Source organism: Gorilla gorilla, chromosome 1 (assembly GCF_029281585.2).
Source record: "Gorilla gorilla gorilla isolate KB3781 chromosome 1, NHGRI_mGorGor1-v2.1_pri, whole genome shotgun sequence".
In the NCBI taxonomy this organism is placed as follows: Eukaryota; Metazoa; Chordata; class Mammalia; order Primates; family Hominidae; genus Gorilla; species Gorilla gorilla.
In genome coordinates, this window is record NC_073224.2 from 159,796,732 (window position 1) to 159,868,820 (window position 72,089).

Sequence of the window (72,089 nt, forward strand, 5' to 3'; positions counted from 1 at the left end):
TGCCACTTCCTAATACTATCACATTGGGAATTAGGATTTCAACATATGAATTTTTCAGTCCGCAGCACCTCTTCTCCTCCCTTTGGCTGTTGCTGCAATGTATAGTCATGGATGCACCGATTATGGATGCTGTATCTCTGCAGCAGCACTCCAAGGTCCAGGTACTAATTTGTGGGTCTAGGAATCAGTGGCCACAATGGTTTGGATAGCTCTCTATTTCCTTAATTGTAGCTCTAATAGAGTCTCTTGACTTACTTCTTTTTGATTCTAGCAGAAATAGCATTCCTGATGAACAGTTTCAGTGGCATGGTTCTAAGACTTACAGGATCTGGAGGCCCAGGGTAGAACCTACCTTTGCAACCATCAGAAATTTTTATGAGCATATAATTTGATGTACAAATTCACTTTTATAGCGATAAATAAAGTGATTTGAGTTTTCCGTACATACTGTCTATTTGAGCAACACTAAAAAAGACTTTCATTGATATTCAATACTTATTTTCAGTGGGAACACTGGAAAGCTATGCTTGAAATCTATCAACTCAAGACTAGGATAACTTCTGATAACATTTGTATATCTGTTTTGTATAATTTGTCTTTATTGGAGAGTTTGGCTAAATAAATTATTGATTATCCTTTCAGCTTTAATTACGTGGATTAAATAGCACGCAGTTTTAGTGTGTAATGTTCTATTTCAATAATCAATACTATTCCACACAGTAAAACCTTGACCTTCTAGAATTCTTAAAGAAAAAGAATTCTAGCTAAAGCATCCCTATATAAACAAGAGCATTATTCACAATTATTTTATATATATACATATAACTATAATATATATAACTCATAACTATTATCTAATTACAGAATAGAAGAGTGAAACCTTAACATTGTTGAAAACAGGAAAAATAAGAAAAAACACAAATAATCTCATAATTCCACTAAATAAATACATCTTCCACTAATTTTTAAGCACGTATATTTTTATTTGCCACAATGCACATTTATTGTTCATATTGCTTATAACTTACCTTTTTAAGTGAAATGAACAATGACTCATGCTATAACTTAAATATATAACACTAATAATCATGCTTTCTTTGTTGTCTATTATGTCATTTTAAACTTATTTATAATAAATATTACTGTAATATGTCTGGGATGTTTACATTTAAATTCTTGCATGAAAGTGTTTTTGTAACTATAACTAATATGCAACTATCTATAGATAAATAATTGGATGTGATTGAGTATTCCTTGATAACTCAGAAGTAGTCTGTAAATAATGGTTATGTGACATACTTTTAGATAGAGATGGAGACTTGGTACATGGAATAGAAATCAGTGTCTATTGACTTCAAAGATGACCCTGTGTGCGTGTGTGTTTTTTTTTAATGGTTTCTTGAAAGAAAATCTTTAACATTTCACACTCCAAAGAAGGTTATTCTTCACCACTGACCTTAGGGTTTGTTGGTTTCTTATCATCAGTCAAAGCATCTTTAGACTCTGAGTACTACCACTGTTAGGGGACCACTTCTTCTGTCTTTTTCACACTGCATATTAGCAGGAGTAAGGAAATATCACTGCTCTTTTTCAAAAAATGTTTATTAATGTTTCATGTTGATATTCAAACTTGGAAACATACTTCAAAGTAAAATAACAGTTTCGTTTTGTTCTGTTAAAGCTGAATTAAAATATTTTGCTTGGTCTCGAGAACAAATGCTTTCACAAACCTTCCCAAACTCACCCTGTAAATGACTTATTGAAACAGACTACAAGAAAAGATTTAGCTGCATGTAAATTACAGCTTGTTTCACAAACCAATCATGGGCAAATTCAGAGTTAGAGATTTTCAGTATGAACAACAGGCCTATTGTGCTTTTATTGTCCTTATTTTTAAATTTTTTATCTTGAAATAATTCCAGATGTACAGAAAAAGATACAAGAAGAGTATAAAAACTCCTTTATAAAGACATATAACTCCTTTATGAAGACACTGGATTCTTCAGTTGCTAACATTTTACCACATTTACCTTATCATTCTATTTCCATATGTATTTATGTTCATTATTTTTTCTTGACCATTTGTGAGAACAATGATTATTTTTCCTAAATACTATAGCATGTAGTTTCTTAAAACAAGGAATTACTATACATAACCACAATAGAACCATGAAAATAGGAAAATTGAATTGATAGCATACTACCATCTAATACATAGGTTCCATTCAAATGTGTTCGATCATCTCATTTATATTCTTTAAAATTCCAAAAGCAACAGATCATGAAATATAATTATCAACATTTATTTAGAAGTTTCGATTGTGTCAGATTTGACAGCAAATATGCCCTTAAGTTGGTTCTTGTGTCCTTTTGACATGTGGCATTATGCCCCTCATTCTTTGGTCATGTTCTTTCTTCTGGTACAAAAAGATGTTGCAGGTTTAGCTTATAATTTACTTGACCCAGCTCTGGAATCAGCCATTTCTCCAAGAAGCTCTGGTTTCTTTTATTGGAGGACTGAATTTGAAAACCAAGATACAGATGTGCACATGATCAACACATATTTACTGAACATCTACCATATATAGGATGTTCAGCTAGGTGTTTCGGGGAGTGCATAGATCTAACTGTATTCATATGCTTTTTAAAATTAGTATAATTTAACCTTATCTTATTAGAGGACTTCTTTATCATCTGTCCTGTCATCATTGGTTATCTTCTGGCCTTTCTCCTTGTGTCTGTTTTCACACTCCTTGTAACCTCCTAGTTCTATGACGTCAACCTGACTTGACCAACATTATAATCATGGTGTAGCACTTCCCAGAATATCTGGAAGTGTCATGATACAGGACAGGTTAATGCTATCTACCTGTATACACTCTTGAATTAGTTCATGGAGGCAAGTTTGATTAACAATATTTATGCATGTGTGTATATACCCACACCACATGCACTAAGAAAAAACTAAATGATGGCAAAACAGAAGCCCTCCTATGCCAACTTTGCCTGTGAAACTCTTGTCTGCTCCTAATAGATGTGTTCATTATTAAATTCTTAATAAATTTTGGATAGTATTATATATAGTGTTTTTTCTTGCCCCATCACTCCTAGGAATGATAAATCCCTAAACTATGATGTGAGAGCTATACTATTTTCTCTCTCCCAGATTCTATTCTTACTTCCTCATCTTTCTGACTACTCCCACCAGTTTAAATACCATTGTCCACCTTGCATACCTCAGAGCAGCATATTCCTTTTATTTGAGCAAAAGGTAAGCATAGGTAGTTTGACAATTTGGAGCCCAATGAATGGAATCTATAAAGCAACACACCTGCTGTGAAACCACAAACACGTGCACTTTACTACAATTTATCTCCCATTTGAACGTTTTCTATGTGTCTCTGTCATCCTACTTCTCACAATTTATAGCAACTATTTATTTACATATTTATTCACGGATTTATTTACAGTAATAGTAATAAAGCCAGTTGGGTAGGGATCAGGGAATTGCTTTGTATGTGTTCAAAATGGAAGTTTTTCTTGCTTTACTTTTATGTTAATTTTTGCCCATGGTACATATGGACTTTATTTTCTATAACTCCAAGCCCAGATCATGACACACTGCCTAGCGGAGCACCTAGTAAGGTCTCAATAAACACAAAATATTTAGTGACTTAATGAACAGGTCTGAATTAATGTATTAAAGTATTAATAACCGCCTTAGTAAAACAATTATTGTTTTACAAATATAAAACAGTGTTATTAATTGCCTTGGTAAAACATTGCTACCATTCTTAAGCATGTTAACAATGTGAACATGCTTAAACATGTTAAGTACACAGCTTAACATGCTGAAATAAGTCAGAGCAAGAGCATGCTCCCTAAGGCTCTCTGCTATTAAAAAGGTAAAGAACCAGGTTTGAACCTGATTTCTGTTCAAATGCAAAACTTCTTTTAAAAAGTATTTACTGCTTTAATTAGTGCATTTTTAGAAAAAAAAGAAAATCTCTAGTCCTGTAGACTGGTAGTAGGTAGTTAGGTTTTTGTTTCACCAGTTAGGTTTTGTTTCACCAGGTTTTTGTAAGTATTTTTGATGGCTTACTTATTCTCCTCTGTATTATAAGTGATTTAGGATTAATCTTAAAGGGCCACCATTCCATTGGCGAGACATGGGGAACAGGAAACAAAATTAGATCTAATTTTTTTTTCTAAAACTAGACATAGAAGACACTGTCTGGTTATTTCAAGCCCCAGAGCAATACATTTATAAATTCATTAAAGATATTAAGACATTTTTTCTCTAGGAACAATTACCTGGTTAATGGAATTTTGCATTTTAACAAGGAGCTATAATTGCAATAAATTGTTGCAACAAATTTAGGACATTTTTACTTTCTTTGTATAGTATTGGTTCTCTCTTTCCTATACACAGATTTTCCACTGTTAAAAATGCTATCTTAATGCTGATACTGATCCATAATATTTAAAATCATTATACATATCCTCAAGATACGTGTGAAAGAATAGAATAAGTCATCTCCCTATTCCTTTTCTAACCTATGCAATTGAATATATGTAAATTTTCATTTTTTCACACAAACCTAACCTACCTTATTTTAAATTCATTGTAGGAACTTGACTTGCAAGGGAAAACAAATTATAGAATATTTTAAAGTCCTATTGCTGTGGAGATTTATGCAAATTCCTTATGGTAATGTAGATACAACTTTGCCTTCATCAATAATGATGCATATTTTCATGTGAAATATGTGAAATATAGGCTGCACCCCATCACCAATATATGAGACCTCTCCACTGTACTTATTTTATAAAAAGCATTGGCGACATTTCATTGAAAAATACCCTGATGTTAATTTAATGTTTCAAATGACTTAAGGACTTTTAAACACTGGATTCAGATGTGGAAATGAAATCCTTTTATTTTCTCCGTGAAGGTGAGGGAGGGAGGGAGGGGAGATGGCTTGGAAGGGTTGGAAATCAAAGCAGGTTTTAATAAACATAAGCTATTAAGAATTGTATTCAAATTAAGGAGTCAACAATGGCAGGTATAACAAAGTTTCACAAGTCCTATATTTAAAATGCACAGTAGTACTAGTATGTTTTGACTATTCCTTTTCCACTCTAAATTAAAGTTATGACTTTGAACACTAGGGGATGTTAGTGAATGAAATAATCAACTGCAAAACGGGAAATCACTTGTTCTGAAAATCTTTCCTCAAGTGATTTTTGGAATAGAATGTATGCAATGGAATTTTTCCTTTTCTCCAACTGGGAAAAGAAAATATAAGTTTTAGAAATTATCATATTAAAACACATATGGCATAAGGCCTCTTTTTACTTACCAAAAATATTTTTGACAGAAAAAGAAAAGGACTGGAATCTGGGAGGGCAAGTTGACATGTAATTTTTAAGTTCTATTACATTGATTGATTTCATAAAAGAAACAAGCTATTTAAAAATTATATTCCATTCACTTGTCTCCTTGTAGTCTTCAACAGATGGCATCCAGCAAAAGAGGCATGCCATCAATCATTCTGTGTCTTGCCCAGCACTTTTTCTGTCCCACTTTTCTTGTGCCTTTCAGCGCCATTTGCCACTGTGGCAGCTCTACATATCTGTTTGCTGAAACAGTCAGATGCAATAGCTTGGCTTCAAAAGTTACTTGGCCTCAGTTTCAGTCTCTCTCTTGAGAATAGTTAGGCACAGTGCATCGTGTCTACATGTTCATGTCAATAAAATATCATTTGTAAGGGAGGTGAGCAAGGACGGCATTGGTACTGAACGATCGCTCTAGGGTGTGCAAGAGTCTGTTAGTCTTTATTGTTTTAAAAAAGTTGGATTTTGTGGTGCAACTTAATTTGGTGGCTTGGAACCACAAACTCTTGCATTCAGAAGCATCGCCAAGGTTTTGACAATTCCTACCAATTAAGTTCAAATGTGTCACAAAGTGACCCATCTGACAGTATCTTGTCAGTCAGTTAACAACAAGTTATATCCTGTTGCATGAATTAGAGACACAATCAACTCCCAAAGGGGTTCTTCTAAAGGGCAAGAGCAGTAGCATATTACAAGAGTATAAGATTTGCATTTAAAGGAGAGAGGAATTAACTTTCACTAAGTTAATAAACGCCTACACTCTTTTGAGCACTAATAGGTGTTAGTTTGCACTTAGAAATCCATTCTAAGTGAACAGATGCTACGTAGAAATGTTTGTGCCACAGTTGAAAAGCATAATGACCATAGAATTCTAATCATCTTTTCGTTGGAGTAGAGGGATCAACCCTATTTAAATATGAATAAAGACACATTAGAGACAGGACCATTTGCAGGAGTAACAAAATTCTTTACATAATCTTTTCCTTTTACAGAGGATGAATTTCATTCTATTATAACTTGTTTGTTTAGACAGAGTTTTCCTTCTTTCCTTTCATTCTGTAGGGTAGAAAACAGACTGATAACTCTTTTTCTCAACCATTGCAAGGTTCATGGCTGAGACCCATATGATAAAGCACAGATTAACAAGAGAAAAGCATACACATTTATTTAATAAATTTGATGTGACATGTGAGCTTTCAGAAATGAAGACTAAACAAGACAATGAAATCTGTATATTTTTACCAGCAGTCATGCAGAGTATGACTGGAGGACAAAAGCGTGTAATCTAACGGTAGTAAACTGGGGGAAATATAGCAAGGCCTTTGTGTTCAGAATCCTCTTGGTGTTCCTGTGTGACATTCCTACCCTCTAGGTATGAGTCAGGACATCTGTCACATGAGGGTCTTCGGGGGAGAAGAGAGCAAGAAAGTCAGAGAGTGACCATCCTACATTTTATGATTTGCTTCAGGGAAGAAAGGTGAAAGGAAGGTGAAAGTGGCCATCCTCCTTCTGCTGTTTCCTCAGTTTTCAAGGTGCCATATTTTGGGGAGCATTTCCTCTAACCTCATCAATTCTATCAGGGATTGTTAATACTATCCACTTAATTCTTACCACATACTACCTTACAATGTCACTTTTATTTGATGAAGATCCATCTACATAACTCATGAGCCCAGTGCAAAATAAAAATGCAGATTTCCTTGTTTCAAGATAATTAGGATTTTCCAGAAAGTGACAGCAGAGCACTAAACTGAACACAGGGCCCTGTGCATGTACGTCGTATATGTCTCACTCCAGTTTAAAATCGTTGAAGACTGATGCTTTTCTCTTCCTTCAGTTATTTTGAATATCATGCATAAATATGCTTCAAAATCAAAAAGTATAAAAGGAAATAAGTGAAAATTGAGCCACCTTCTTGCCCAAAACCTTTATTCATGTTTCCCAGAGTGTATCACGGCTGATAGAGTATTATGTGAGATGTGCTGTATGAGCCTTTACACTTACTTAGTAGATATTCAATAAATATTTATTGATTGCTATATTAGAGTGGATATAGCACAATGGAAATAAATAATAGGGTGAGAGATTGCTTGATAGTTAAGCTGAGGAGGAGACCTAAATACACACTTTCATTTAATAAGTGAGCACAGAATATCAATAATTATCTCTTAACATTAATTGTGTTCATTTATAAATCTCAGTGAAAATTAACTTTAAGAGATACTAATTATATTATACCCATACAGAATTCACTGTTGGCTTCATAATGGGACTCACTTGACAAAAATCAGCTACATTGAGAGCATCTTTAAATCCTTATAAGAGTGAACCTGATTAATTTACATTGAACTGTTTGACTTAGATTAGGTTAAAATAAAACACTGTAGACCAAAAATAAAATCCTAAGCCCTTGAACCAAATTAACGGACCCCCTTTTGGACAAGAGGACCTTAGAGAAACCTGAAAAATGAAATTCCCATCCACGACAAGAAAGGAGGACAGACACACCTCATAATACCCCCTCCCTTTTGGAGTTCAGGTACAACTGACCAACATTAACATGGAGATCATAAGATCAATGTAGAAAGAAAATGCCAAATTCCAACCTGACTCTGGTATAGTATATCACATGACAGATAGACAACCCTGAAGGAAATAAAAATATTTTACCCCAAAATATATTTCTTTGACATATTTTGAAATGGCTGATATTTGAGAGGGAAATTTGCATCTGAAGAAAGTCTCCATTAATGCGGCCAGGTCTTTCCAGAATCTGGGAGAGATTAACTGTCTGACACCTTTAAGGTCTGAAAAGAGGCCTGGTGCTATGGCTTACACCTGTGATCACAGCACTTTGGGAATTGAAGCAAGAGGATTTGCTTGAGGCCAGGAGTTGGCTACCAGCTTGAACAACACAGCAAAACACCATCTCTACCAAAAATAAAATTAGCCAGGTATGGTTGGTGTGTGCCCATAGTCCTAGCTACTTGAGAAGCTGAGGCAGAAGGATTTCTTCAGCCCAAGAGTTCAAGGCTTCAGTGAGTTATGATTGTGCCACTGCACATTAGCCTGACCAAGTGAGACCCTGTCTCACAAAATAATAATAATAAATGAGGTCTGAAAAGAGACATTTACCATCTGTTCTCTCTGAAGACTGCTACATATCAGGCCTCATCTACGTAACAAGAACAATGATCTACACAACTCCCCTTATATTAACTCAAACATTTATTTCTACTGACCTCAAATCTTTATACAAAGCTTAACTCTTTCAACCAGTTGCCAATCAGAAAATCTTTGAACCACCTATGACTTGTAAACCCTCCTCCACTTCTGAAATCGATGTTGTAGAAATTATCACCATGAGAAACTTATGACAGTGAAAGAGATCTGATCTAACTAACTCCATCTTGCTTTTAATCCCCAAGCTGTGCTTCTTCATTCCTGGGTGTAGGCCAGACAAATTTTGTGAGGAGCTTAGTTGGTAGTTTAACTTTGAAACAAAAATGATAATAGCCCTTTCCCAAAACAAACCCTCTTCTTGCCTGCGGACCAGTCTGCCTTTGTAGAACTTACAAATTAGCCATAAGATTAGAAATTATGGTATAGGAGTCACACAGCCAGAGGCTGCAAGATTTCAAACCTCCCCAAATTGCTCCTGGGGATAACATCACTGTTGTAAAACCTAAGATTAGTGCTCAAGATATTTTGCAGACCTCGTGTTCCCATATACCAGCTAGTGCAACCTAGACCAGTAATCTGGCTCAACCAGTTCTACCATCCCACCCAGGAACAGAAGACAGCAAGAAAAAACCACTTGACCACCTATGATTTTATCTCTGACCCCATCAATCAGCACTCCCCACTTCCTGACCAACTATTCACCAAATTATCCTTAAAAATCCCAGTCTCTGAATTTCCAGGGAGACTGATTTGAGGAATAAGAAAACTTGGGTCTCCTGTACAGGCAGCTCTGCGTTAATTAAACTCTTTCTCTATTGCGATTCCCTTGTCTTAATAAATTGGATCTGTCTGGGCAGAAGGCAAGAACCCATTTGGCCGTTATACGTCAAGATATCCGCCTCTTTAGGTTGAACCAATGTATAGTTTTCTTGCATTGACTTACGATCTTACAATTCCTGTATCCCTAAAATGTATAAAACCAACCTGTAACTAACCTGACTGCCTCGGGCACACGTTCTCAGGCCCTCTTGAACTAGACCATGGTCACTCATATTGGTTCAGAATAAACCTCTCTAAATATCTCACAAGAGTTTGGTTTTTTCTTCAGCAACACACTTGAAAAGTCCTACTACGAAACAGAAAATTTAATTACATCATCATGTAATCCCTATGCTTAGAATTTGTCATCACAACTTTATAGGAAACAAAATGAAAGCCTAAAAAAATGGAAGGAATCAGCTTAAAGTCATTTAAACAAGCAAATGGTTTCCAAGTTTGAACTAGTGTAGTTCTTATATGACCCCTTGAGTTTCCACATTGTAGAAAACTGTTAATAATAGTTTGTCCATACTTACATTCATTACAATTAGGGAGCTATTACAAGCTCCCAAGGCAAATTGATAATTCTACTGCTAAGATGTTTTTTATTTGGAAAAAATTCATCAGAAATCATCAACATTAGTAAGTTCGTGAAAGGAGAAAATCAACACAACTTATGTGTAAACTTCAAAAACAAAAACAGGAGGAAATAAAAATAAATCACCCAAAGCCCTGTGTTTGAGCATTATTTACTTATTTATATGCTGGATTTGTATCATGCCTTCTTTCTGAAGAGCTAATTTAAAATCTTACATGTGTTACTCTATGAAAGAGAAATTTATAAAATCAGCCTGGGTTTGAAGGTAGATAATCTCACACAATGTTTTCAAGGCATTGGTGGATATGAAGAGTTTGGCTGCCACCTTCAATGGTTAATTAATATTTACTGAACAGTTAACACATTTACAAGTGCTTTTCTCTCATTTTTCCCCCTTTCCGTTAAAAAATGAAGCTTTTAGTGGTGATGACATGTTGTCCGGATGGGTATGGCTAAAAGAAAAAGTAATCTGCAGTCTTTTCTAACCAGAGCACATGCAATGACTACCCATTATTTCAAGCCCTAGGGGCATACAATGATCTTTTGCATCATTTCTGAAGTGTGAAATGAGAGATGTATCTCTGGCAGTGTTTAGATTTCTAACCACATGAAGAAGTAAAAGTGTTTTTATTATAATGTAAAATGAGAAGATGGTGTGATTTCAAAATACTCATGTCTGGAGAAAGGACTGAAAAAATAGCATTTTTTTTCTAAGGTTCTTATTCCCAAATGGGCCATTTATTTATCTACTTATTTATTTACTTTCTATTTTTTAAATGCCTACCATATGTAAAACAGGATAAACACAGATATTTTTAAGGCATGTTCCTAGGCATTTAAAGAAAGTAAGGCAAAGATGAATGGATATGATTACAGGGAATGCACTTCACAGCAAGACGATATTTGAAGCAGCAGAAATGGCCCCCTATAATGGGCTGGGTGTGGAATTAGGCAGTCTCATTGCCTACACTGGAATGCCGGTGTGAGTTTTTCTGGGGAAAAGATAATCTTATAAAAAACTGGCAAAACACATTTTGACAGGCCATCCTTGAGATGTGTGATGCTGGCATGTAGCAATTTAAACATAAAAGGAAACAGGCAAGAAGAAGTGAATATACCACACTGGATGTGATCACTTCTAAAAGTGCAAAAGGTTCACCAGCTGATGCGGGGGCCATAGCCATCAGCCCCCTAAAGATTCACTGAAAAATCCCTGTCACGAGGCAGATTGATTAAAAGGAGAGAAAACATACAAATTTCTTTAACATGTACACATGGGAGCCTTCAGAATGAAGACCCAATTTCCCAAAGAGTTACAGAAACTTTTATACCATTTTCAAGTTATAGAAAGAATGAGGGTTTGGATTCTTGTGAAACAGGTTATGGGAGGGAGAAAGAAAGAGGCTTAGATAGCAAAGGTGGCCTTGTTATGTAGATGAAGCCTTTTTTGGGAGAATAGATGGTAAATGGTGTGTTTTTTGTTTTGTTTTGGTTTTTGTTGTTTTTTTGTTTTTTTGATTTTTTACTTTTAAAGATGTCAGACTCTCAGTCTCTACTGGATCCTGGAAAGGCATAGGAAGTGGAGGCATGACTACATTAACGGAGATTCTCTACAGATGCAAATTTTCCCCACAAAAGGCAGCTTTGCAAAGGCACTTGGGTTTGCTGGCTCAGTGACAGTCTCTTCAAAATACGTCAAACAAATTTATTTTGGGGTAAAATATTTGTATTTCCTTCACTGACATGCTTCTGGATAAATTGCTCTTGTTTATAATTAAATATATTTTCTCTATGAGAATCACTCCAAGATGGACTGTAAGACATTTGATACTCCACCTATCCAGTATTGTTTATTTTTATGTGATACAGCACTTAAAAACCTAAAACTTATTTTTCTTTGACACTGACATTTTTAGTAACTAATTTACTTGGGGAAAATCTTTGGTCATCTATTCTCTATTTCTGTCATTCTCAGTGAACTAATTTGTTATAGGAAACATTGTTCCAGTACTGAAGTAAATAAGCTATGATAGAGCTCATTATGTTTATAAACTTTTATTGCTGCAAACAGTAGCACGTAAGGTTGCTGATGAAAAAAGTAAGATGCTTCTCTTTGTAAAAATGTTTGTGGAAGTCCTTTACACACCCAATTAGGAAAGACAATGTATAGTACATATGTGACAAAACAGTCTTCCTAAAAGAATAACTAATTTTTGTCTCTTCCTGCCTCAAAAATCTTCTGTTGTACTAAACTTTACAAAATAAAACTTGATCTCATAACATTAGCAATCAGCATTTCTCTTTTTTTCTTTCTTTCTTTTTTTTTTTTTATTAGTCTGAGTCTCTCTCTGTGGCCCAGGCTGGAGTGCAGTGGTGCGATCTCAGCTCATTGCAAGCTTCACCTTCTGGGTTCACGCCATTCTCCTGCCTCTCAGCCTCCCGAGTAGCTGGGACTACAGGCGCCTGCCACCACGTCCAGCTAATTTTTTGTATTTTTAGTAGAGATGGGGTTTCACCATTTTAGCCAGGATGGTCTCCATCTGCTGACCTCGTAATCTGCCTGCCTCAGCCTCCCAAAGTGCTGGGATTACAGGCGTGAGCCACGGCACCAGGCGAGCAATCAGCATTTCTTACAATTTAATCCAAATTTAATTAATGCTATGTTTTTAATTTTTTTTTTTTTTTTTGCATTTTACACTCCAAGTAAAGTGAGGTTTTTTGTGGATACCTACTTATGTGTGGAATACGCTTCTTATTTTCAGATATTTAAATTCAACCTGAGTTTTTACACCCAGAACAGATTTCAGCTCATTCAATTTCTGTTTATTTCTACCTTAAATAATTTTGCCTTTTTGAACATGCATTGTACATTATCTGAACTTCTTTATGGCATTTGTTACTTTCAACCCTGTATAATAGTTCTCTATATAACATGAAAAACATATTCCTTATATACCTTTTTTTCTGTTCTCTTCAAGATAATAAGTTCACTGAGGCTCATGTCTAAATTTGTCACTTTATCTGACATAGCAGCAAGCCATTTGTTTTGCACTTAGAAGGTACATGGTAGATATTTTTTAAGTAAATGAATGAATGAAGATTAAGGTTATAAATGATGAAATAGGCAGGCAGCATTACAATGATTTTCCCAAAGTCACAGAGAAAATCTGAAGAAGTAAAAGTAGAAACTTCAGTTCAGTAAATGCAATGAATTAAAAACATTATTGGGAGTAAATATTCATTCACTAAATATTCCAGATGAATTTTTGACCTAGTGTCAACTAATCATCATTTTAGGGGATAATACACTCTCAACCCCAGCCTCACCTTAATTTTCTCACAAGTTATCTTCATTTCCCTAAGGATTGCATAGTATATGGGATTATCTGAACACAGAGATGTATAACTTGAACATTTTAGAAATTAACAGCTCATATTTGAAGGTTTAAAAAATTCTTGATGAACAATTTTGAAGTTTGAGTTTTTTTTCATTTTGGTGTAAGTTAGCTTCTTCTGGAAATATCACAATTTCTTGAGAAATACTAAGCTATTAGTATTTCATTTTATCTAACCAAATAATCCTGGACATGTGGTGAAAATGCTTACTTTTTAAGCTGTCTTGCCTTGTTTTGTTACAGGCCACAGGCTCATAGGCTCCTCCTGTAATGGAAATTAACACAGGGCCAAGCAGATTTAAGCAGATTTCCCAGGCAAGGTTTTTATTTCAGTCATTGTGCTTGAGTGCAAGAGAGACAGTGGAGGTGCAAGGATTCTCTGGCTGGCTCCTTGAAAAGAGTCAATAATAGGGTTTTTTTTTTAGGTAAAGAGCAGGAATCGGCATCAAGGGTAAGCTATAAAGGCTGGGCTGGGTACAACATGTGATTGGGTAGTAGATGCAGTTCAGCATATCTGGTTGCAATTGTTATCTTGAGTAACGAGCCACCTAGTGGACTGGCCATTGGTAACAAGGCTGTAAATCAGTTATTCAACATTTCATCCCGAGTTGGGACACTGTAAACTTGGTTCACTATTTGGATCTCCTAAGGCCAGTTTCTGTAAGTCTTTAAGTAAAATGTATAGTTAAACCCTATGAGAGCACAGAAAAATTATTTGTATGACTAAAGCTTTGGGGTAAACAGGTATAACATTAGTAAGGTAGTGATGTGGATTTTGTGATCAGTGGGACAAGTAAAGAAAAAAATATGTGAAGGAGGAATCACATCCCATTGCTATCTTATCTCAATTTCAGTTACATATTTCACAAAGAAATTGTTTCCTTTTTTTTAATCAGAGGCAGAGATGATGGCTGTTACTCATAATCATAGCATCATAGTGTGTGTTTTATTATCCAACTTATTGGACAATGCCCAAAATTACCCTCTTTGCTCTCATTTATATCCAGTCTAGTGTTTTTACTATCTTAGCTTAGAAGTCACAAGCAATCCACCATAAGGAAAAATTGTCCTGCTTTTAAGCAAACATTGAATAGCACCAGGGAACAGGCAAGAGGTTATTTCATGTTATTTAATTTACTGCTAGTGCCTAGTGTCTATTTTCCAGATTTTCTCTCACAGACTCTTATATTTCTCTATCTACCATATTTTTTTGGTTTGTTTCATACCTTTAAAATCTAGATGAGATATTGAAAAATATGTAAGTCTGTATTCACAGTTTAAAAATTAGGAAACTCAAGTTCAGAGGTGACTTATTAAACTCACACATTTACAAAATCCTCTGGTTCCATTTTGAGTTGGTGAATTTATTGGAAGGAAAGTAGATGGGAGGATCTATTATATAGGTAGGGGCAAAGATGTTAAGATTGACAGAATGAGGTACATTACTGAATTGAGAAAAAAAGGGAACAATTTGGATCATAAGTAAAAAGAAAAACAAAAGCCAGAAAAAATATGACCCACGCAGGAGGACTAACTTGCAGCTCCCACTCAGGTGGACAGAGCAGCTGGTGGACACCCACGTCATTAACTTTTGCTCCAAGAACTACCACAAGAACATACCAGGAAAGCCAAGAGAATCCACAGACCCTTTGAAGGAGGTGGATTGCTGCTCCAAGCTCCGTGAGGCAGCCGAGGAACTATGAGTTGGCTTGCTTACTCACTTGGGAGGCTTGTAGCCTGGGGTAAACTCTCAGCCCTGCTCACTGGCTGCCTGGAAATAAACTCAGTACAGGTGGGGGGAGGGGGGGCATGATGGGAGTGAGACCAGCCTTTCAGGCTGTAGGCTGCATGGGAGCTGGGTGAGGCCTGTCACTTCCCTGGCAACCTGTGTGATGCAGAAGAGGCAGACATAATCCCCTGGATCATAACTCTGTTGGCCTGGGAACCACCACATCCCCATCCTCCACAGCAGCCACAGCAAGCCCCACTGAAGAAGAGTGTGAGCTCAGACACGCCTAGCCCTGTCCCCACCTGATGGTCTTTCTCTACCTGCCCTGGTAGCCAAAGACAAAGGACGTAATTCTTGGGAGCTCTATGACCCTGCCCACCACCTGATCCTCCCTATACCACTGCAGCTGGTGTGCTCCTGAAAGCGCCATCTCCTGGCTGGAGGCCAACCAACACAAAACCAGCACACTTAACAAAAATACAACCAAGGGGTCTTACAGAGTCCGCTTCTCTTCCCTGCTACCTCTACTGGAGCAGGTTCTGGTATCCACGCTGAGAGACCTGAAGACAGGTTACATCACAGGACTCTTGGCAGACAGTCCTCAGAACCACCCCGGAGCCTGGTAGCTCTGCTGGATGGCTAGATCCAAAAGAGAAATAACAATCACTGCAGTTTGGCTCTCAGGAAGCCCAGTCCCTAGGGGAAATGGGAAGACACCACAACAAGGGAGCACCCCGTTGGACAAAGGAATCTAAACAGCAGCCCTTGAGTTCCAGTTCTTCCCTTTGACATAGTCTACCCAAATAAGAAGAAACTAGAAAAAAAATTCTGGTGATATGACAAAACAAGGTTCTTTAACACACCCGAAAGATCACACCAGCTGAACAACAATAGATACAAACCAAAATAAAATCTCTGAATTGTCAGAAAAATAATGTAGAAGGTCAACTTTTAAGCCAATCAACAAGGCACTAGAGAAAGGTGAAGTCCAACTTAAAGAAATCAAAAAAGTGATACAGGATATGAATGGGAAAATCTCCAGAGAAATAGATAGCATAAATAAAAAACAAACACAACTTCTGGAAATGAGGGCCAAACTTAGAGAAATGCAAAATGTGCTGGAAAGTCTCAGCAACAGAATCAAACAAGTAGGAGAAAAAACTTCAGAGCTCAAAGACAAGGCTTTCAAATTAACTCGATCTGACAAAGATGAAGAAAAAAGAATTTAAAAAATGAACAAAGACTCCAAGAAGTTTGGGACTATGTTAAATGACCAAACTTTAGAATAATTGGTGTTCCTGAGAAAGAAGAGAAATCTAAAAGTTTGGAAAACATATTTGAGGGAATAATCCAGACAAACTTCCCCAGCCTTCCCAGAGATCTAGACATCCAAATACAAGAAGCTCAAAGGACACCTTGGAAATTCATCACAAAAAGATTATTGCCTAGGCACATAGTCATTAGATTATCTAAAGTGAAGATGAAGGAAAGAATCTTAAGAGCTCTGAGACAAAAGCACCAGGTAACCTATAAAGGTAAACCTATACGATTAACATAGATTTCTCAGTAGAAAATTCTACAAGCTAGAAGGGATTGGGGTCCTATCTTTAGCGCCCTTAAACAAAACAATTATCAGGCAAGAATTTTGTATACAGTGAAAACTAAGCTTCATAAATAAAAGAAAGATACAGTTTTTCCAGAAAAACAAATGCTGAGAGAATTTGCCACTACCAAGCCAGCACTACAAGTACTGCTAAAAGAAGCTCTAAATCTTGGAATAAATCTTGAAATACACCAAAATAGAATATTTTTAAAGCCTAAATCTCACAGGACCTATAAAACATTAACACAATGAAAAAAAAAGACATTCAGGCAACAAGTAGCACTATGAATAGAATAGTACCTCACATCTTAATACACACATTGAATATAAATAACCTAAATGCTCCACTTAAAAGATACAGAATTGCAGAATGGATAAGAATTCAACAACCATGTGTCTGCTGTCTTCAAGAAATTTACCTGACACATAAGGACTCACATAAATTTAAGGTAAAGGGGTGGAAAAAGATATTTCATGCAACTAGACACCAAAAGTGAGCAGGATTAGCTATTCTTATGTCAGACCAAAAAAATTTTAAAGCAACAGCAGTTAAAAAAGACAAGCAGGGACTTTATATAATGATATAAGGACTAGTCCAACAGGAAAATATCACAATACTAAATGTATACATGCACCTAACAATGGAGTTCTCAAATTCATAAAACAATTACTATTAGACCTAATAAGTGAGATAGACAGCAACACAATAATAATGGGGGACTTCAATACTCCCCTTACAGCACTAGACATGTTATCAAGGCAGAAAGTTAAGAAAAAAAAAACAATAAACTTAAACTATATCCTAGAACAAATGGACTTAACAGATATTTACGGAACATTCTACCCAACAACTGCAGAATATACATTCTATTCATCAGTACATAGAACATTCTATAAGATAGACCATATGATATGCCACAAAATAAGTCTCAACAAATTCAAGAAAATTGAAATTATAGCAGGTACTCTCTCAGACCACAGTGGGATAAAATTGGAAATTAACTTCAAAAGGAATCCTCAAAGCCATGAAAATACATGGAAATTAAATAGCCCACTCCCGAATGATTGTTGAGCCAACAATTAAGGTGGAAATTAAAAGCGTATTTGAACTGAATGAGAATAGTGACAAAACCTATCACAACCTCTGGGATACAGCAAAAGCAGTGCTAACAGGACATTTCATAGTATTAAATGCCTACATTAAGAAGTCTGAAAGAGCACAAATTGACAATCTAAGGTCATACCTCAAGGAGCTAGAGAAACAGAGCAAATCAAACCCAAACCCAGGAGGGAGAAGAAAAGAAATAACCAAGATCAGAACAGAACTAAATGAAATTGAAACAAAAACAAAAACAAAAAAATAGAAAAGATAAATAAAACAAAATCTGCTTCTTTAAAAAGATAAATAAAATTGATAAGCCACTGGTGAGATTAACCAAAATAGGAGGAGAGAAGATCCAAATAAGCTCAATTAGAAGAAAAGAAATGGGAGATATTACTACTGATGCCACAGTTTCTATTTCTTCCTGGTTTAATCTAGGATGCTTGTATATTTCCAGGAGTTAATCCATCTCCTATGAGTTTTCTATTTTATGCACATAAAGGTGTTCATAGTAGCCTTGAATGATCTTTTGTATTTCTGTGGTATCAGTAGTAATATCTCCTGTTTTGTTTCTAATTAAAAATTTACCAACAAAAAATTAAAATAAATTCAGGACCAAACAGATTCAGAGCTGTAACAGACATTCAAAAAAGAATTGGTACCAACCCTACTGGCACTATTCCAAAAGATAAACAGAGAATCTTCCCTAAATCATTCTATGAAGCCAGTATCACCCTAATACCCAAACCAGAAAATAATAAAATAAAAAAGGAAAACTACAGACCAATATCCCTGATGAGCATTGATGCAAAAATCCTCAACAAAATACTAGCTAACGGAATCCAACAGCATATCAAAAAAAAATAATAATCCACCACAATCAAGTGAGTTTCATACCAGTGATGCAGGGATGACTTAACATCCACAATAAATGTTAATAAATGTGATGCTACACATAAACAGAATTAAAAACAAAGATTACATGATCATCTCAATAAATGCAGGAAAAGCACTTGACAAAATCTAGCATCCTTTTATGATTAAAACACTTGACAAAATTGGCATAGAGGGAACACACCTTAAGTTCATAAAAGCCATCTATGACAAACCCATAGCAAACATTGTACTGAAAGGGGAAAAGTTGAAACACTCCCCCTGAGAACTGAAACAAGACAAGGAGGCCCACTTTCACCACTTCTATTCAACATAATACTGGAAGTCCTACCCAGAGCAATCAGACAAGAGAAAGAAATATAGGGCTTCCAAATCGGTAAATAGGAGGTCAAACTGTCACTGTTTGCTGGTGACATGATCATATACCTAGAAAACCCTAAAGACTCATCCAATAAGCTCCAAGGACTGGGAATGAGTTTAGCAAAGTCTTTGGATACAAAATTTGTGTACGCAAAATAATGTACACCCGCTATACGCTAACAGCGACTAAGACGAGAATCAAATTAAGAACTCAACCTTTTTTACAATAGCTGCAAAAGTATAAAATATTTAGGAATACGCCTAACCAAGGAGGTGAAAGATCTCCACAAGGAAAACTACAAAATACTGCTGAAAGAGATCATAGACAACACAAATTAATGGAAACACACTCCATGCTCATGGAGGGGTAGAATCAATATTGTGAAAATGACCATACTTCCAAAAGCAATCTACAAATTCAATGCAATTTCCATCAAAATATCACCATCATTCTTCAAGAACTAGAAAAAATACAGTTCTAAAATTCATATGGAACCTAAAAGGAGCCCACATAGCCAAAGCAAGACAGCAAAAAGAACAAATCTGGAGGCATTACATTATCCTATTTCAAACTATATTTTAAGGCCGTAGTCACCAAAACAGCATGGAACTGGAATAAAAGCAGGCATATAGACCAATGGAACAGAATAGAGAACCCAGAAATAAAGCCAAATACTTACAGTCATCTGATCTTTAACAAGGCTAACAAAAACATAAAGTGGGGAAACGACATGATATTCAACAAATGGTGCTGCAATAACTATCAAGCCACATGCAGATGAATGAAACTGGATCCTTATCTCTCACCTTACACAAAAATCAACTCAAAATGGAGCAAAGACTTAATTATAAGACTTGAAACCATAAAAATTCTGGAAGATAACATTGGAACAACCCTTCTAGACATTGGCTTAGGCAAAGACTCTATGACTAAGAACCCAAAAGCAAATGTAACAAAAACAAAGATGAATAGATGGGACTTAATTAAATTAAAAAGCTTCAGCACAGTAAAAAAACAAAACAAAACAAAACAAAAAACAGCAACAGAGTAAACAGACAACCCACAGAGTGGGAGAAAATATTCACAATCTATACATCTGACAAAAGACTAATATCCAGAGTCTACAAGGAACTCACACAAATCAGCAAGAAAAAAACAAACAAACCCATCAAAAAGTAGGCTAAGGATATGAATAGACAATTCTCAAAAGAAGATATACAAATGGCTAACAAACATATAAAAAATGCTCCACATCACCAATTATAAGAGCAATGCAAATCAAAACCGCAATACAATACCAGCTTATTCCTGCAAGAATGACCGTAATAAAAAAATACAAAAATAATAGAGATTGGCTTGGATGTGGTGAAAGGGAACACTCTTACACTGTTGGTTGGAATGTAAACTAGTACAACCACTATGGAAAACAGTGTGGATATTTCTGACAGAACTAAAGGTAGATGTACCATTTGATACAGCAATGCCATTACTAGGTATCTACCCAGAGGAAAAGAAGTCATTATACGAAAAAGATACTTGCACACACATGTTTACAGCAACACAATTCGTAATTGCAAAAATATGGAACCAGCTCAAATGCCCATCAATCAACGAGTGGATAAAGAAAATATGGTATATATATACACACCATGGACTACAACTCTGCTGTAATAAGGAATGAAATAATGACATTTGCCACAACCTGGATGAAATTGGAGACCATTATTCTAAGTCAAGTAACTCGGGAATGGAAAGCCAAACATCATATATTTTCACTCATAAGTGTGTGTTAAGCTATGAGGATGCAAAGGCATTAGAATGATACAACAGACGTTGGAGACCAAGGTGAAAGAATGGAAGGAGGTCAAGTTATAAAAGACTACACACTGCATACAATGTACATTGCTTGGGTGATGGGAGCACCAGAATCTCAGAAATCACCACTAGAGAACTTATTCCTGTAACCAAACACCACCTGTTCCCCCAAAACATATTATTTATAAAAATAAATAAATAATAAAAAGAAGAAGGAAAAAATATGGAGTATTTTTTATTCTTAGGGTCACAAAGGTGAGTTGAATCAAGGACATGGTGAGAGTTTGATAAAATAAATGAATTTGAATTAAAATCTGAATCACTATCCCTTGTTCTTAACAAAAATCGGTTCCAGAAAAATGAAATAATAATTGTAATAGGGCCATAAAATGTATCTAGTTTGAATTTAGCCCAAAGAGTGGAATAGTTTGAAGAACATTTTACCACAAATTAAATATGCATTCATAAGAGAATAAGAATTTGAGTAATGTATTTCAAAATGTATTTTGAGTCTGTCCTCTAGAGCTTTTCGGTTACTTGGTTCATGATTTATACAGCTTTTACAGATACAATAGCTTACCTTTTCCACCTACTGAGGTCATTGCTCAGAAGGAACATTTGCCCAGGAATTGTCAAACACTCATCTCTTGGTGGCATGTGCTTTTTGGCTTGATATCAAATGATTGTGGTAGTCTATCCCCTGGAATTTCCTAGGAATATTGGGAGTAAAGATGAAAGCCATCATTTCTGATTTCCTGTTATCTTTGTTTAAAACTCAACCACTCATGTATCCCATACACCCCTATGGAAGCAGGGGTGATCTGACTGCAATTTTAAACATAGCATTAATAGCCAGTATGGTTGAAGCTGATTGGACTGGTCAAGGTAATATTTCTTTCCTTGCATATAACTTCTAGTGTTTATTAGTTCCAAAAAGTCAAGGGTGTGAGATGCTGGCTTTCATATTAGAACCCCCAAAAAGGAATAGAACCTATTTCAAATACATTTTTATTTCAGCATGCTGGTCATCTTTCTAGATTCATAAAACTTTTAAGATTTGCCTTTATTCCACAGTCCCATAATCCCAATTTCTTGCATCTTTGTCCAACATTATATTTTATAGAAAATAATGATATATATTTCACCACAATAACACATGAAAAAAATGTGTTGTAAATTCAATGACACTCCCAACTATGGATCTAGTTTTATATAGAGTTGCCTATTTTCTTAACCTTTTTGTTTACATTTTTTTACCAGTTAAATTTTTAAAAATTTATTAATTCTAAAATGGAGCACTGAATTAACATGTTCTATGTTATCTAATACTTCCTCTTTCTTTTATTTTTTATTTTTCGAATCGGAGTTTCATTCTTGTTGCTCAGGCTGGAGTGCAATGGCACAATCTCGACTCACTGCAACCTCTGCCTCCTGGGTTCAAGAGATGCTCCTGCCTCAGCCTCCTGAGTAGGTGGGATTACAGGCATGTGCCACCCCACCCGGCTACTTTTTGTATTTTTAGTAGAGACCGGGTTTCTCCATGTTGGCCAGACTGATCTGGAACTCGTGACCTCAGGAGATCTACCTGCCTCAGCCTCCCAAAGTGCTGGGATTACAGGTGTGAGCCACCGCGCCCGGCCTACTACTTCCTCTTTCAAAGAGAAAATGAAAAGTGACATTAAATGTGGTTATAAAAGGCAAAAGACATATCTCAAGTTCATTTGAAATCATTTGAAGATTTTAAACTATATTCAGCAACATTTTAAGTGTAAGTGAATTTTATTTTATTCTAGTGTAAGTGAATTTTATTTTATTCTGACATTTCACAAACATATATATTTGGATTTGAATTGGTAAGACCTAATAAATAAAAATGTGCCACACAGAAAAAGCATTCAATTTCCTAAGCTTTAAAAATAACCAAATTTTTATCCACAAAATATACCAATATTATTTTGAGTTGAATTAGTTTAGTCAAAATAATACAGTGATTTCTGATGAAACACTATGTATATCTAGCTTCCAATTAAAATTCAGGCAGATATAGTTCAGTAATTGGGTTAAGTTTAATAATATATGTGATAGCTAATACTGAGTGTCAAATTGATTGGATTGAAGGCTGCAAAATATTGATCCTGAGTATTTCTGTGAGGGTGTTACCAAAGGAGATTAACATTTGAGTCAAGGGGCTGGGAAAGGCAGACCCACCTTTAATCTGGGTGGGCACCATCTAATCAGCTGCCAGCATGGTCAGGATACAAAACAGGCAGAAAAACATGAATTAGCTAGACTGGCTTAGCCTACCAGCCTACATCTTTCTCCTGTCCTTGTTGCTTCCTGCCCTCAAACATTGGACCCCAAGTTCTTCAGCTTTGAGACTCAGACTGGCTTCCTTGCTTCTCAGCTTGCAGATGGCCTATTGTGAGACCTTGTGATCATATGAGTTAATACTTCCTAATAAACTCCCATACACACACACACACACACACACACACACACACACACACACTCTCTCTATTAGTTCTGTCCTTCTAGGGAACCTTGACTAATAGAGATTTTGGTACCAGGAGTGGTTCTAGAGGAGCAAAATATTAAGATGGAGTTCTTTAGTTGGTTTTGGGGTTTCTGGAGTTGGCTGCTTAATATGATTAGTCCCCAAAATGCTAATGACTCTACTTTTTTTTTCCAATTTCTGTACGGATTATAATTTTTTTGTATTATACTTTAATTTCTAGGGTACATGTGCACAACGTGCAGGTTTGATACATAGGTATACATGTGCCATGTTAGTTTGCTGCACCCATCAACTCGTCATTTACGTTAGGTATTTCTCCTAATGCTATCCCTCCACCAGCCACCCAGCCCCCAAAAGGCCCCGGTGTGTGATGTTCCCCGCCCTGTGACCTCACACCTGCCCTGTGTCCAAGTGTTCTCATTGTTCAACTCCCCCCTATGAGTGAGAACATGCGGTGTTTGGAATATAATGTTTTGTTAATGTCTATTAGGTCTATCTGGTCTAAAATTCAGTTTAAGTCCACTGTATTTTAGAAAATCTGTCTAACGCTGACGGTGAGTTATTTAAATCTCCCACTGTTACTGTATTGCAGTCAATCTGAATCTTTAGATCTAGTAACATTTGTTTTATGAATCTCAGTATTCCAGTGTTAGGTACATTTATATTTAAAATGGTTATTTCCTCTTTCTGAATTGATTCCTTTATCAATGTATCGTGACCTTCTTTGTCTTTCTTTTAATATCATTTTTGACTTAAAGTTTGTTTTATCTCATATAAGTATAGCTACTCCTGCTCACTTTTGGTTTCTGTTTTCATAAAATATCATTTTTCATTCCTTTCCTTAAATCTGTATGTGTCTTTACAGGTTAAAGTGTGTTACTTGTAGACAACATATAGTTGTATCATGTTTTTTTATTCATTCTATCAGTTTATATTTTCTAATTCATTTGCATTCAAGGTTGTTAATTGATATGTTAGAGTTTTTCTGTCCTATTGTTGCTTCCTGGTTGTTTTGTACATTCCTTTTTACTTTCTTTATTCTTATTGCTTATCATTTTGGTATGGTGGTTTTCTGTAGTTGTACCATTTGGGTCCTTTATCTTTCTCATTTGTGTGTTTGGTTTACCAGTGAGTTTTATAATTTCTTGGATTTTCATGATGATAAATGTCATCCTTTCATTTCCAGGTTTAGGATGACCTTCAGCATTTCTTTTATAACCAGTCTAGTGGTGATCAATTTCCATTTGCTTGTCTGGGAAAGACTATTTCTCCTTAATTTATAAAGCATAATTTTCATTGATATAATATAATTTGGTGGCAATTTTTTTCAGCACTTTGGATATGTCATCCCATTCTCTCCTGGCTTGTAAAGTGTCTGCTGAGAAATGCACTGTTATTCTGATGAGAGTTCCTTTATAGGTGTTATAGGTGACTAGATGTCTTTCTCTTGCTGGTTTTAGAATCTTCTCTTCTGACTTAAGACTATTTGACTATAATGTGCCATTTGACTATAATTTTCATTGTATCTGTTTGGGAATTTTGAGCCTCCTATGTGTGGATGTCTAAGTCTCTTGCTAGACTTGGAAACTTTTCATTTATTATTTTATTAAATAGATTTCCTAACCCTTTCATTCTCTCCCCAAAAACCCCAGGATACCTATAATTCATATATTCAGTCACTTTATGTTTTTCAAAATGTCATAAAGGCTTTATTCATTCTTTTTTCTTTATTTTTGTCTGATTGGATTATTTCAAAAGACTTGTTTTCAAGTTCTGAGAGTTCTTCTTCTGCTTGATCTAGTCTATTATTGAAGCTTTTCAATGTATTTTTTATTTAATTCAATGAATTCTTTAGTTCCAGAATTTCTCTTTGGTCACTTAAAAAATGTCTCTCTCTTTGGTGAGTTTCTCATTCATATCCTGAATGTTTTTTCTGTATGGTTTTTTAGAATTCTCTTGTATCTCACCGACCTTCTTTAAAATCAGTATTTTGAATTCTTTATCCAGAATTTTGTAATTTTTTAAATTGGGATTTGTTGTAGAATTACTGTGTCTCTTTGGAGATGTTGTATTTCCTTGCTATTTCTTGTTTCGTGTGTCCTTATATTGATATTTATACATTTGGTGTAATAGTTGTTGATTCTTCCAATTTTTTGATTTTGCTTTTATAGGGAAGGACTTTTTCCTGATAATTATATATGTTGTTGGAGTAGGGCATTTTGGTTTTGATATTGGGTGCATGCAGTAGTGTTGTCTTTGTATGATTTCTTTCACAACCAGCATCAATGGTATCTGTGATCTCCTCAGTGGCTCAAGGTGCAGTTATTGAAGGTGTGGTAAAGTTTTGCTGGGGACTAGGATGCCAGGTGGACCAGTGAGGGTCCCAGCAGTGGCAGCAGTAGGCTGAGTATGCCTGCACCTAAGCCCTAGAGCAGTGTATGCTGGCTCCAGTGTTAGGAGGACCAGGAGGGCTTATTCTTGCACTTCAGGCAACTTGCTCAGGTGCCAGCAGTGGGCCAGGCATATGGTGAGGTGCTTGGGCCCTGGGGAAGTGGGTGTGATGTGGGCAATGGCAGTAGCAGTGATAAGGAAACCCACTGGAATCCAAGTGGTCCATGCTGGTATTGACAGTGGCTATGAAGGATTAGATGAACCAGGTCCCTTGCATGCAGGTGGCTCATGCAGGTGGGTGACAGCTGTAGTGGTATCAGCAGATTGGGTTGTCCTGACCTCAGACCCTGGGAGGAGTTTTCAGGTGCCAAAATTGGTGGACTGTGCTGGGTGATACCTTGGGTGTTGTGCTTGAGTACTGGGGGGATGGGAACAGTCCAGCAAACTTGTCTTTAGGTCCCCTGGTAGTGTGTTCAGGCACAGACCATAATAGGTAGGATGGGCTGTGATGTGGTTTGCCTCTGTGTCCCCGCCCAAATATCATGTCAAATTGTAGTCCCCAGTGTTGGAGGAGGGGCCTGGTGGAAGGTAATTGAATCATGGGGGCAGACTTCCTCCTTGCTGTTCTCATGATAGTGAGTTCTCACAAGATCTGGTTGTTTAAAAGTGTGTAGCACTTTCCCCTTCAATCTCTTCCTCCTTCTCTGCTCTGTGAAGATATACCTCTTTCCTCTTTACTTTCCACCATGATTGTAGGTTTCCTGAGGCCTCCCCAACCATGCTTCCTGTACAGCCTGTGGAACTGTGAGTCAGTTAAGCCTCTTTTCTTTATAAACTACTCAGTCTCAGGTAGTTCCTTATTGCAATGCAAGAATGGACTAATACAAGGTGATTTCCAGGTCACTGGCAGAATGCTCCAATGGGGGCAGCAGTGGCCCTTCTGTGGGCCTGCCATCAGGGAGGATGGTGCCACTCTCAGTGGGAGCTGCATAGGCAAGCAGCTGTGGGTCATACGGTTTGCTCATGCCTTAGTCCCACAGAAGCTTGCAGCAATTGTGGTGATATTTGTCCTTGGGGCATGTAAAAGCACCCAGTCTACACTCTCCCTCCTTGTTCCAGGAGCAGCAGTAATGGCATCAGGTGCTGGCTACTGGCCTGTCACCAGGGAGGGTGAAGCCACTATCAGTAGGCACAATGTAGACAGGCAGCTGTAGGGTACAAAATTTGATTCTGCTTTGGTCCCATGGCAGCCAACAGCAGTGGTGTTCATATTTGTCCTTGGGGCTCATGAAAGTTCTTGGCCTCCCCTCTCTTTCTTTTGCCCAGCATCAACAGTGGTGGCATCACCCCCCAATTTGGAGAGCTTATCCCTCCCCAGTCTTTTAAAGGCTGAGCTCTCAGAATGGTACCATGCTGTAGCTGCTCACAGCTCAAAAGCTTGTGCTACTCAACATGAGTTCCCTCTCTGGAGCAGTGCCTCTGTGCAATTTTGAAACGGCTCCCTTTGTTAGTTTGCAGGCCCTTGAAAGCCGAGGGGCTCTCTTGCAACTATGATTGTGAAAGTCTGTGGAAGGAATATGGAGCCCTGGGGTTCTCTCACCTACCCTTTCCCCATGTCTCGGACCTTCTCAGCCCCCAGCTGATCCTGACCAAACAGGCTGCTGTGCTTTCCTCTTCTTCTTTGCTTTTGGTGCTTCCTATCACTTCTGTTGAATCCCAGTGTTCTCTCTCAGATGATGTATTCTAACTGTGATTTTTTTTCTTTTTTCTTCTTTTTTTTTCCTTTTTTTCTTTTTTTTGAGACAGAGATTTGCTCTTGTTGCCCAGGCTGGAGTGTAATGGTGCCATCTCTACAACCTCCACCTCCCAGGTGCAAGTGATTCTCCTGCCTCAGCCTCCTTAGTAGCTGGGATTACAGGCATGCACCACCACACACAGCTAATTTTGTGTTTTTAGTAGAGACGGGGTTTCTCCATGTTGGTCAGGCTGGTCTTGAACTCCCGACCTCAGGTGATCCACCTGCTTCTCCCTCCCAAAGTGCTGGGTTTACAGGCATGACCCACTGCGCCCAGCCTTTTAAGTGTGATTATTTACTTGCTATTTTGGTTCCTGTCCATGAAAGAGGTATGTACTAGCTGCATCTAGTCAGCCATCTTGCCCCTTCTTGGAATGTGCTTTTAGATGACCCAAAATTTTATTTGTCCCAAAGTGTGTTTCATCAAACTATACAAATATTTGCTGTACTTCAAAATGGTGTAACATTCATAAAAGGATTGTACAGTTATCTATAGTAAGATTACACAAATTTTAATAAAAACATGAATTCTCTTTGTGACAAATTTGAGTGGGGTAAAAGTATCCATGCTGATCAGATGCTCTCATTGGAAGATGTTTATGACTTTGGACTAAAAACAAGAAAAAAATGTTTTTATCCATCTGACATTTGAGAAGACTGAGTCTTAGAGAAATTAGATGGTTTGCTCAAGATTATGAAGAAGGTAGATTTTTAAAATAGTATTTGAAGTCAGATTTGTGTTAATCCAGAGATGGTTTTCTTTCCATTGTACTATGTTGCTTTGTTGGAAAAACTGTATATTGCACTCAGTGAAGCTAAATAATAGTGGGAAATATCTCATTGCTGATTACTGTTTTGTTTTTCAGTGTTGCTCTTTTCTTATATAGCTAATTTTTAATATATATTTATGTGTAAACCATCTTTCTTAGAGGATAACCTGCATGTGAATACATTTTGCATTTTAAAGCATTTTGAAAAGGCTCTAAAATAGACCATAAGATGAATAATAATTTTTAGTGTGTACAATATTGAATACATCTTATCTACTGAACAATATGAAGCTTTCTTTAAAATAGAACACAAGGGTTAGATGTATTTCATAGGAACCATTTTTTTTCTGAAACTTAACTATTATTGGTCAAACCACCCTATCTTTAATCTTGACTCATTCTTTCCCTTTATTCGATATATAGCATGATAGATCATGCCTACAAAGCAGTATTTCGTTTATTGCAAGAGGCCACTGTAGAACAGCTCTTATGGATCCTGACCTAAAGACCCATGTTATTTCTATAGTAAAAATTATGGAAAATGAAGTAGGTAAATAAGATATACCTAGTTATATACTAAGAGATAGTATGTAATAAAATATTAAATGGTTTAACGTTTAGTGAAGATAATCAAGAAAGTGATAGAAAATTGTGCAGCTAGAATATTTGGGGAAGTCTTTGTTGATTAAAAAAATACAGCTTGTTCTATCCGTTTTTTAATTATCCTGTTTTGTGCCATTTCCTTTGCATGCTGTGATTTTTGGGCTTCTTTGGCCTACCATTTCTTCTCTTGGAGCTAACTAATGAAACTGTAGCTTTGGTCTTGAAAACTACAAACCCTCCTAACTGCAGTGAAAGAAATCTCAGCAAGATACAAAGAAGAACTATCCCCTCCTCATTTACAGCTGTAGAAAAACAGATGTAACTCTGCATTATGCAACTGTTTTTGAAGAGTTATTTTAACAATTCTAAGAATCCTGAACTATGGGTATGTTTGCTATATCTTGTGAAACTAAGTCTTAACCTCCTTAACATCTGTGATTCTAATTGGTTGTAAGCTAATAATTTGTTGCCCTTGGTAATATCTAATACGATATCTCTGTTTTGACATCTCTGTTTTCTAAAACAATGAAGTCTTATATGTTTTCTCATTAACCAAGAGAGAATTACTGACATTTCTTTTCTTTCCCACATGCTTGGAGAGGAGGAGGAAACCCAGTCTATGACTCTGCTATATTTCTTATTTAAATAAAGGTTGAGATGTTTTGCCTCATTTCAATTAATGGTTTCTTGGAGATGTTACTGGAATTAAATTTTTTAAAAGAGAAGGAATTTTAAATAAATACAATAGAAGAACTGGGGAAAACAGTGTAGATTAATGCAAAGAACACACTTAAAATTTACAAGGAGGAGATGTTCTAGCACAAATTCTACTATTGGCCCACTGTTTATTCATTCATTAATTCAGCACACTATTATTGAGTTTCTATTTGGTATCAGAAGCCCATTCAAATATTTAGAATGAAGAAACAAAGTTGGAGTCAGAGCCATTTGGGTCTGGAAACAGAATCTGTCTCAAAATAATTATGTGGCGTTGAACAAGATAATTGACCTCTATAACCCAGTTATCTTTATTTCATGTTTAAAATGGGATGATGATACACTGTGATTAGATTAATATGCAAGGCGGACAATAGCTACTTTAGCAAAACAAATAAGAGATACCACAATTTACAGAAAAACAGAGATGGATGGAGCAATAGATCTATACATGAATAGCTGTTATTCAACATTTTAGAAATCAGCAAAATATTATGGGGTTCATGGTAGCATATTCATGGTAAACAAAAGGTTTGTGCTATATACTAAAATTACATCTTTGTTCTCTAATGGACATTTGGGAGAGAAGAGGCAAGAGTGTCAATGCCTCTACAGATGTTATTTTGATTGGGAAATGTTACTTTTTTGACCTTAATATCCTTATTTGTTAAATGAGTGAGTTTAGTCACTAGGGTCTCTTTGAAAACCTAAATCATGTAGTTTTATACTCTCCATGTTTGTTTATGTTATTTGTTAGAAGCAGATCTTTTACCATATATGTCAGAAAATCACCTCTTCTATTATTATTTTGTAGTCCTCTCATGACTAAGTTTATGTACCAAAGGATGAGAGAATCATAGGGCTTACCCCTAGTTACATTCTGACTTGGAAGATGTGGTCAGCATCGAGATTCTTTTATCACCAGTTCCCTCATGCAGCTATTCACTATTCAGCTGTTACATTGCTGGTCCTTCCTGGTTAAATTGCAATTGTTTCATGTTTCTAAAATTGTTAGAGAGATTATAAAGTGTTTACATTATTTTCTTTGTGTTATTTTAATAATTGTTTTAATATTTACTTTCTCTCTCAACTATAAAAGATTGAGAGGTCTTATAAAATATTTAAAGTACTAATACAGTGATCAGTGAACACTTAATATGTTTCAATCAAACAAAAAGTGGGTGCGAACATCTGCTTGAAAATTATTAATTATTCGAGGGAGGAGCCAAGATGGCTGAATAGGAACAGCGCCTGTCTACAGCTCCCAGCTTGAGCGACGCAGAAGACGGGTGATTTCTGCATTTCCATCTCAGGTACCGGGTTCATCTCACTAGGGAGTGCCAGACAGTGGGCGCAGGTCAGTGGGTGCGTGCACCCTGCGCAAGCCGAAGCAGGGCGAGGCACTGCCTCACTCCGGAAGCACAAGGGGTCAGGGAGTTCCCTTCCCTAGTCAAAGAAAGGGGTGACAGACGGCACCTGGAAAATCGGGTCACTCCCACCCAAATACTGCGCTTTTCTGACGGGCTTAAAAAATGGCGCACCACAAGATTATATCCCGCACCTGGCTCGGAGGGTCCTATGCCCACGGAGTCTTGCTGATTGCTAGCACAGCAGTCTGAGATCAAACTGCAAGGTGGCAGCAAGGCTGGGGGAGGGGCGCCCACCATTGCCCAGGCTTGCTTAGGTAAACAAAGCAGCCGGGAAAGCTCTAACTGGGTGGAGCCCACCACAGCTCAAGGAGGCCTCCCTGCCTCTGTAGGCTCCACCTCTGGGGCCAGGGCACAGACCAACAAAAAGACAGCAATAACCTCAGCAGACTTAAATGTCCCTGTCTGACAGCTTTGAAGAGACCAGTGGTTCTCCCAGCACACAGCTGGAGATCTGAGAATGGGCAGACTGCCTCCCCAAGTGGGTCCCTGACCCCTGACCCCCGAGCAGCCTAACTGGGAGGCACCCCCCAGCAGGGGCACACTGACACCTCACATGGCAGGCTACTCCTTCAGACCTGCAGCTGAGGGTCTTGTCTGTTAGAAGGAAAACTAACAAACAGAAAGGACATCCACACCAAAAACCCATCTGTACATCACCAACATCAAAGACCAAAAGTAGATAAAACCACAAAGATGGGGAAAAAACAGAACAGAAAAACTGGAAACTCTAAAAAGCAGAGCGCCTCTCCTCCTCCAAAGGAACGCAGTTCCTCACCAGCAACGGAACAAAGCTGGATGGAGAATGACTTTGACGAGCTGAGAGAAGAAGGCTTCAGATGATCAAATTACTCTGAGCTACGGGAGGACATTCAAACCAAAGGCAAAGAAGTTGAAAACTTTGAAAAAAATTTAGAAGAATGTATAACTAGAATAACCAATACAGAGAAGTGCTTAAAGGAGCTGATGGAGTTGAAAACCAAGGCTCGAGAACTACGTGAAGAATGCAGAAGCCTCAGGAGCCGATGCGATCAACTGGAAGAAAGGGTGTCAGCGATGGAAGATGAAATGAACGAAATGAAGTGAGAAGGGAAGTTTAGAGAAAAAAGAATAAAAAGAAATGAGCAAAGCCTCCAAGAAATATGGGACTATGTGAAAAGACCAAATCTATGTCTGATTGGTGTACCTGAAAGTGATGGGGAGAATGGAACCAAGTTGGAAAACATTCTGCAGGATATTATCCAGGAGAAGTTCCCCAATCTAGCAAGGCAGGCCAACGTTCAGATTCAGGAAATACAGAGAACGCCACAAAGATACTCCTCAAGAAGAGCAACTCCAAGACACATAATTGTCAGATTCACCAAAGTTGAAATGAAGGAAAAAATGTTAAGGGCAGCCAGAGAGAAAGGTCGGGTTACCCACAAAGGGAAGCCCATCAGACTAACAGCGGATCTCTCGGCAGAAACCCTACAAGCCAGAAGAGAGTGGGGGCCAATATTCAACATTCTTAAGGAAAAGAATTTTCAACCCAGAATTTCATATCCAGCCAAACTAAGCTTCATAAGTGAAGGAGAAATAAAATACTTTACAGACAAGCAAATGTTGAGAGAGTTTGTCACCACCAGGCCTGCCCTAAAAGAGCTCCTGAAGGAAGCACTAAACATGGAAAGGAACAACCGGTACCAGCCGCTGCAAAATCATGCCAAAATGTAAAGACCATAGAGAGTAGGAAGTAACTGCATCAACTAACGAGCAAAATAACCAGCTAACATCATAATGACAGGATCAAATTCACACATAACGGTATTAACTTTAAATGTAAATGGACTAAATGCTCCAATTAAAAGACACGGACTGGCAAATTGGATAAAGAGTCAAGACCCATCAGTGTGCTGTATTCAGGAAACCCATCTCACATGCAGAGACACACATAGGCTCAAAATAAAAGGATGGAGCAAGATCTACCAAGCAAATGGAAAACAAAAAAAGGCAGGGGTTGCAATCCTAAACTCTGATAAAACAGACTTTAAACCAACAAGGATCAAAAGAGACAAAGAAGGCCATTACATAATGGTAAAGGGATAAATTCAACAAGAAGAGCTAACTATCCTAAATATATATGCACCCAATACAGGAGCACCCAGATTCATAAAGCAAGTCCTGAGTGACCTACAAAGAGACTTAGACTCCCACACATTAATAATGGGAGAATTTAACACCCCACTGTCAACAGTAGACAGATCAATGAGACTGAAAGTCAACAAGGATACCCAGGAATTGAACTCAGCTCTGCACCAAGCGGACCTAATACACATCTACAGAACTCTCCACCCCAAATCAACAGAATATACATTTTTTTCAGCACCACACCACACCTATTCCAAAATTGACCACCTACTTGGAAGTAAAGCTCTCCTCAGCAAATGTAAAAGAACACAAATTATAACAAACTATCTCTCAGACCACAGTGCAATCAAACTAGAACTCAGGATTAAGAATCTCACTCAAAACTGCTCAACTATGTGGAAACTGAACAACCTGCTCCTGAATGACTACTGGGTACATAACGAAATGAAGGCAGAAATAAAGATGTTCTTTGAAACCAACAAGAACAAAGACACAACATACCAGAATTTCTGGGACGCATTCAAAGCAGTGTGTAGAGGGAAATTTATAGCACTAAATGCCCACAACAGAAAGCAGGAAAGATCCAAAATTGACACCCTAATATCACAATTAAAAGAACTAGAAAAGCAAGAGCAAACACATTCAAAAGCTAGCAGGAGACAAGAAATAACTAAAATCAGAGCAGAACTGAAGGAAATAGAGACACAAAAAACCCTTCAAAAAATCAATGAATCCAGGAGCTGGTTTTTTGAAAGGATCAACAAAATTGATAGACTGCTAGCAAGACTAATAAAGAAAAAAAGAAGAATCAAATAGGCGCAATAAAAAATGATAAAGGGGATACCACCACCGATCCCACAGAAATACAAACTACCATCAGAGAATACTACAAGCACCTCTACGCAAATAAACTAGAAAATCTAGAAGAAACGGATAAATTCCTCGACACATACACTCTCCCAAGACTAAACCAGGAAGAAGTTGAATCTCTGAATAGACCAATAACAGGATCTGAAATTGTGGCAATAATCAATAGCTTACCAACCAAAAAGAGTCCAGGACCAGATGGATTCACAGCCAAATTCTACCAGAGGTACAAGGAGGAACTGGTACCATTCCTTCTGGAACTATACCAATCAATAGAAAAAGAGGGAATCCTCTGTAACTCATTTTATGAGGCCAGCATTATTCTGATACCAAAGCCGGGCAGAGATACAACCAAAAAAGAGAATTTTAGACCAATATCCTTGATGAACATTGATGCAAAAATCCTCAATAAAATACTGGCAAACCGAATCCAGCAGCACATCAAAAAGCTTATCCACCATGATCAAGTGGGCTTCATCCCTGGGATGCAAGGCTGTTTCAACATATGCAAATCAATAAATGTAATCCAGCATATAAACAGAGCCAAAGACAAAAACCACATGATTATCTCAATAGATGCAGAAAAGGCCTTTGATAAAATTCAACAACACTTCATGCTAAAAACTCTCAATAAATTAGGTATTGATGGGACGTATCTCAAAATAATAAGAGCTATCTATGACAAACCCACAGCCAATATCATACTGAATGGGCAAAAACTGGAAGCATTCCCTTTGAAAACTGGCACAACACAGGGATGCCCTCTCTCACCACTCCTATTCAACATAGTGTTGGAAGTTCTGACCAAGGCAATTAGGCAGGAGAAGGAAATAAAGGGTATTCAATTAGGAAAAGAGGAAGTCAAATTGTCCCTGTTTTCAGATGACATGATTGTATATCTAGAAAACCCCATTGCCTCAGCCCAAAATCTCCTTAAGCTGATAAGCAACTTCAGCAAAGTCTCAGGATACAAAATCAATGTACAAAAATCACAAGCATTCTTATACACCAACAACAGACAAACAGAGAGACAAATCATGAGTGAACTCCCATTCACAATAGCTTCAAAGAAAATAAAATACCTAGGAATCCAACTTACAAGGGATGTGAAGGACCTCTTCAAGGAGAACTACAATCCACTACTCAAGGAAATAAAAGAGTATACAAACAAATGGAAGAACTTTCCATGCTCATGGGTAGGAAAAATCAATATTGTGAAAATGGCCATACTGCCCAAGGTAATTTATAGATTCAATGCCATCCCCATCAAGCTGCCAATGACTTTCTTCACAGAATTGGAAAAAACTACTTTAAAGTTCATATGGAAACAAAAAAGAGCCCGCATCGCCAAGTCAATCCTAAGCCAAAAGAACAAAGCTGGAGGCATCACACTACCTGACTTCAAACTATACTACAAGGCTACAGTAACCAAAACAGCATGGTACTGGTACCAAAACGGCATGATACTGGTACCAAAACAGAGATATAAATCAATGGAACAGAACAGAGCCCTCAGAAATAACGCCGCATATCTACAACTATCTGATCTTTACAAACCTGAGAAAAACAAGCAATGGGGAAAGGATTCCCTATTTAATAAATGGTGCTGGGAAAACTGGCTAGCCATATGTAGAAAGCTGAAACTGGATCCCTTCCTTACACCTTATACAAAAATCAATTCAAGATGGATTAAAGACTTAAACATTAGACCTAAAACCATAAAAAACCTAGAAGAAAACCTAGGCATTACCATTCAGGACATAGGCATGGGCAAGGACTTCATGTCTAAAACACCAAAAGCAATGGCAACAAAAGCCAAAATTGACAAATGGGATCTAATTAAACTAAAGAGCTTCTGCACAGCAAAAGAAACTACCATCAGAGTGAACAGGCAACCTACAAAATGGGAGAAAATTTTTGCAACCTACTCATCTGACAAAGAGCTAATATCCAGAATCTATAATGAACTCCAACAAATTTACAAGAAAAAAACAAACAACCCCATCAAAAAGTGGGCGAAGGACATGAACAGACACTTCTCAAAAGAAGAGATTTATGAAGCCAAAAAACACATGAAAAAATGTTCATCATCACTGGCCATCAGAGAAATGCAAATCAAAACCACAATGAGATACCATCTCACACCAGTTAGAATGGCAATCATTAAAAAGTCAGGAAACAACAGGTGCTGGAGAGGATGTGGAGAAATAGGAACACTTTCACACTGTTGGTGGGACTGTAAACTAGTTCAACCATTGTGGAAGTCAGTGTGGCGATTCCTCAGGGATCTAGAACTAGAAATACCATTTGACCCAGCCATCCCATTACTGGGTATATACCCAAAGGACTATAAATCATGCTGCTATAAAGACACATGCACACGTATGTTTATTGCGGCATTATTCACAATAGCAAAGACTTGGAACCAACCCAAATGTCCAACAATGATAGACTGGATTAAGAAAATGTGGCACATATACACCATGGAATACTATGCAGCCATAAAAAATGATGAGTTCATGTCCTTTGTAGGGACATGGATGAAATTGGAAACCATCATTCTCAGTAAACTATCGCAAGAACAAAAAACCAAACACCGCATATTCTCACTCAGAGGTGGGAATTGAACAATGAGATCACATGGACACAGGAGGGGGAACATCACACTCTGGGGACTGTTGTGGGGTGGGGGGAGGAGGGAGGGATAGCATTGGGAGATATACCTAATGCTAGATGACGAGCTAGTGGGTGCAGCGCACCAGCATGGCACGTGTATACATATGTAACTAACCTGCACAATGTGCACATGTACCCTAAAACTTAAAGTATAATAATAAAAAAATTAAAAAAAGAAAAAAAGAAAATTATTAATTAAATTTCCTTTCTCATAAAATATAATAGGTGAAGAATTTCACTTGATTTTGAACCCAATAACTACAGGAAGAAAAAGAGATTTAGTTGAGAATTGCCTCAGCAGAGAACTTTAGCTCTTATAATAGTAAGCAGAAATAAATTCTAGGCACAAAGAACAGAAAGTTGCCGTGACTCTTAAGTCTCTACATTGTCCGATGAACAGGAGAAAATATTCTTTCTAAATACCATTCTTCATTTCAAACAAGCTGTAGCATTTCATCTTCACCATATCACTAAGGCAAAAGCTTGTATAGGTTATGGTGATCAATCAAAGTCCCTGTTAAAAAGTTTTTTCTATTTTAACTACTCTAGAAATTCTCATTTAGGGGATTCAGTTCACAGAGCCAGATCAATCCATACTAATGCAGCTATCATGACCTTTATCTTTATTTTCCTCTTTCAAAAATGTGATATAAACATAAATAAAAGAGAAACCAATTCCCATAAAGTGAACTGTCTTTCTGGTTTGGTTTTTTGTCATTGTTGATTTTGTTCTGTGTATGTGTGTGTGTGTGTGTGTGTGTGTGTGTGTGTGTGTGTGTGTGTGTTTGGCAGCATAAATTGAGTATCTTTTATCCAAAATGCTTAGAAACACAAGTGTTTTGGATTTCAAACTTCCTTGGATTTTGAAATATTTGCTTTATACTGGTGGAATATCCCAGATCCAAAAATCAGAAATGCTCCAATGAACATTTTCTTTGAATGATATGTTGGTGCTCAAAAAGTTTCAGATTTTGGAGATTTGGGATTTTGGGTTTTCAGATTTGGGATGCTCAGCTCATAATTTGAAAATTCTTAAGTTATTTTCTGTCTTTCATTTTGTAGTAGATGCAATGATATTTTGTCCAGATTTTGCTTACAGGACTGAAACACTTATATCAAGGCATCAAGCCTGGTGGAGTGGGGATGTACTGGTGGTTGAAGCACTCTCAGCTGTGTCCCTCTCCAGGAACTGGGCCAAACTATCCTGTCCAAGACTTATTTTTCCCTGAAAGCACACATCCAAAGACTAGTAAATAAAGGTAAAAATTTTGACTGCTTTGCCTCAAATATGGCATACACTGAAGGGCCATGCCAGCCTCAGAGCCAAGGACTTTGTTGCTTCTAATTTCAATTCATCTCCTTCTATCCAATTCTACTTCATCTATTACCCAACAGTTGTTTATCCTGAGAAGTTCAATATCTTAATAAACCTAGGAAACTGACATAAGACAGTGTGAAAATGTTCTTTCAATGGTAGTATAGAAAATTATGAAATTCTTTTCAAATGATACACCATCATTTCTTTTTCTCAGTCACAAAGATTACCTGAAGTGTAGCTTATTGCCTTACACAGGGACTAAGGTTCAGGAAATGTAAGGGCAGTGAGTAAAATGATGTAAGATATAATATGAGACTATTAGGAAAGCTTTGCTGGACTCATTAACTGTCTGGTAAAGATTGAAATATACTTTCCTCTATCTCTTACATCTGTAGCAAACAACCTCATAAATGGTGTCTGTAGTCCATCATAATGTAAATGAAATATCTTGTTTTCTACTCCGTGCCTATTCCAGGTTTATAAAACTTTTTGTTTATGGCTCCATCATTTTTCACCTTCATTGAATAGTAACCTGTATTGGCTCCTCCCCTCCAGCTATGCTCACCAATATCACCAGTTCATCACCTAAATTACAAATACAAATATGTCACTCCCTCACCTTCAATAGCTCCCTATCACTGACAAGAAAAAGTCATCATTTTTTCATACTGTATGGCATACAGAGTCAATGTAGTCTACATTTATTGTTTTAACCCTGCAAAAACTAGAAGTGACAATACTTATTTTAATACAAGGGATGTTTTTACAAGAGAGATTGGTTCTAATTCCAATTTTTCAAAACTTTTTAATAAAGTTCTTTATTCTCTCCCCAAAAATTGATTCAATTAGTCATTCCAAATAAAGCAGAAGTAATCATTAAAAAGTAGTATGGAGAAGATAATTAGTTCCAATAAATAGTGAATGCATTTTCCACCATTTTATCTTTATAAGCAGTTCATATTCCATAAAGTCAAAGCTGGTAACATATTGGAATCAGAATCACTAAACTGTATTGTTTTATAGAAGTAGCCTTGGAAATTTACTTTTACTTAGATGTCAGAGTGATTAACAATATCAGTTGAGAATGAATGTTCATAGAATTAATTTGACTACCAACCTGCTTATTAAGTTATAATGGATTATTAATCACAAAGTATTTTTAAATTACAACATATATATTTAGCTGCAACATACAAACACATATATACATACATATATACTTTTAATACAAATATCCATATAATGCTTTCTTGCATGACAAAATGTGTCAACAGAAAATTATATCTTCTGAATTTAATTCATGACAATTCAGAGTATTTATTGAATATATGGAATTCTGCTAGCTAGGCATTTGTATTATAAACTTGTCATAAGAAACATTGTTCTGTGTAGCATATAAAATTAAGATAAAATTTACAAATCTAAAAACAATACACAATCTTTTCTTTTAAAGAGTTACAATAAAATTCTAAAATTTATAATATAAAAACCTATAGAAAAGTATTTGCACAAAGGAAGAACTCAGTGTTTATTAAAATGTGCAGTTATAACTTCAAACTTATTTTCTGAAATAAAGAATAGTGTGTATTTTGTATTAAAAATTTATTCATGGAATTTATTTATGACATTGCAACATGCTTTCATTCATGAGGACCATTTTTTGAGAAACAATAGTTTTATGTTTGCTTTGTCTACATAAGCAATATCATGCTTTTATTTTTAAACAATTTTTATCGAGGTACAATTGAAATATAAAGAACTACATATATTTAATGTGTACAATTTGATGAGTTTGGACATATGCATGCAACTGTGATATCATCTCCACAATTAAGGTAACTGACATATCCAATACATTCCAAATGTCATTGTGTCCTTTTGTTTTCTGTTTCTTTGTTTCTTTGCATGTAATATGAACACGTAACATAAGATGTACCCTCTTACGGAATTTTAAAGTGCACAATACCATATTGTTAACTACAGGCACATGGTGTACAGCAGATCTCAAGAACTTATTCATCTCACATAACTAAAACTTGATACCCATTTAACAACTCCCAATTTCCCCAACCCCTATCACCTGGAAACCACTAATGAATTATTTGACTCTATGAATTTAACTGTTATAGATAATTCATAATTCCACTAATGTGGAATCATGCAATATTTGTCTTTCTGTGACTGGCTTATTTCATTTTGCATAATGTCCTACATGTTTACATGTTTATTTATGTTGTTGCAAATGATAGTATTTCCTTCTTTTAAAGGCTAATACTCCATTGTACATATAGACCATGTTTTCTTTATCTATTCATCCATCCATAGAAACTTGTGTTTTTTTCATGTCTTAGCTATTGTGAATATCACTGCAATCAATGTGGGATGCAGATATCTCTTCATGATAGAGATTTTAATTATTTGGAATTACTAGATTGATATGGTTTGGCTGTGTCCCCACTCAAATCTCATCTTGAATTCTCTTGTGTTTTGGGAGGCACCCACTGGGAGGTAACTGAATCAAGGGGGCAGGATTTTCCCATGCCATTCTCATGATAATGAATAAGTCTCACGAGGTCTGATGGGATTATAAGGGGGAGTTTCGCTGCACAAACTCTTTCTTTGCCTGTTGCCATCCAAGTAAAATGTGACTTGCTCCGCCTTGCCTTCCGCCATGATTGTGAGGCCTCCCTAGCCATGTGAAACTGTAAGTCCAGTTAAACATCTTTCTTTTGTAAATTGCCCAGTCTCATGTATGTCTATCAGCAGCATGAAACCAGACTAATACAGTAAATTGGTACCAGTAGAGTGGGGTGCTATTGAAAAGATAACTAAAAATGTGAAAGTGGAGGGAGTCTTTGGAACTGGGTAACAGGCAGAGGTTGGAACAGTTTGGAGGGCTCAGAAGAAGACAGGAAAATGTGGGAAAGTATGGAACTCCCTGAAGACTTCTTTACTGGCTTTGAACAAAATGCTGATAATGGTATGTACAATAAAGTCCAGGCTGAGTTGGTCTCAGATGGAGATGAGGAACTTGTTGGGAACTGGAGCAAAAGTGACTCTTGTTGTGTTTTAGCAAAGGGACTGGCAGCATTTTGCCCCTACTCTAGAGGTTTGTGGAACTTTGAACTTGACAGAAATGATTTAGGGTATCTGGTGGAAGAAATTTCTAAGCAGCAAAACATTCAAGAGGTGACTTGGGTGCTGTTAAGGGCATTCAGTTTCAAAAGGGAAACAGAGCATAAAAGTCTGGAAAATTTGCAGCCTCACAATGCAATAGAAAAGAAAATCCCATTTTCTGAGAAGAAGTTCAAGCCAGCTGCATAAATTTGCATAAATAACAAGGAGCTGAATGTTAATCCCCAAGACAATGGGGAAAATGTCTCCAGAGCATGTCAGAGACATTTGCAGCTGCCACTTCCATTACAGGCCCAGAGGCCTAGGAGGAAAAAGTGGTTTTACGGACTGGGCCCAGGGTCCCTGTGCTGTGTGCAGTCTAGGGACTTGGTGCCCTGCGTCCCAGCTGCTCTGGCCATGGCTGAATGGGGCTAAGGTAGAGTTTGGGCCATGGCTTCAGAGGGTGCAAGCCTCAAACCTTGGCAGCTTTCACATGGTGTTGAGCCGGCGAGTGGACAGAAGTCAGATATTGGGGTTTGGGAACCTCTGCCTAGATTTCAAAAGATGTATGGAAATGCCTGGATGCCTAGGCAGAAGTTTGCTATAGGGGCGGGTTCCTCATGGAGAACCTCTGCTAGGTAAGTGCAGAATGGAAATATGGTGTTGGAGCCCACACACAGAGTCTTTACTGGGACACCACCTAGTGGAGCTATGAGAAGAGCAACACCATCCTCCAGACCCCAGAATGGTAGATCTGCTGACAGCTTGCTCCATGTACCTGGAAAAGCTGCAGACACTCAATGTCAGTCTGTGAAAGCAGTCAAGAGGGAGACTGTACCCAACAAAGCCACAGGGGCGGAGCTGCCTGAGACCTTGGGACTCCACCTCTTGCATCAGTGTGACCCGGATGTGAGACATGGAGAAAACAGAGATCATTTTGGACCTTTAAGATTTGACTGCCCCACTGGATCTCGGACTTGCATGGGGCCTGTAGTCCCTTTGTTTTGGCCAAGTTATTCCATCTGAAATGGCTGTATTTACCCAATGCCTGTAACCCCATTGTATCTAGGAAGTTACTAACTTGCTTTTGATTTTACAGGCTCATAGACAGAAGGGACTTGCCTTATCTCAGATGAGACTTTGGAGTTGGACTTTTGAGTTAATGCTAAAATGAGTTAAGACTTTGGGAGACTGTTGGGAAGGCATGACTGGTTTTAAAATGTGAGGACATGAGATTTGGAGGGGCCCGGGGTGGAATGGTATGGTTTGGCTGTTTCCCCACCTAATTCTCATCTTGAATTCCCATATGTTGTGGAAGGGACCCGGTGGGAGGTAATTGAATCATAGGGGCAGGTCTTTCCCATGCCGTTCTAATGATAGTGAATAAATCTCACAAGATCTGATGGGATTATAAGGGAAAGTTTCCCTGCACAAACTTTCATTTTGCCTGTCACCATCCAAGTAAGATGTGGCTGCTCTTCCTTGCCTTCTGCCATGATTGTGAGGCCTTCCTAGCCATGTGAAACTCTAAGTCCAGTTAAATTTCTTTCTTTTGTAAATTGCCCAGCCTCAGGTACGGACTGATACACTAGATCATACGATAATTCTATTCTTAATATTTTGAGGAATCTCTATGCTATTTTCCTTAGTGACTGCACCATTCTCCACATTCTCTCTGTGATGGTTAATTTTAGGTGTCAACTTGACTAGATAAAGAAATAGCTAGAGAACTGATAAAGCATTACATGCAGGTGTGTCTGTGAGTGTTTTCATAGGACATTGGCATGTGAGTCAGTAAACTGAGTGGGGAAGACCTACCCTCAATGTGAACAGGCACCATCCAAGTTGATTGGGTCCTGGATAGAACAGAAAAGGAGAAAAGGATTTTATCTCTCTCTCTTTCCTTCAGCACTCTCCTCCTTCTCCTCTTGGACATTAGAACTCCAGTCTCTCTGGCCTTGGGATTCCAGGACTTACATGAGCATCTCCCTAGATTGAGAATTTTACCTTGTCTTGCCTGATTCTGAGGCTTTTGGATTTGGACTGAGGCATGCTATCAGTGCCACAGAGTCTCCAACTCACAGCCTGTCACGGAACTTCTCAGCCTCCCTAATCATGTGAGCCAATTCCCCTGATAAATCTCCTATCAGATACCTATATTTAATATATCCTATTGCTTCTGTCTTTCTGGAGAACCTTAATACACTGAACAATATTTGTTATCTTTTGACTTTCTGATAACAGTCATTTTAGCAGGTAAAAGGTGATACCTCATTATAGTTTTGATTTGCATTTCCCTGTTAATTAATGATGTTAAAAAATCTTTTAATACAATTAAAGAAATTTCTGTACAAGTTATTTGCTCATTTTTAATTTTTTTCTAATGAATTGTAGTAGTTCCTTGCATATTTTGAAAATTAACCCCTTATCAGATTTATGGTTTGCAAATATTTTCTTCCATTTATAGGTTGCCTTTTTATTTCATTGATTGTTTTATTTCACATGCAGAAACTTTTTAGTTTGATATGTTTTCACCTGTATATTTTTGTTTTTGTTATCTGTGCTTTTGTTGTCATAGGCAAGAAATCATTGTTGTATTATGCCAACTGTAGTAAAATTAGTAGATTTACTTACAAATCTGAATGCACTCTGGAAACCCCATATTTCCGTACTCAACATGTCAAAAGCAATTCTGCATTTCATCAGAGGTGGTTCAAATATTAAATAACAACAACAGAAATGAAGCTCTGTGTTCTGCATGGTTGCAGAAAAACTTACAAAGTATAATGAGTATAAATATTCTCTTAATTAGCTAAATTATATATTACATATATTTTATTGAAAATTTAGCTGTAAATTATATATATTGCCTTCAGTCATTTGTTTTCTGAAAAAAGAATCTAGATAAATAGGTCAAGATCCAATAATTGAATAAAAATTGACTGAATATAATAGCATAAAATTTATTATTGCTTTGTTTTTTAACTGGGCTGCACAATAGTTTCTAACTAGTTTTTATTTGTTGTGAAAGGCCCTATAGTATTTTATTTTAATTTTTAAAGATCTAAAAATTAACCCAAGGAAAAAATTACTCATTGTGAAACAAACAGGGATTTTTTAAGATTCATTTTTGGGCAAATAAAAGTGTCATTCAAGTATGCCCAAGAATCATGAGTAAATAGCAGTTTATAAGGATGATATACTTAACTAACAACATTGACTCTTTTTGAATCTAATGGGTGAAATCACTATCTTCGAAAACTCCTTCATGGTTTGGACTAATCGAACACCTCAAACTGTAATTGGAATATAAATTTGAATTTGATTTCTAAGGTCGGTTTTTGTTCACTTAATAAATATTAATGTTCACTGATTACCTAAGTGTCAGGTGCTCTTCTAAGATTGTGGGATATATTGAAGAACAAATAAGACAAAGAAACCCTGCCTTCATGGAGCATGCATTCTGGTGCTCAACAATTTTTTCCCTTTGGTTTTATATTTTGTACATCCAGAAAAGAGGTGGAAGTATCGGACCTTTCTTTACAATGAAATAAATAGTCAAGATTTTCTTTCACCATTTTTTGGAAGAATCATTACAGCCTCCATCTTTTAAGATACAGAGTAGTAAATAGAATTTCCTCCCCCATAATTTTATTTTAACTAAAAATAGGACTTCAGCTTCCTAATGCCAATAGAAGTTATTCCTAAGTCACTAGTATTATGGGGTCTCCTAATTATCTCATATTAATTGTAGAATTCCAACAATTGTAAAGTTACACATTATCATTTAAGCAAAGAAAACGTATTTTCTAAAACAAGCTTAAAGTTGACATCAAACTGGAAGAAAAGCTCACATCTTATCAGAATTATCCTATCAAGATGGCATAAGTTTTTCTTAAATTAATGCCTAATTTTTTTGCCATTGTGCAAGTTTCATTTGGTGACTTTGCCACTTAGCCTTTGGGAACAGAGATGCCAACTTCTTGCAATAATCCTGCACTCATAGATTAAGGAAGTGAGGGATTTCTTTACTGTTACCACTGTACTTAGATTCCATGGTTATTAAACAATCTAGAATTTCCCAGAACATGCTATGTGACCTAGCCCAAATTACTTGTTCTCTTTGCCACAGTATTTTCATTAATGATACAGGTATTAATACTCCTTCACAATGTTGTTGAAAAGCCTGGTCAGTGACCCTCAGGATAATCCAGGGCAGGTGGCTCTGAAGAGTGGTGGCAGCCAACAGCCAGCTGAAGAACACAGAATTTCTGTGTTCCACCATTTCTGAGTCTGACCTGATCCCCTAGTTGCCACACAGAAGCAGAAACTCTGAAGTCTTGATTGTCAGGCATGCTAAATGCAGACAAAATGATAATCATTCAATCATTTATATTACTTTATTACAATATTAATTCAATTCATTCAACATTTGTTTTGTCTGTTATATAGTGGTCATTATGCTAGGCATTTATAACAAAATCTGTGCCAGCATATCAATGTTTTATATTTAACAAACAACAATAAACATATTTCAATTTATTATAGCCTATTACTTTTATAGTTATAACTTACCATTTTTAAAAAGGCTCATGTCTAAAAAGATTTATCACCAACTATATGCAATTTATTGTGATAAAATAATAATTATTAGTAGGTTTCTACTAGATTTTTATTCTGAAATTTGCAGGAATTTCTTATTTATCCTTCCTCTTTTGCATTTGGTGCCTAAAGAAACTTGAATTGTTGCAAAGAGAAGATGTTAAACACCTAAGAATCTTGTAAAAGGATTTAAAATTTGGTCTTATAAAGTACTAACAAATGAAAGATAGTTTTAGTTTATATGTCCCTGATGAATCAAATGAGAACTAGAGGGTAAAAAGCATCAATAAGACAGGTATTCTTTCCAGTAAAAGAGACAGAATCACTCCCTAAAAGGAGGCAACTCCCTCAGTGGATGGTGAATTCTATGTTACAGAAGAATTGATTCAAAGCATTTGTTGAAATGTTATAGAACAACACTATTAAATAAAACTTTCTACTATAATGTAAACATCGATGCTTCTAATACTGAGTCACTAGTAACATAGTTATTGAGCTTTTGAAATGTAGGTAATGTGGTTAAGGAGCTACATTTGTATTTTAATTAATATAAATTTAATTTTAAATACATAACTAGTGTCAATTATGTTGGGAAGCAGAGTTATTGAATCTATTCAAACATAAGTATCAAATGACATTTAAGGTTCTATGTCACACAGACAGTCAACGCTTCTGTGATTTTTAGGCGATAAAAACTTCTAACCACAAGGCTCCCTGCCCCACTTTGCACATGCCTTCATTATTATCTCTTTCCCTAGTGAAGCGGGGTCCTGGATACTGAATGTGTTACATTTTCTATGTGTTTGAAAAGGAAAAATAAGATTTTCATAATACTATTCAAATTAACTGCTTTTTTAAAATCACATACTAATTTGCTTCCTATGGGGTTAACCTTAAATGATTTACAAATTAAGAGGTTTCTGGATGTTTAAAGCAAATTCATCTGGCAGAGATGTCAAGTGACCAGTATTGCAAAAGCTCAACGTCCCTGGTTCTTACTTTCAAAATTTATTGTTTGTGAGACAAATGAATGATAATCTAATCACAAAGCAAAAATTTTCCCAGGGCCAAAGAGTTTTAAGTGGTAGACAGGTTTGTTTTGTTGTTGTTGTTTTGTTTTTGTTGTTGTTGTTTTCACTTAAAGCTTGACTCATGGCAAGCTGCCAGAGGGGGGAAAAAATTAAACCTCGTGCTGTGTTCTGGATGTACTACATAAAATCCAGACTTCTTAACGTGACATAAATTTTCAGCCAAAGTAAAATATTTGTTTTCCTTATACAGATTCCATTTTTCCTGCTACATGACTTTTTTCATATGGCTTTCTCTGCTTGAAATGCCTTTCCTCACAATTTTTTACACTGAAAGCATATGTAATTCTTAAAATCCATATCAGTGCCACTTTATGTCTGGTTTTCTTTACTCCTTCTACCTGGAGTGTGTGTGTTTTTTCCTCCTAGACCTTTTGTATTTGTAGCGTGAGATAATGTACATGTTTATCCCCTAGATCACAAGCTGGCCATTATTGATGTCTCAGAAGTCTTTGTAACCTCCACAGTACTTAAAACAATGACATAATATTACATGGAAAATAGGATGAAGTAGCAAACAAATGAATGGAAGAATGTATCAAAGAAGGAGAAAGAAAAAAGAGTGAGAGAAATAAAAAGAAAGGAAGGAAGGAAGGAAGAGGAGAGACAGAAAGAAAGATGGGGAAGAAAAATCCTTAAGGATTTTTCTCACCAGTAATGGTGACTGAAAAGTGAGTTAAACATTAATTGAAAATACTAACCATTTTTGAGAACTCTACATTGCAAGTTATATAAAACGTTTAAGCAGATGAAAAAGCATCTGAGGAGGAGAATTTATTGGGTTAAATAGTTTGAATGGTCTTTGGAAGATGGAGTTTCAGCGCAGTTGGAGATAAGGCTTGAAATGACACCCTCAGACTGGATCCTTTCTTTCTTTTGGCTCTGCCTCCTCTGCCTTCCAAGGGTTCCATTTTGTCTGCCAGCAGCTGCAGGGGCTATATAGTTATAGCTTTACTTCTAGTTGACAAGTGATGGACATTTTTCCACTGTTTTGTTTTCTCTTTCTTTTCTTTTCTTTTTTTTTTTTCTTTCTTTCTTTCTTTTTCTTTCTTTTTTGTGGAGTGTCACTCTTATCTCCCAGGCTGGAGCATTCTCCTCCCCTGGAAGTTTCCTGTAGAGTAACCTCACAAAACTATGGACTAAAAGTGGAGAAAGAGTGATATCTTTCCTACCTCCCACTCCCAACCAATAGGGTCTGCTGCCTGAAGAGGAAATGTGTTACTGGAGAAACAAATAACAAATGCCTATTTTAACAAATGAAACAATATTAAATAATTAATGAGTCATATACTTGAGGCAGGAAAATAGTGTCTGGAGGCAGGGAACATAAGGCCAATTCACACTTCAGATATGACAGGAAATATCCTCTTCATAAGGCGTACACCTAGTAAATGTTTGTATCTTTACTTAAACCTCTCATTTACTTAGGGCGTACACCAAGTAACTAATGGAAACTGGTAGAGTGTATTTAAACCCCTACAAATCCTGTAACGGGGCACTTGAGCTCCTATGCTCGGGTCCGCTCCCACACTGTGGAGTGTACTTTTTCAATAAATTCATTCATTCCTTCCTTGCTTTGTTTGTATGTTTTGTCCAATTATTTGTTGAAGACACCAAGAACCTGGACAGCCCCTACTGGTAACATACATTGGTGAGCTAGCCAGGAGAAATTCCAGGAGAAAGTAGGCCCAAATTTTAGGATTTTTCTCCTTTCCCCTTACCTTTCTGCACCATACAGGGGAATCAATCTCTCTCTCTCTCTCTCTTCCTTTCCTATTTGGGCTCCATACAGGGGAATCTCTCTCTCTCTCTCTCTTTTCCTCTCCTACTTGGGACCCTTCGTGGGCAGTGCCTAAACATGGAAGCAACTGCAAGTTTCTGGCTGTGGCTGGTGAAACTAAGGGGTTTTCATGTGGAGGCACCTAACCGCCATCGACCGGTTCACTTAAGGGACCTGGGTCTTTTTCATCATTTCTTTTTTCCTTTTCCGTCTTTCAGCAGCTGTTTCCTAGTACCTCCTTGGAAATTGAGGGCAATTGGCTGGGATCACTTCCTGGTATTGCCTGAAGGCATAGGAACGAATGGGAATAATTGCCCTACCCAGAAAGGGAAATGACTCCTTGTTTTTATCCTTTCCAGGTGTGTTTCCTGATCCCTACATGTGGCACAGCTCAGAGCAAACTCACACATGTTTCAGATGACCTACACCTTCTTTTCATATGCTAAATTCTTCCCTTCCCCTGTTCAACTGACTAAGGGCAAAAGAAACCCCACCCAGCCTCTGATTCCTATCATTAAATTTCATGGAACAAGAAGCATGGGAAAGCATGGCCTCATCAAATTATAAGAATGCTAAAAGTTGGGGATTACACCCAGGGACCAAAGGAAAGCTCACAGGCTCTGGAGGGAAAGCGTGCAAAGTGGCACTGGTGTCCACCTAAGGTCAGAGACATCTGGCACTCTAAGATTGGACCCCATGGGAGGACACTCTGGGGGATCATGAGGACCTCAACCTCCCCAAAGGGAATGCTCTTGGCAGAGGTTCTGAAGTCTGGTAATAAGTCCTCCTTAGAATTTTCTCTTGCAGTTGCAATGCTGTTTGGCTCGAAAATTTTTTGGAATCTGGAGTTCATTGTCAAATAAAGTGAAGTGGCATTGAATAAATCCAGGTTTTTGTGCCTTAACATGTGACACCCTCCTTTGCTGCTGTTTGGCCCCAGTGCTCTTTGGAGTCTGAGGAGGTTTGGCCTTTAAAAATCAAACTGTCATGGAGGTGGCTTTACCTGAAATTTTGATTCACAGCCTTCATTGGATTATTAGGGCAAACAATGTAAAACCGGCAAGCTTGTATTGCTATCTCATGGCTAAGCTTGCAAGCTATTGGATTTTTCATTTATGTGTGTGTATACATGTCTAGATGTGTTTATTTGTATGTACATTTATTGTTATATGTTTTGTCTATTATGTCTACCAAATTGGCTTATAAGGAAAAGAGTGCTCATAAATTAAGTAAATAAGTCTACGCAATTTTGCGATTTTCAACTTTACATGACTTAAGTATAACTTTATTAAACAAGCTAGCTTTAAAATTATTGGTAAAATAAAAATAGAAATGCCTTCAGAATTGTCAGCATACATTTTATCTGAATTTTATGTTTGTCTTTGCTAGATATTTTAAAATATCATTGTTAATTCAAGCTGGGAACACTTAGGGCAAACCTGCCTCCCATTCTATTCAAAGTCATCCCTCTGCTCATTGAGCTAAATGCATATCTGATTCTTTCCTTTGGAAAGGCTAATTGGAAACTCAGAAAAATATAATCATTTGTCCCCCACCTACCTGTGAACCTGGAAGCCCCAATCCCCCTACCCTACTTTGAGTTTTCTCGCCTTTCCAGACCAAACCAATATACATTTTACATATGTTGATTGCTGTCTCATGTCTCCCTTGTTAAAGGTGAAAGAATTGGGTAAGATGAATGGGATAAACGTTTTAGGTAAACTTTTGTGTAAATTACAATCTTATTTTTCCTCATTTAATATCTGGGTCATTTCTGATTGAGAAAGGGTTATGATATGGGAAAATATATTTTTTAAATTGTGGAATTGTTTTATCTATAAATGCCCATATCTGATAGTTCAGGATTTCTTGCTTTTTAGGGTTTCACTAAAGTTTTACGTTACTAAGGATAATAATTCTAGTTAGCATGTAATTCTGTATACAAAATGTGCCACCAAAGGCGATGTTATTAGTGAGAAAAAGAATTATTTTTCTTTTTCTAATTCAGAAGTCATCTATGGAAGAAGTTTAAATAATATAATATTTTTAAAACCTGATAGAGAATTGGAGACATTTGGCTAATTAACATTCTTAGTCTTTTTTTAGTTTGTTTTGAGATGGCATTTCACTCTCTCACCCAGGCTGGAGTGCAGTGGCATGATCTCAGCTCACTGCAACCTCCACCTCCTGGGCTCAAGCAGTTCTCCTGCCTCAACCTCCCAAGTAGCTGGGATTACAGGCACATGCTGCCACACCTGGTTAATTTTTGTATTTTTAGTAGAGATGGGTTTCATCATGTTGGCCAGGCTGGTCTCAAACTCCTGACCTCAGGTGATCCACCTGCCTCAGCCTCCCAAAGTGGTAGGATTATAGGCATGAGCCATCACACCCGGCCAAAAGCTCTTAGTCTTAATTAAAGCAAAATAAGAAGTATTGTTTAAAAATGCGGCCAGGCGCAGTGGCTCACACCTGTAGTCCCAGCACTTTGGGGGGCCGAGGAGGGCAGATCACGAGGTCAGATCGAGACCATCCTGGCTAACACGGTGAAACCCTGTCTCTACTAAAAAATACAAAAAAATTAGCCGGGCGTGGTGGTGGGCACCTGTAGTTCCAGCTACTCAGGAGGCTGAGGCAGGAGAATGGCATGAACCAGGGAGACAGAGCTTTCAGTAAGCTGAGATCGTGCCACTGCACTGTAGCCTAGGTGACAGAGCGAGACTCCATCTCAAAAAAAAAAATGCATCGGCAGTTTGACAATTTTTTTTTAATATAGTTAAGCATGAAGCTGGATTTAGTGAGGAGCCAAATTTCACATGCATGCTTGCATTGCTTTACACTATGTTTACTGTTTTGTGTGGAAAGTGCTAGAGTATTTATTGGTCATGTACCTTAAGTGAATTTCTTGATTGCACAGAATGTATAATAATATTGGTGAACTTAAGGATATTGCATTTTGTATCAGAAATAAAATATTCATCATGTGGGTTTTTTGGGGCCCTATGTAACACTGTAGCCTCCAGGGTAGATTAACCAGGAAAAATTTAGGGTTGGTTTTATGTTTATTTGTTTTTGCTTCTAGTTTTAATTTGGTTGCTGTTTACTTTCCATTTATCTTGAATTTCTAGGCTACCTTTATCGGCCCACAGGAATTGATGGAGTGCACCAGTCTTTTACCCTTAAACTAACGTTTTGGATTTTAAGTTTCCTGATACTTTAAGTGTGTTGAGTATACTTTGGTAAATAGAATTTGAGTCATATTTATCTATCTGCCTAATTTATTCAAAATTTGTAAACTCTTTGTGAATATTCTTAATTCATGGCAATGTGTTTGTCTGCATACAGTCAAGCAGGGCCACTAGAGCCGCTCAGGGAGAGATAACCCTAAACCTGACATGCTGGCAAAAGTGTGAGAATTTCTTACCAGACTCTGGCCTCTTTCTTTCTGTGCAAACTGGTTAAATGAAAGGTAAAAGTCACAGTTTATCTCTTCTGTAAAGTTTTAATTAAAACAAAAGACCTTTAATTAATTGGTTTAATAATGATAAGAGCTTCTATTGTTACAACATCAGCCCTCTTGCATGGGAAAGCTTTTATACAACCAGAAGACATGCATTGAAAATAATGATTGGATGAAATCCCTTTACAAAATGTTTAATGACCCACCAGGTGACCAAATGTACCTGAAGCTTTAATTGTTTTCCCAGGAATATGGGGTCAAGCATTCGTTATAAGCTATTTTAGTGATTTGTAAGTTACCACACCAGTGTATTCAATTTGGATTATTTTATTATTTTATTTATTGGTTCACTCCTCTTAGCCCACATCACGGGTTAAAGAGAACATTGCCAGTAGGCCTTCACTCTTCCAGAAGACCATCATTTGTTAGGTCCTTTTTCCTTGGTTTAAAGTGAAAAAGCAATGATTAGAAATGTACACCTCATGATAGGCTCAAATTTTACTGTAAAGGCTACAGTTACACAAAGACTTTAAATTGTCTTGTGAAAGTTATAATAGAATTTGCTGAACAGAAAATTATCTGTGCAGCTGCTAACACTTGTGGCCTATGGAAAAATACATCAAATGAAGATTATAGAAATTCAGTGGTAGAGAATTTGCAAAGGGACTGCTTAGTTAAGTAGTAAACTGTTTATCTAGCTCATTCTTTGATCTATTTGATTTTAGGAAGTTCAGTTTATGGGGACCTTGGGTAAGGAGTATACTCCAAATTCTTGGTATTATCTTCCCATTAGTCGTAATAATAGTCTTCCTGGCATGCTGTATTCTCTCAAAGGTTTTGAATGTTTGCATGCAGCCGTCTCTGGAGTGTCATATGGTCTCTCTTCAATTGAAATAACAAGAGCTGAAAGAAATGAGCAACCATGAGGACACCATAACCTATGAATGATGTGCTACAACTGAAACCCAAAATGATGGTAACTGAGAGTGGTATTAAGGCCCTAAGATTTGGTTACCCTCTCACCTAAGTGAGAACCTGACCAAAAAGGGGGACTTTTTAAAACAAAGTTATGGAAGGCCATTGTTTTGGACTGAGCTCATGCACTAGGCTCCAACAGACCAAACCAAACTAAAATGGAGTTGCTTGTGCTAAGACTTTAAGGAAACACATAGATCCTAGAACACAACACAAACCAGGTTTTGTTTTTCTCATACAAATCTCTATAACAAACATTCTTGACAGCACAGGTATCCACTCCTTGAAGTTCCCATTAAATCTTTTAACGAAATTCATTTCCTCTTGCCTAGAGACCATCAAGCTTCAGATGATCATGTGACAAGGGTTCCAGCCAGTTCCAGGTGAAAGACACCACCCCTGACCATCAAGGAAACCCTGTCCCCACTAGACAGAGCAGGGTGAGTACTGTGATACTCAGTCGGTAGGAGCTACATCTCAAGCCAGCATGAAGCAGATATAGAAGAAAGACTGTGGGTCCCTCTGCCTCTTATAAAGATTTATGGGGATCACGTCTCTCAGAGAGAAAATGAGGCAGGAAAATAGGGTCTGGGGGAAGGGAACATAAAGCCGATTCACACTTCAGCTATGACAGGAAATAGCCTCTCCATATGGCATATGCCAAATATAAGTAACTTTACTTCATCCTCTCTTTTACATAGGGCATACACCAAGTAACCAATGGAAACCCATAGAAGGTATTTAAACCCCTACAAATTCTGTAACGGGGCCCTTGAGCCCCTATGCTCAGGCTTGCTCCCACAGTGTGGAGTGCACTTTAATTTTCAATCCCTTCATTTCTTCCTTGCTTCGTTTGTGCGTTTTGTCCAATTCTTTGTTCAAGATGCCAAGAACCTGGACACCCTCTACTGGTAACACTCTGATTAAGCTCCAATTCAAGCCTGCCATAAATCACCTGACATGCTCGTGAAGCCTCTTCAGTCTTCATATTAGTCTTTTGGGGTCTATTCTTTCTTCTAAGAAAAATCTATCACAAGAGGGAGTCAAATGTATAAAATCACTCATACATGGACAGAGAGAATTTTCAATCAGCATTTTCTCCCAGGCAGAGTCTCTACATGTGTCTTCCATAGATAACATCTGGTGATAGTAATACCTGTCTTTAGCTTCTGGTTAATAGTCATATTAGTTTCTCTCAGAAAACATCTCTCTGCAGGCCTAAATTATATTGATAGTGACTCCTGTCATAAAGAATAGATGCCCACTCTTACCAGGGTGTAGTTCAAGGATAGGTATCTCTGAAATGACATTTATTTCATGTTATTATTCATAGAGTCTTGATTTATTATTTGATTTTGGACTTCCACTTGGTCTTAAATTTATATTTCTGTGTATTGTATAGAACCAGCCCTTCTTTAAACTTACTTTTAAGAATTACTCTCAGGCATTAAAAAAAAAAAATCTCCTCCCTCTTTTTATTACTTGTAGGCAACCCAGACTCATGATTAAGAGTACAGGCCTTGAAGTCAGAAAGAACTGATTTCTTGTCCCAGATCAAACCGTTAATTAAATACTATAAGGTTCATGATCTATAAAATTGAAATAATGTCAAAGAGTTTTTGTAAAGGCCAAATAAAGTACATCCATACTCCTCTGAACATGTCCTTACATAATATCCTCATGACACCATTACTACCTTGCCTTGATTTGCTGGAAGCTTGCTCCAAAATAGTGCTTTATAAAGAAAATCAAGTTATTTAATGAAATCATGTGTCACCCAAATGAATAATCTGAAAACATTAAAATCATCTTAATCACCAAATCTTGAACCACAATATTCATAAACTTTTTTTTCTAATTGTTATTACCCATATTTTAACTTAGTGTAAATAATCATTTTTTCTTTTTCCTAGATTCCAAATGAATTCAATAAGTATTTTCTAATATATAGTCTTGCCTTCCATTTGTTTTGTTAGGTGCTGGGATACAACTCTATAGAAGTGTCTTTTTACTCAGAAATTAGTTGTTTTCTATAATAGTTTAGACAGGTGATTAAAAATACAACATTGACTACAATATGAAAATTTCTGTGGTGTTAGGAAACAAAAGAGATAACCTAAGGGAGCAAAGAAAGATAAAGATCTAAAGCAGAGAATTTATGTAAGCACCAGATCATTAAGGCCCTTCTATGAAATAGCATGGATTTTGTACTTTGTTCTAAGTAAAATCGAAAAATATTAATGGATTTTCTTCAGTGAAGATTTGTATTTTAGCAACATCTCTATGGTCATATGGGAGAATGAATTCCAGGGAAAGGCAAAGTCAAGAATGAAGACATAAGGCTCAATGATATGATTGTTCATGTAACACAGGTGAGAAATACTCATCTTCTCAATACAGTTACAGAGAATTTGGACTTCAGGGCACAGATAAGACAGCACTTGGTGATGGATTAAATGAGAGAGTAGAGACAAAATGTCTACCAGGTTTGAGATAGTACATGGAAAATCATGCCATTCACTCTGATGGAAATAGTGAAAAAGATGGCCATTTTTCTGTCTTAAATCCATCATTCTCAAAGCTAGGTCTGTACCTTTCTAACATGACCTTTCTAAAATACTTTTGATCACAACAGTCCCTGCACAAGAAATTTGTTAATGGATAACCAGTACTCACAGAATAAAGTCCAGACACTGCATTCAAGTATCTGCATAATTTGTTTGTAACTCACCTCTTATTTCTCTCTCATTCTCTTACCCTAATCATAGTCACTGAGCCTCTTTTTGTGTGTATGTGTGTGTGTGTGTATGCGTGTGTGTGTGTGAGAGAGAGAGAGGTAGAGAGACAGAAAAAGAAAGCGAGAGAGAGAGAGAGAAGAGAGGTATTCCGCCTATAGTTAAATATTCCTAGAACCTTGCCTAATTGGCAAACTTGTATCTATCCTTTTTGATCCAGTTAAAATGTTACTCCTTCTATCCAAGTTTCCCAGATGTCTCCTTCATGCCAAATTAATTATATATCATCCTTTGGCTGTCATAGCAGCCATAGTCTTATTTTAAAAAAATATAATGTTGCATCATCAGAATGTGTTTCATGTCTTTATGCCATTAGACTGTGAGTTCCCACATGGCTGAGATTGTCTTACTCTTGTACTATACATCCATCAATGCTAAATACTTTTCTTTATATAAAGGAGGTACACAATAATGCTTAATAAATACAATAAACATGGGACAAGTGTGTTAGTACAAGCATGGGCATAGAGTTGTGTGGATCCTTTTTGTGGGCCATTTTTTTCTGATTCTGTACACCGTGTTCTATTTCTAGTTTGTCTAGGAATCTGAGATGACAACGATCAGAACTGGCAGGAATTCATTTGATAGAAAGATATTTTTTTAATGTCCCAAATTTAGACAGTGTTAAATTTTGACAGGGCTTAGTGTATGTTAACATTGTCCAGTGCTGTCATCTTATAGCCTTGCCATTCACTGAATAACATCTTATTTGAAATATCAAATATTTTCAATGTATTTGTTTTAATGACTGTTTGCGAAGTGTTCTAGATTTTGCCAATACGCAGACTTACACATCAGAAATCCTCTATTAAATTTTCCAACTTATTTGACACATTATGGTTGATTTGAAATTTCAAATTTGCCCTCATCACCTAAGTATTTGAAATACACTTGTTTGTTATGCATTATTCATATCTATGTATAAAGTATATTTAATATAGTAGTCTTATTGAGTATTGATAGAATTGAAGCTTTATGTTGTGACTTTTACACAGATTACATGTTTACTGTATAGTACCCAGGTGATACATAATCATCTATAAATCTGATGACCAACTTTCGAAATTTGAAAATAGTCACCATATTTCAGTGTATATACCTAGTTATTTTGTTTTTAGAGAATAATAATGTATATGTAATACTTCTTATACAATTAAAACTGCTAAATATATATTCAGTAATTAATATTCCATAATATAGAGCAATATATTTATATTTTTTTTATTTTTTAGAGCAATATATTTATTTATTTATTTATTTTTTAGAGAAGAGTTCTAACTCTGTCATCCAGACTGGAATGCTGTGAAATGATTATAGCTCACTGCTGCCTCAAACTCATGTGTTCAATCAATCCTCCTACATCTGTCCCCTGGATGGGCACTATTGGCTCAAGCCACCATACTTACCTAGGTTTTTAGTTTGTTTGTTTCAGAGACTGGGCGTCTTGCTATGCTGCCCAGGCTGATCTCAAACTCCTGGTCTCAAGCAGTCAACCCACCTCAGCCTCCCAAGTAGCCAAGATTACAGGTGCAGTGGCTAAAGCAGTATTTTTTAAAATCTAAAGCCACTTCAAGAAATAGGGAAAATACACACAATTAGATTAATATAGAAGAAGAGCTATTCACACAGTAACTCTACAAATACATCAAAATGTATAGAAGATTAGATACTTTAGAAGAGGGAACATAGGCCAACAGAACAGAAAAGAGAACTCTTAAAGCCTCATACCTTCAGCCATCTGATCTTCAACAAAGTTGATTCAAATAAGCAGTGGGGAAAGGATTCCCTATTCAATTAATGATGCTGGGATAGCTGGCTAACTGTTGCAAGAAGTCAGGGACCCTGAACGGAGGGAGTGGCTGGAGCCGTGGCAGAGGAACATAAATTGTGAAGATTTCATGGACATTTATCACTTCCCAAATAATACTCTTATAATATCTTATGCCTGTCTTACTTTAATCTCTTAATCCTATTATCTTCATAAGCTGAGGATGTATGTCACCTCAGGACCCTGTGACAATTGTGTTACCTGTACAAACTGATTGTAAAACATGCATGTTTGAACAATATGAAATCAGTGCACCTTGAAAAAGAACAGAATAACAGCAATTTTAGGGAACAAGGGAAGACAACCATAGGGTCTGACTGCCTGCAGGGTTGGGCAAAAAGAGCCATATTTTTCTTCTTGCAGAGAGCCTATAAACAGACGTGCAAGTAGGGAAGATATCGCTAAATTCTTTTCCTAGCAAGGAATATTGATTTTAATACTCTGGGAAAAGAATTGCATTTCTGGGGGGAGGTCTATAAACGGCCACTCTGGAAGTGTCTGTCTTATGCGGTTGAGATAAGGACTGAAATACGACCTGGTCTCCTGCAGTACCCTCAGGCTTACTAGGGTGGGGAAAAACCCCACCCTGGTAAATTTGAGGTCAGATCAGTTCTCTGCTCTCGAACCCTGTTTTCTGTTGTTTAAGATGTTTATCAAGACAATACGTGCATGGCTGAACACAGACCCTTATCAGTAGTTCTGTTTTGCCTTTTGTCCTGTTTCCTCAGAAGCATGTGATCTTTGTTCTCCTTTTTGCCCTTTGAAGCATGTGATCTTATGACCTAATCCCTGTTCTTGCACCCCCTCCCCTTTTGAAATCCTTAATAAAACTTGCTGGTTTTGCCTACGTTGAAATATTGGGGGCAGGTTCCCCCCAATAGGTAACCATATGCAAAAGAATAAAACTGGATTTTTATATTTCACCATATACAAAAAATTAATTCAAGATGCATTAAAAATTCATATATAAGACCTCAAACTACAAGAATCCTATAAGAAAACCTAGGAAACAACATTCCGGACATCAATCTTGGGACAGAATTTATGACTAAGTCCTCAAACGCAGTTGCAACAGAAACAAACATTGACAAGTGAGACATAATTAAACTAAAGAGCTCCACACAGCAAATGCAACTATCAGCAGAATAAAGAGACAGCTTACAGAATTGGAGAAAAAATTCATAAATTATGCATCTGACAAAGGTCTAATATCTAAAATCTGTAAGAATCTTAAACAATTCAACAAGCAAAAAGCAAATAACCTCATTAAAAAGTGGGGAAAAAACATGAATAAACACTTCTCAAAAGAAGACATGTAAGTGGCAAAAAAAAAAAAAAGAAAAAAATGCTCAAAATCAATAATCATTACAGAAATATAAATCAAAGCCACAATAGGATACCATCCCACACCAGGAAGAATGGCTATTATTAAAAAGTCAAAAAACAACAAATGCTGGTGAAGCTATGGAGAAAATGGAACACTTATACACCATTGGTAGGAATGTAAATTAATTCAGCCACTGTGGAAAGCAGTTTGGAGATTTCTGAAAGAACTTAATATACAACTACTCTTCAACCCAGCAATCTCATTATGGGTATATATCCAAAAGAAAATCAATTGTTCTAACAAAAAGACACATGCACTTATATGTTCATTGCAGCAATAATCACAATAGCAAAGACATGCAATCAACTTTGGTGCCCTTAAACAGCAGACTGGATAAAGGAATTGTGGTAATATACACTGTGGAATACCATGCAGCCATAAAAAAGAAAATAATATTCTTTGAAGCAACATGGATACAGTTGGAGGCCATTATCCTAAGCAAATTTACTCAGGAATAGAAAACCAAATACTGCATATTCTCACTTACAACTAGGAGCTAGATATTGAGTATTCATGAACATAAAGATGCCAGTAATAGACACTGGGGACTACTGGAATGGGGAGGGAGGAAAGGAGCAAGAGTTGAAAAACTAACTATGGGATACTATGCTTATTACCTAGGGGACGAGATCAATTATACCTCAAACCTCAGCATAATGCAATATACCCATGTAACAAGCCTGCACATGCACTCCCTGAACCTGTAATAAAAGTTGAAAGTAAAAAAATAAAATAAAATAAACCAAAATGAACAAAAATTGAGTACAGTAACACTTAATTTAAAAAAATATTTAAGTTCCAGGATACATGAGCAGGATGTGCAGGTTTGTTACACAGGTAAATGTGTGCCAGGATGGTTTGCTGCACCTTTCAACCCATCACCTAGGTATTAAGCCCCCATGCATTAGCTATTTATCTGGATGCTCTCCCCACACCCGACTCCCACAGGCCCCATTGTGTGTTGTTCCCCTCCCTATGTCTATGTGTTCTCATTGTTCAGCTCCCAATTATAAATGAGAACATGCAGTGTTTGGTTTTCTGTTCCAATGTCAGTTTGCTGAGGATAATGGCTTTGAGCTCCATCCATGTCTCCACAAAGGACATGATCTCGTTCCTTTTTATGGCTGCATAGTATTCCATGGTGTATATGTATCACATTTTCTTTATACAGTCTATCATTGATGGGCATTTGAGTTGAGTCCATATCTTTCCTAATGTGAATAGTGCTGGAATTTTTAAAATTTGTGAATGTCTTTTACTAATGAATGCATATGCTTAGTGTGTTAGTCCATTTTGCAATGCTATAAAGGAATATTCAAGACTGGGTAATTTATGAAAAAAAATTTATTTGGCTCATGGTTCTCCAGGCCCTACTGGCATGGTGTGGCATCTGCCCAGCTTCTAGTGAAGGCCTCAGGAAGCTTACAGTCAGTGAAGGCAAAGGGGAAGCAAGAGTAATTCATGTTAAGAGTGGTACCAGGTTCTTTTAAATAATCAGCTCTTGCAGAAACTCATAGAGTGAGAACTCAGTCATAACCACGGGAAGAGCATCAAGCCATTCATGAGGGATCCACCCTCATGGCTCAAACACCTCCCACTAGGTCCACCTCCAACATTGGAGGTCACATTTCAACATAAAATTTGGAGGGGGCAAATCATCTATATCACCTAAGATGTCAATTTTTACAAATCGTGTTGTATTAATACTGAATTTGATTAAAATTTATAAAATATTGGGATTTTATATATAAACATATATATGTGTGTGTGTGTGTGTGTATATATATATGTAGGAAAACTAAACAATTTTTGTAATCAATTCAATTACTTTCTTTGATTCTGCCCTTCTCTTAAACTATGTAAGTGTTGAAAATACTTTGAAAGAATTGGTGCTTCTGCCTTGCCAAACTTACATGTTTTGCTCTTCCAATATTTTAGGGGCATGTCACTTTCATACACTACCTTAACCAAAATTATCAACTATTTTGCTTAATAGCTATGTATTTGAATATATCCAAGTTTATACCAATATCTTTGAATATTTCTTCTTCTTGCCTTTCAGTACATACTTCTAGGCTGAAGTTGTTTTTTTCCTGAAATACATATTTGAGTGGTTCTTTTAATGAAATTCTGGGAGAGAAGTTTTTTGATTATTTCAGTTGTTTATAAAAAAGAGATTTGGAATTAAATGACACTGGCCCTCATCCCCTCTTGGGATAATGGATGTTCTACTAAAATAATGATCGTTTGTTAAGTCAATTGCATTCTTCCTACTTACACTTACTTTTTCACTCTATATTGCCAACTGATTGAATTTATTCACCTTTAAAATGTATGACTTTCTTCTTCTCATCCTTCTCTATTAAAGAACCAGAATAATACAACAGTAATGATATCTCATTCAGAGATAATATGTAGTGATCTAGCTTGTTAGGCTGCATGAGGAAAGTAGCAGAGATGGAATATTTTCATAAAGTATATCTATACTAATATTAGTTTCTGAATAACTCATAAAACAAAAGAATACTGCCCATAATGAGACCATTGTACTTTTTCAGAGTCAATTTCCTAATATTTCTTGAAGTCTTCTCTTACTTAGGAAAACAATGATAGCAGCATTAATCAGTATGCAATTATGGATGCTATATGCTAAGAAGGTTTTGAGCTAACTTCCAAGGTTCACCAGTGTCAGCTACAGTATTCTTCTTCATTCTAAGAGAACTAAAGAGTCTTTCTCTCCACCATAAGCTATCTAATTATGTAAAGAATAGAGATTAACTGATTATGATGAATAAATTAATCTCAGGAGAAGCAAAAACTCAGACATTTCTAATTAGCATAATTTTCCTGGGACAACTAGAAAAATTCTCTATTCTTATTAACAATAATCAACAGAACAATAACTAATTTTGGGGCAGCCAGCACACTACAAAATTATTAGAATCATCTTTAGGACACAGATTAAGAAGTTATAAATTCATATCAAAATTTTTTAAAAACTAACAACAAACAATGGCTGAAAGAGCAACCTCTGTTTTGACTTACAAGATTACTCACTTTTGTTTGTTATGCTTTTATCATCATCATCACACTGATATATTGAATATTTGGCTTGCATTATGCTATGCATTCTGTATGATGAAATAACTTTAATCTCTACAACAACTTAATAGGGTCAGTGTTAGTATCGCATCCAATTTAATGATCATGCACAATGGCAACCTTACTTTCCTTGGCTCTCATTAAACTATAATTTCTCTAGAATAGCTATTTTTAAATTTTTAAATCAATTCTTATTATATATTAATGATTTAAAATTTTTTACTTAAATATTTAAAATAACTATGTTAATTTATTAAATTGATATGGAGCTAGGCAATGTGAAAATATATAGAATAAACATGAGATAGTTCTGGTAATTCTCAATATTCCATGTTTCTAGAAAGAACACCCTTCAGCATAGATTTGACGTAACAGTTTTTGTTTTTATCTGATCAACAAATCAGAATGAAAATAAGGACTAATGTTAGAATATACTGTTTTATGATATTTAAAGGAGAAATATGTAGGCATAACATGTCAAATCATAGAAAACAAGATCCCAAATTCTTAAGCCAAATGTGATTAATAGAATCATTAGGAAAATAACAAGAATAGTTACATAAAAAGAAACAAACAAAAAACTACTTTGACAAATTATCTCCCTTAACAATATAAAATTATTGCATCCAAATAACTACATTTAAAAGTATGATAACATGGGGAGAGAAAATACTCTGAATTTTATTTTCCTTTGTACATCAGACATTAAAATGTGACCTTCATCATAAATGGACTATATCTGCTCAGTGGAATGATGTGTATGATATTCATATTGACTTTTAAATCTTGAAAGTACTCTAGAATTCAAATATTGTGTTCTATAGTCTTTCATAAACTTACCAAACAAGAAGATATCAACAAATAATATGTATTAACCTATTTAACGTTTGCCATGACTACATATGAACATCATAAATATATATATACATACATACAAATAAAGAGTGTATGTATAATAATATAAAAGCAGCAGTCACAGGATATCTTGCATGTTTGCAAGCTTTTGATAATGAATTATTAAATACTTGGCAAAGTGCTGGGTTAGCAGATAAACAAAAGCAAATGTGTTTGTCACATACGTGGGAGATCAATGTGAAAGAATCATAATGCATATCTGCCAGTGTAACAAGGTAAGAGAAAAGAAGCACATGTCTGAAATACACATGCAAGAAGCTATCAAATGTCCATTATGGCTCCTCATAATTGCATCTCCATACCCCCTCTCTCTCTAAACCCCAACCATGCTGGCATCCCTGGTCTTCCAATGATACTGCAGCCATACTCATGCCTTAGGATCTCCTTACTTGCCCTTTCCTCTGCCTGTATCCTGGATTCCCATAGACAGCCTGACTGTCTTTCTTTTGCTAGATTTTTGTAAAATATCACCTTTTCAGCGAGTTCTTTCATGGCCAACTTGTGGAAAATGGCAACCACTTCCCAGCCTTCCACATAAACCGGTAATTATATCACTAATCACCATCTAAAATTGTCATTGCTGCATCCACAGTGCCTAAAATGATGCTATCCTATAATAGGCGATATATAAGTGATACATATTTGTATATATGTATATACCTCACAGCCTGATTTTATAAATAGTTTTATTAAAACAAAGTCACATCCATTTGTTGATAATGTTTATGGCTCCTTCACTCAATGGCTGAGTTCCATAGCCCTAAATATTACCTATTATGTACTGGATATATAGTGATAGCTGCACATAAGTGATATACAGTGATATCTTGCTTTATTGCACTTTGCTTTATTGTTCTTTACAGATATTGTGCTTTTTAAAAATTAAGATTTTTGGCAAGCCTACTTCAAGCAAGTCTATCTATGCCATTTTTTTCCCAATGGCATTTGCTGGTTTAGTGTCTCTGTGTCACATTTTGATAATCCTTGTAATATTTTAAACTCCACATTATTAATATATCTGTTATGATGATATGTGATCAGTGATCTTGATGTTAACCATGTAATTATTTTGGAGTGCCATAAACTGCACCCATGTAAGACATCAAGGTTAAGCAATGTTGTATGTATTCTGACTGCTCCACTGACCAGCCATTTCCCCATCTCTCTCCCTCTCTTCAGGTGTCTCTATTCCCTGAAATATATTGAAATTAGGCCAAGTAATAACCCTACATTGGTTTCTGCATGTTCAAGTGAAGGAAGAGTTTCAAGTCTCTCACATTAAATCAAAAGCTAGAAATGATTACACTCAGTTAAGAAGACATGTCAAAAAGCAGAGAGGCTAAATTCTAGGGCTCTTGTGCAAAAATATTTGGCCAAAGTGTGAATACAAAGGAAAAGTTCTAGAATGAAATGGATACACCTTAGATAAGAAAGCAAAACAGCCTTATTGGTGATATGGAAAAGCGTTTAGTGGTCTGAATAGAAGAGCAAATCAGCCACAACATTTTCATAAGCCAAAGTCTAATCCAAAGCAAGTACCTAACTGTCTTCAATTATGTGAAAGTTGAGAGAAGTGAAAACCCCACAGAAGAGAAGTCTGAAGTTAGCAGAGGTTGGTTCATGAGGTTGAAGAAAGGAAGCCATCTCTATAACATAAAAGTGTGAGGTGAAGCAGCAAGTGCTGGTATAGAAGCTGCAGCAAGTTATCCAGACGATCTAGCTCAGATAATTGATGAAGGTGGCTACACTAAACAACATATTTTCAATGTAGATCAAACAGCCTTATATAGGAAGAAGATGCCATTTAGGAGTTTCATAGCTGGAGAGAAGTCAATGCCTGGCTTCAAAGCTTTAAAGGACAGACTGACTCTTTTGTTAGGGGCTAATGCAGCTAGTGACTTTAACTTAAAGTCAGTGCTTATTTGTGATTCTGAAAATCTTAGGGCACTTCAGAATTATGTTAAATCTACTCTTCCTGTGCTCTATAAGTGGAACAACAAAACCTGGATGACAGCACATCTGTTTATAGTATGGTTTACTGAATACTTTAAGTCCGCTGATGAAACCTACTGCTCAGAAAAAAAAGGCTTCTTTCAAAATTTTGCTGTTTATTGAAAATTCAATAATCTGATCAATTGATTGAAAATTCAATAAACAGCAATATTTGGTTACCCAAGCTCCGATAGAGATGTACAAGAAGATTATTGTTGTTTTCATGTCTGCTAACACATCATCCATTCTGCAGCCATAGATCAAGGGATAATTTCAATTTTCAATTCTTATTATTAAAGAAATACATTTTGCAAGGCTATAACTATTAAAGATAGCGATTCCTCTGTTGAATCTGGGCAAAGTAAACCTTTGAAAAAGATTAATCATTCTAGATACCATTAAGAACATCTGTGATTTATGGGAGGAAGTCAAAATATCAACATTAACAGGAGATTGGAAGAAGTTGATTTCAATCTTCATGGATGACTTGGTGGGGGTTCAAGACTCCAGTGGAGGAAGTAATGGCAGATATGGTAGAAATAGCAAGAAAACTAGAATTAGAAATGAAGCCTGAAATTATAACTGAATTACTGCAATCTCACAATAAATATTAAACAAGTGAATAGTTGCTTCTTATGGATGAGCAAACAACTTGGTTACTTGAAATGAAATCTACTCTTGGTGAAGATCCTGTGAAAATTGTTGAAATGACAACAAAGGATTTAGAATATTGCATTAAATTAGTTGTTAAACCAGTGGCACGGTTTGAGATAATTGACTCCAATTTTGAAAGAAGTTCTGCCTTGGGTAAAATGCTATCACACAGTATTGCATACTACAGAGAAATCATTTATAAGAGAATCAGTCGATGTGGCAAACTTCATTTTTGTCTTATTTTCAAAAATTGCCACAGCCATCCCAGACTTCAGCAATCATCACCCTGATCACTCAGCAGTCATCAATATTGAGGCCAGACCCTCCACCAGCAAAAAGATTACAACTCATTGAAGTCTCAGATTATGTTAGCATTTTTTAGCAATACATTATTTTTTAAAGTATCTACATTAAAAAAACATAATAGACTGCACAGTCAATAGACTTTAGTATAGTGTAGACATACATTTTACAAGCACTAGAAAAAAAACCTTTGATTTTGTCCTATACATTTTTGGGGGCCCATTTTACTTTATGAAAAATATTACTTTCTTTATATGCTCTGCATACAGAATTGTTTCTTTTACATCTAGTAGTTTTAATTACGTATATTAGCTGTGGATGACAAAAACTTAGAGTAGTCATGATTAAAGGTACAATTGAGCAGAAAATATGTTTATATTTCTGTGGCAAACAATGACCTAACATAATAGCCATAATTATGACTCATAACATATACCAAGACATGTCAGAATTTAAAAATATTATACAATTTTGGATTGTATTAATGTATTAATAATGCATTTATATAAATATAACTTAAAGAACACTAAACATCATTTTAAAATCATGCTTTCTGTGTACTTTTAACATACCAAATAGCCCTAATACATCTCCCTTGGCTATCCAGGAGTTTCTGTTATGTCCAAATTAGTTTGGGTAAAAAAGACTTGATTTTGGAATTTCAAATTTAACTTTGTGAAACTTGTCAAATATCAGAGTTTTAAAGAATTTGATCAAAAGGGGATCACAGGTCATTATGAATTAAAACCAAAATGACAAAAGATTTTAAAGGCACAAAGCACAAGAAACTATCTTCATGAAACATGGAATGGAATCTCTGTTTCCTAGGTCAGTTACCTAAAAAGTTAATAAAAACCTTTTACAATTTTCTATTAAAGAGAAGATCAATGCTGTGAGAAAACCTTGTTCTTCCAACACAGGAGCCCAGACTCTAGCCTTCTGTCAGTGTGCTTTTGATATTAATGTTCAATTTTTAGAAAAAAATATGAATAATTTTCTTTTAATTTCAGCCAACTTGATCACACATAAAATTTTTTTCATTAGATTAATCTTTCACAAATCTTCTACAACTTACTTTAACCTTTGGTTTTTCCCTTTACTTTTTTCAGGGGGCATTCTACCTTGGGGGAAAAATTACTTTCTTTATATGCTTTGAATATAGAATTATTTCTTTTATATGGAGTAGTTTTAATTATGTATATAAATTCTTAGTAACCCTAATTTTCTTATGAAAAACCTAGGAAGTAAGTCATTTTGAACTGTTTCATACCAGTATTTGTTGGTGAAAACCACTTTATAATTTTAGTCTCAATTTTTTTAAAATTAACAAGTCTAAATATATTTAGCTTTTCTGTACCATATAAAATTAAGGTGTCAAAGTATATAATCATAAATATATGTGTAATAAGTAATGTTTCAGTATTTTAACATACTCAGAAACGACTCAGACATTTTATAATTATCTATTAATTTAACATAACATGCTCTTAAGATTTTAAATTATTTAAAAGAATTTTGAAACTATGATACAGGCATCCCCTGCAACATCTTCCTCAGTTTCCCTGTATCCTAAGTATCCATGGGGTACCCAAGGATGGCTATAAAGGAAAGAGCCTGACTGAGTGCTAAATTTACATGCGAGTATAGAACATAGGACAGAGGACAGATCTGGAGGATATAACCTCTCCTAACATAGCCAGAAGACAAAGGTGGGACTAGGAGGACAAGGACATATTGGGCTTGATTATGATTGGTGCTGGTGGTCTAGATGCTAGGACATGTTCCCAGGCATTACCATGTCTACCTCTCTAGATCCTAGGGTGCAGAAGCTTAAAAACAAAGACAAGCTTACACTAATATGTGTGCAAGCCTTCAGCAGTGCTCAGCAGCCAACTCTTACAGCTTTAATTCACAGAAAAATCAAACAAGCAACAGTTTTATGAACTTAAAACATCTAGCAGAAATAGCCTAAACCTGTCTGGCCAGTAGTCCCAGGCAAAATGTATGAATCATTTCATAATACTGCCAATTCCAAAGACATTCTAATTTGATTTTGCTAACAATTTTAGCCTAGTTTTATTTTAAAAGTATTACTAAAGTTGCATTAACTAAATGGCATTTCAATTTCTACTTTTCTGATAAAAGATTTGATTCAACTGCTTACTTCTCTAAGCCAAGTATTTAGAACTCTTTCATATATTTTGGAAGTCAAATATCACATACACATAAAACATATAAACATACAGATATATAGACAGAAGTAGATATTATAGGTTTATAAGATTTTTTTATTCACCAGTTTTTAAGTAATTTATCTCCCTGCTTTAGACTATCAATCTCTAAATTACCTGTTCTATATCTCTAAACACTTGTTAGGTAAGCAACCCTAATTTGCATTTCCAAAAGGATAATGCTTAGGTGAAAATTTACATCACAAGGGCAAAAAACTTTCATTTTGCTGACATAAAAGAAGGGCTTAAGGAAATGGCCCAATGCAGACAAGATTGCCAGAAATATCTAAAACAAAGGTAAAGTTTTTAATGTAAATTTTAAGCCAAAGTCTTCTTCATTATGAAGGTTTCTAATGGCCTAGGTGAAGAGAGGGAGATGTTTTTACAAATGGAGATTTATTTTATAGATGTAATTTTATTTTTTACAAAGAGTTTCAAAATAGCCAGCTGAATGACAAAAAGTAGTTTGGAGACCAATTAAATTAGCTAGGTGATCTTTTCATTTAGCTTATTTCTCGATTGGGTTACTGACTTCAGGTTGGAGCCCCTTAATAGAGTAGAATAAAGCATTTTTTCATGTATGAACATAGCATATATAGCTCTGAATAAAAAAGTAAGAATATTTTATCTGAGGTCATATTTTTAATTAACCCTTTATCTAGCCTTATTATTTTTTCTTTTTAAGCCAAAGGTGCTTTTTCAAGTGACTCATCAAAACCAATGAGCCTTAACAAAGGTCATGAATTAACTAAGGATGAACTAGATATCAAGCAGTCTTTGCAAGATTCAGAACAACCCCAAAGACAGCTCAAAGGGAAAACAATCTTGCTAGTCACAAATGGAATACAACCCATACCTGCCTGATCATATTCTTTAAGGTGTCATCCTCTCATCTGAGTTCCTGTCCATATAGGTCCGAAATCTTTGCATACTCCACAGACATAAAGGACAGAAAATTAAAAGCTCTCCATTGAAAGGAAAAGGATGAATAAAAAATGGGTATACCTAAAGGTTAAGAGTCATACAAATAATTTAAAACAAATGATATCAGTTATCTGACTAGGAATTAAACCTGTGCTGTAACCAGGAAAGTTCAGGACCTTAGCCACTGGAGCATAGGGTGAAGTGGTTTTCGGTAAATTATCCAGGGGATCCAAAGAGGCAGTTTGTGTATACAAAGGATTTGAACTTTGTTTCAGGTCAGATTTTTGCTCTTCATTATCAACAAGAGAATTTCTAAGGCTAGCCATGGCACAACTACATATGTTTTAGTGTAAACTTAATCTTTACATGACTACGAATAAAGCAATTTATTAAGAATGATATATTTCTAAAATATTTTTAAAATTTAGGAGCCTAATTTAAATAATCTATCTTTTGGTCATTGACAGTTAGAATTTCCAATGGTGTACTTATTTTAATAGCAATTCAATTCAAAACCAAAATGTATACCAGTGTGGCCATATCCAAGGCTAGTCACACAAATTATTTTTTCCCATTCATCATGATTTTGTAAAGGAGACAAACAGTGATTTTTATTTTTTTTACCATCTGCTTGACCGGATCACAAAAAGAGAGCCTGGGAGCCTAATCTGTAAGAAGTTCTTACCCGTCTATTGGCTTATCAGGTCCTTGGTTCCCATTACTACGACTTCCAAAAGAGCAGAGTGGCTTTGGGGGTACTGCACACAGTTTCAAAAGTACAGGGTCAAGAGAAACCTCCCCCTTCACTCTCCGACAGTTTACTAAAAAATCAACTCACAAGGGATATTAAAGGAGAAATGGCACACACATTTATAAACATGCATACATGGGAGAATCACAGAGTGATTGCCCCCTTTAGGGAGAAATGAAAAGTCTTAAGAAATGAAAAGTCTTAAAACTTTGCTAAGGAGTGAGAACAACTGGCTGAATAAAACTCAGGACTCAGCAAACTAGAAGGTCCAGGACTCAGGGGAGACTCAGGAAAGACTCAGAAGGGACTCAGTCATCTGCAATCATGGAGTAGCCAGAGGGGCTCAAAAGACCCATACTGGTACCAACCTGTGGGTTCTTGCAATGTTCCTGCTGAAGAAGGTTGGGGTTAGAAGGGAAAATTGAAATGTAAATGGGGGAGCAGGGAAGTACCGGGCTCTCTGTTTTAGGGTCTGACAGCTTTTTGAGTTTGGAGACATTGCTTAAGTCTCAGGATTAGTTTCCTGTGACAATGTTATCTCCTGTGACAATTCCAAATTTTGTTTGGATGTTTAAAAATGTTGGTTAGAATCACAGAGTCAGAGGTGAAGCAAAATGGACAAACAGAACCCTGTAGCAATCATACCCCAACAGGAACATCAAATTCAACAACTGTTCATTCAAGAAAGCACATTTATAAAAAACCAAGAAATCAGGTGAATAGTCACAGTACCTGGTTTTAACATAATATCAAGCAATGAGGCCTTGAAGAGGGTAGGACAGTCAGTGTTGCTTGCCTATATCACTTCTACTCCACCTCCTGTCAACGTCATGCAGAATGAGGATCTGTGGGCTTAGGAGAGACAGAGTAAAGTATATGTGGAACTTTGCATCAGAATTCAGTGCTGTCATTGTGGAATACAACACAGGGCAGCATTCTTCTGGCACTGACAGAGGGACTATTTAGACCAGCTCTGTACCAGAAGGGAATTATCTGTCCCAGTGAGAGGAATATGAGTCCCGGCATGTTCCACCCCCAGCTGGCTAAAGTGGCCTGGGGCCCAGAATCAATTTGAGAGGCAGCCAGCCCACAAGGACTGCAGTCCTTGGGTAAGCCTTGGAACCTCACTGGTCTTGGAGATAGTGGATTTGGGGTGCATGTGACCTAGTACGCTACCAGCCATGATCGGCAAGAAAGTGCTTACATCACCCCTCTCCTGATTCCAGGGAGTGCAGCTCAGAGGGAGACTCCTTTTGTGTGGGAAAAGGAGAGAGAAAAACACAGAGGACTTTGTCTTGCAACTTGAGTTCCAGTTCAGCCACAGTAAAATCAAGCAGCAAGCAGATTTCTGAAGGTCCATTTTCAGGATTTGGTTCCTGGATGACATTTCTAGGCCCACCCTGGGCCAGAAAAGAATCTGATGCCCTGAAGGAACAAACCCACTCCCAGCAGGATTCATCAACTACTGACTAAAAAGCCCATGGGACTTGAATAAGCATCAATGGTAGCCAGGCCATAGTTAAAATGGGACTTGGGTGAGGCCCAGTACGGTGCTGGCTTCAGGTATGATACAGTGCAGTGCCAGTTTTGATGGCCACAGGAGTGGTCACAGCATCTTTACCCCAACATTAGGCAATCCAGCACAGAGACAGACTCCTTCTGACTGGGGAAAGAGAGGCGAGAGAGAAAGAGACTTTGCCCAGTAACTCAGGAAATTCTCCCTTATCCTACACAAGCCCACTCAGGTGGTATCTCTAGAAGTTGGCAAGAGTTGCAGCATTGTTGGGCACAGTTCATCACTAGTGCTGATACACCTACAGTGACCACAGACTTAGATCACAACACTTTGCATATATGAAAAGCTTTCTCAAGGACAGCTCAGACTGTGAAGATTTGAATAAATACCTAACTTTTCAATGCCCAGACAGCAATGAACCTTCATTCAGAAGCATCAAGAATATCTAGAAAAACATGACCTCACAAACAAATTACATAAGGCACCAGTGATCAATCCAAGAGTGATGGAGATATGTGACCTTTCAAACTGAGAATTTAAAACAGCTGTCTTGAGGAAACTCAGCACACTTCA